Below are 72,089 nucleotides of genomic sequence, written 5' to 3'. Positions count from 1 at the left end.
AATGGGAATGGGGGGGGACTCAATGCTGTAGCAGTCTAGGCCCGAGCTCTACATGACAGTGTGAGTGTGACCAAGGAGCTCTGGATGCAGTGCAGATTGACAACATGCGCTCACACCTGTGGTACAGAGCGGGTGTCAGTGATTGAAGGTTCCTACGTTGGACAGCAAAAAGAGGGACTGGAGAGAGGGAAGAGATGAAAAAACAGACAAAGGCCAGGACCATAGGTACACTGAATTGGATGATCAAACATAGAGTTGTTTGAGGTTTCTGGAAGGCTTGATGACATCAAGAGCACTGATAGAAAAAACAGAGACAACATGGCGGTAGCAGAGCTGCCTGTTTTCAGCGGACGTTTGAGGCAAAAGAGGTGAAAAAGCGACTCTGATCCTGGCTTTGCAGGTGATTAAGGTAACCCAGCAAAGACGAGTGCAAAACATGGCCATCTGCAACAAAGTGAGATGCAGAGTACGAGATTAGAATTTAACCTCCTCCCATAATGCGCCATAATGCTTTCAGTCTTTACAACTTAGTGAATAAATTTGACTGTATGTAAACTTTCCATTTACTTCTCCACAGAAAGAAGAATGCTAACTTTGTCAAGTGGGATGACTCAGGTGGGAGATATTGGTAAGACACTTGCTTCTGTGGTTGCATCTTTCAAAGGAAATATTAAGACAATATAGTTGAAAAGATACAGGCTAACTACAACTATGTGATGTTTTTAAAAGCTGCAGATGTGGAAAGCTTTCTTCTCTTTTTTTTCACTCAAAACAAAAAGCAAAACAAAAAAGCCATATTTTCCTGCGGGAGTATTTTCAATGTGAGATTGATTTTTTATGGGCATTTAGGAGAACCAACTACAGCACTAATGTGCAAATGATGAGCTGCTAAACATAGGATAATATTTGATAGGAAAGTGAGCACTGAAACTGAGCTGGAGATTATATGGCTACAGCACTCATTGGCTCTGGATTAGTTGTGCACTTCAATCAAAATGCATCAAATTTACATCTAAATGTAATGAAGAAGTGGAACATACAGTAGCAGAGTCATTCTTGAAACTGTTGATTCGAAAGTTGGTCTACTTACTATCCAAAATATTAGGAACCGTCTGTCAAATGGACTTTCAAAGTATAGCTAGTTTAAGGAGCATGAAAGAGACTTCCCTCTCTTTCCTTGGCCCTTTCAATGTGCAGGTATCAGTCAAACATGTACAGATATCAGCTAGATTTAAGGTATACATATGTTTGATCGGAGGATATAAAGCATATTAATTAATATATGACATAAACTGTGATGTTAGTATCGATTTGAACATATCCAAAATGCTGGAATTCTTGCACAAGATGCATTCTTGCTCTTTTGTTGACATTTTAAGACTGTATTTTCGTATTGTATTTATTTTTATTCATGTATGTGCATTGTATTAAGAAGCTATGCTGATATATAGGGCCATTTCTAATCTTTCCCACAACAGCACACTGCTGTAAAAAGCATAATTCAGAACACTGGACAGCTCTGTGCTGAGTGTGCTTGACCAGCTATGCAGCACTGCTTTACTTATTTAAAAATCCAATGCTACAGTAAATGCTGTTTGGACTGCCAGAAGTCCACAGCTGCAGTGTTAAATTTTCTTGGCATATGCAGGTGCTCCATTTTGTACAGAACATCTGAAAGCAGATAGGAACACTGAAGCACAGTTCTATGCATAAATGCATTAACTACAATACCATTAATGTGTACAGTATATTGTAGTGTACAGTACACATTAATGGTACAGTGATGTGATAATCAGTATAAACTAATGAACCACAGCATATAATGTCAGAAAGATAACGGACATGCCTTAACACTGAACATGCACATATACTGTAATTGCTTTTTTCACAAGAAGTATCACTTTGATAATACTGTATGTTGTAAAGCCAAAAAACACAATACCACATCTTTGCTTTAGAGTGTACATGTATTGGTAAATTTATCAATGAATAGCATTGGCTCCAAGGATGTGTTGACTTTGGTTCTGAATATATACTGTAAAATACATACAGTATACTGTGATGTTCACAGTCAAATAAGTTGTTAAATATTATAAATGTTTAAATAAATGTTAAATATTTACGTTTTCATCTCATTACTCACATGATAAAGTCTCAATTATTAGAAGTACATTGTTACTGTATACATGCATTGATGGTTGATTTCTATTGTAGGCTATGGAGAGCAAGTGTTCATGTTACTAAGAAAGATTGAGCAGTCTGAACCGGGCATTAGAGGATTTAAGCTTAGAGAAATCCCTAGGAAGACCAGGCTGACTGAGACTAGGGCTGCTCCGACTTATCATTGTGAAGGTTGGCTCTAAACAGTCACTACCCTTTATTTAGCTTGTTTTGTTGCTTCGTCTTCCATCTTGTCTCTGTCCAGCTACAGTGTGTGATGTGTTTGAATACACCTTTCCTTTTTTCAGCCCGCAGTATCAATCTCTTAATCTTCTCCATTCATATGCAATTGGAGTCAAAATCAGAAGTATTACTTTGGACAGCCACTGTATTATATTTACAAATATATAACGTAACTTATAAACTTCACAAATAAATGAGGAAATGTATTTCTTAAAATAATTTTGCACATGTGATATATACTTCAAATATTTTAATTAAATTTTAAAAGTGTGGTAGTTTTAAAATAAAAGTAATATCATAGTGCTTAAAACCTATGTATAGTAAGCTTCATTACTGTGACAAAAGATGGTTCATTTTCTGGGATCCAACATGTAGTCATGCTCCTGGATCTGTTTTTTTTTCTGGGATCCTTTAAGGCACATCCTGACAAAAAAATGTGGACCTGCAAATCTACTTTCAAACCAAATGAGCAACATGGGCAAGATCCACTTCTTTCTTATGGTCTTATAACATAGAAATGCACGCCATTTTAATGAATACACGTATGCTGTATTAAATGCTTAATTTACTTTATTTTTGTGGCATGATATATACAAGATAGAACTGGAAAATATAAACTTGTAGGCACACATGAATTCTATACAGGCATATAAACAAAACCATATAACTTAACTAAATACAATTTTAATTTATTATACAGACGTTTTTAACATAGCTGCAGAAATCATGCTTTAAGCACTTTCCCAGGCCATATATCTGTGTATTGTTATTTTCTCCAGAACAGCGGTTTATTCTGACATAATGCTATAAACCAGTTTACTTCATACCATTTAGATCTTTTAAGGACCTTTATACATTGTCTAACATACATTATATGGTATTCATAAACAGGTAAATATTTGACTTTTTGAGTCAATTTACAAGATACCCAAAAGCAGCAATATGAACTAGCAGGTTAACAGTTTATTTGACAGGATTTTTATATAGTAAAATATATACACTGGTGTGCTATTTCCCTCTTAAGTCTATGAAAATGTCGAAATCCTCTTCAATATTTAACTTTAAATAAATAAATATTTTCCCCTAAATACTACTTTCTGAAAACAATGTTTCTTTAAAGTGATCAGATACAAAACAAATAAAACTGATATATTTCCATCTAATACCAAACAAAAAAAAAGCATTCTATTGGGGAAAATCTAATGTATTTTGGGAACATTCTGTTTTGAGAAAGAAAAATAATCAAATGCTTGGAAGCATAATTGGTATGTTATTTTACTGAATATTTCCTTATAACTACATATTTCACACTTTCTAAACAATTAAGAGTAAAACTCCACTAATGTGTCTACTTGTGTTATGTGTTTCATCTTTGACGATTCAGTTGATGCTTTCAGCACGTTTTAACAGCATTTCAAAATTGATCTACAACACAGTTTAAGTTTTTTTTAGTTTTAACAGGTTAGTGTCTTCCTCTTTAAGAGCTACTTTGCAACATTAAATAACGGAAGGACAACAATTTTAATTAAACACACACTTTAAAAATATATATATATATGCAGCTTTGTCAATTCAACCTTTTCTTTTTTGTAACATTCGAAAAAGGGAATAGTCTGTTAAATGTTATTTCTTGTCAGGAGTGCAAAAGAACACATATATGTGGGACAAACAAACGCTTTAGAAGACTACACAGATTAATACTAAAGTGACTAAATCTTTTTAAGTACATTTTCACTTGCAACTGGAATACGAAATTGTAAAAATGAACTTACTGTTCAAAAGAATGAAAAATAACTTACCTAAAAATGTTACTTTGAAAAACTTTTACACAAATAAGAAAATGGCACATGTTTATCTTCTCTCTTTCTGACCCTTATGAGGGGCGATGTTTGAAAGAGGTTACTAACCATTTACTTACTATGTTTACTATGTAAACATTTTTAGCAAGGGTTAAAAATTTTGATTGAAGTTACAATTAACAAGTTTTCTTCTATGAAAAAAATAAATAAAATAATTTCCTATAATTCTAATATTTGTGACCTGCATCCTACAGAAACTATAGAGGAGATTCTTCTTCAGCATTCATTAAGAAAATGGGTATTGATTACCTTAATCTGACCTATAATAGGCAGCAGGCTCTGATTGTAGTGCAATCTAAAAACTATCTTTGTTTATTTCACTGGGGCCATAGAATATAAAAGTGACAATTTAAGCTTTGTCACTTTACAGGTAGGCACTGCCTGATATGGATACGGTTTTGCATCATTCATCTAACTAATAACGGATGGTCAGGAAATAAAAGTAAGTGAACCTATTTTGCCATTAATTTGGTGAAATTACATCAGGTATGCATTTGCTTTGCATAAATGAAACAGAACATTGAAAAATGTGATAATATTGCCTCTTTATCTCATGAGAATCCATCTCCTTCCAAGGAACGACGTCCTTCTTAGCTTATCTGCACTATAAACTATGCCATTGCATTAATTCCCAGTGCTATTTTTATGAGATTGTGATTTTCATTATTTTCCGAAACAGGTTTTATTTTCTACTGGAGCCTCTGAAAATCAGCAGCAAAAATAAGACAGTATGAAATACAACAGTATCACTATAACTGAAATCATGAGAAGAGGAAAAATTAAAACAGTTCATTGAAGCATTTTGAATCATAAAGCTTTCACTTAGCATCGAGAACAGTTAATTACATTGCAGCTTCTCAAAGAACCTGTTAACTTCAGACATTCACAAGTATTGCTTTAGTATAGCACTGCTCTTTGGAGATGTACTGTACTGTATAGTGATCTGTATTTAGAAGGGGGGAGGGGTGTTTCTTAAGTATGGGCATCTTAAATCTCTTTTATTTTTTATTTTACTTGTTTCATATCCTATCATCTAGTATTTGAGACAATGTTTTATACAGTAAATGTTAACTAAGGCCCATGCCATCATCAAACTTTCCTGCCTCTCTCTGTAGGAACAAGTGGTAGTGGAAGGGATTGGGAAACTGTAGAAAAGATTGAAAAAAGATATTTAGCATTAAAGTAAACTGGCCCTTGAGGTTTTGTTTTTTCCATTCAGTCGCAGACTGGAACTATTGATCAAATTAAAGATTCTACATATTTTGCTGAGATAGAGGAACTGTTTTTTTTTGTTCTGTGTTAAAATGTGAAACAATTATTGATTCTAAAATATACCACCCTCTCCTCCTTTCACTTTCCATAATTAGTGTAAATACTTGTGTTCCTTAATTATCCGGCATGACAGGAAGATTTTTGTCATAGTCTTAGCGTATCGCAACGCCATGCTTTCAGCAGAAGACTTCCTTCTTCGCTGTCTCACATCACAACACATTTGCCCTTAAGCTTCTCTTTCCTCTTCTGCTGCTTGGTCTTTTTCCCATCAATCTGAAGGCTGACAGTCCGGCGCTTCTCCAGGTTCAGAAGCTCTTGGAAAAGCTCCTTGACGTTGTGGTTGGTCTTAGCTGAAGTCTCCATGAATGCACACTTCCACTTCTTGGACATAGCCTCTCCATCACTGGTCTCAACCTCACGGTTTTGTGTCTCGTCACACTTATTCCCCACCAGCATGATTGGGATGCTCTCCACGTCACCTTTGATTTGACAAACTTGCTCAAAGATTGGTTTCAGCTCCTCTAAGGACTGCTTGCTTGTAATGGAGTAGACCAGGATAAAGGCATGCCCCTTGGAAATGGACAGCCGCTGCATGGCAGGGAACTGATGGCTTCCAGTGGTGTCAGTGATCTGCAAGGTGCAGATGCTCTTGTCACAGCTGATCACCTGTCTGTAGGTATCCTCTATGGTGGGTATATAGCTCTCCCTGAAGGTTCCCTTTACAAACCTCAGCACCAAGGAACTCTTGCCAACTCCTCCAGCCCCAAACACTACCACTCTGTAGTCATTACTTTGCTCAGGCATTTTTCTTCCAGATGTGAACCTAGAAAGGACAACAGGTGCATTTTTTCACATAACTGGCTTCTTTTTAGTACATTAAGACTACTGAAAAACACATAAGATTAGCACATTTTCTGAGCATACACTGTAGATCCACAGTTATAAATATTGCTAAGTAACACAACTGTACATATACAGTACCTAGTTATCAAGACAGTTTCCATGAGCTGTATTTGTTTTACAGGAAACATTATGAAATGGAATCTTAAGTCTGTGACAGGTGGAATCTTTAGTCTGTGTGCTTGTATTAAGCACAGAAACCTCCACAACTGCACTACTATTACAATTTTGTATAGTTGTTGTTCCACAGAAATTATAATGTGGAATATTAGATGTATACTGCACGTGATTACATATATTTTATAGATGTCAAAAATATTTCTATACATATAAAATCTCAACATTAGATTTTTGCATTTATGCTGAATTTCTCATGAGATGACTAACCAGAATAACAACAATATTACAGTACTGTATGTAATACGTAATATTACAGACTTACAGTACTGCAGGTAATACAGTACTTGAATCTGAATCAAGGCTGTTATAATTTCCACTGTATTTATCTTTCTCCATATGTGATTTTAAAATAAAACACAAGGAGCAGCAATAAGCTGTCTGATAAAATGCTTAATATGTAAACCGGAGAGTAATCCAAAGAAGACAAACATGTGAAGTAAATCTGCACGTGTCCTAAGAAAAGACACTACGCACTACTGACAGAACGCTTAATTCTTTTCATGCCTGCGCGGGACTGGTTGATACGTATCTGTGCTCTGGAGCGTATTGATTTTTCCCGTAGACTACCATTACTGAAACACTATACGCACAGACACAGCCCTTGGTTTTCAATAGTGTTCCTGACCACCAAACCCTACGTCAGCAAAATACACTTTAAAAAGAAAGTCAATCAGTCATGAGGAGATAACAAGCACATATTTGTACCACACTTGAAATGTATTTGATTCCGCTTTGATGAATAAAAGTGTATTTTTTGCACTGATTTTCATTGCCTAAGCTATTAGCAGTTATTCATATTTTGAGTAACAAAGCATAAAAAGGTCAGACAGAGTGCGGAAACAACACTTTCCAATGTCTGCGTCCTGTTTAATTCGTGATTGCAGGCACAGTTGTGCATGCTGCAAGACACGTTTGACAAGTTGTCAGTTTAACCATCCTTACTAAAATATTTTCTTTAAATTAGAGTGCTACAATATATGTATGTTTGTATGATAAATCGTATTTGTTTGTAAATACAGAAAGCAGAATTGTTGTATTCCGTTGCATTCTTAATAAAACGGATGGAATGGAGATCATTTGTGTTCCTTACATTATAGTATAACTATAACGCGGAGAGGTGAGCCTTACATTTTAACAACATACTGTACGCTTTACACAGACGACACAGTGCGCTAAAAAATTAATTTCAGAAATTAAAAGGATTTTGAATTATAAAGCCAAGCGAAGAACTGTAGACGACAATGCTAAGATTCACAGAAAAATAAAAAAAAAGTCAAACTACTTACGTTGATAATAACGGGAACAAAATGTATATCAGACGATTTTAATCTTCAGATCTCATATTGGACCGGTGTGCAGCGATAAACAGTCCTTCCTCCTTCGTCCGCACTCAGGTCTGCTGTGTAAACCCATATGCGCTTTCACACTGATATTTAAAGGCGCATAGAATAGGAAAGACACGCGTCCCTCGGAGGCTTGACTCCCGGTGACGTAAGGAGGATTCTCAGTGCTTTTACGCCTCCTTTTCTGCATTACACCTGCTCCTAGCTCAAGTCAAGTGTTCCCTGCAGCAAGAGCCTCTGGTGTTATTTTAACGAGATGAAATATATTTACTCATACAGTATATTTCCTTTGATTTTATTATATGCAGTATGTTCTTTGATCTGTACAGTACATTCCACAATTAAAAATTGAAACTATGATTATTAGTGGGGAAATATACATTAAAAATATATATTATTATATATTATATAATACTAAATTAACTTATAATGTGCTGTATAATGCATAATACTCTGCCCTCAAATTTAAAAGAAAAAAGAATTAGTAGCCACTATGACTAATTTACCATTACATAATGTACAACTATATTGTTAAAGAAAAGTCCTGTCATCTTAATTAGCTAAATTTAGACTGTAGAGATTCTTACATACTGTACTGTATTGTCTTATCAACATTATTCAGAATAAACTGCCATCCTTCTGTTTGCACAGATTCCAAAAGAAATACAATTATAGTTTCAGAATCTGCATGAAACTAAATTCACGGTGAATATAGTCATGCTAAAGTCTATAATAAGTAGGTTTCTCCCAAGGTACTTTAAATAAATGTCATCGCTCTAGAAGGAATCAAAGCTTCTGTATATTTGGGTCAATGAATACCATCAGCTGAAATCAGATGTATGTAATAAAGAGACAAGTAAAAATTGACTGCAATGATTTAACAGTACTATGAAAGGAAAACTGTTATTACCTCCAAAGAAAAATCATTGACCAATCTGCGCTGTCTGCACTCATACTGTATACTGTAGGGATGGGAAACTATCCCCCAATATGAAGCTGAAAGGGAACTCCGCACAGCCCAGAGAGGTGTGGTATGAAGCTCAGAAGAAGTCAGGACAAGAGCTAGCAGTATCATTACATGAGCAAACAAAATTTAATACAGTATGCTTAAAAAAGAGTGGTTTATAGCTGTAACAAAAACTAGTGTGTGGAGACATGGTGGCACAGTAGTTAGCATGACTGCTGTGCAGCACTGGGGCCCTGGGTTCAATTTTGGACAGGGGGTGCTATCTGTGTGGAGTTTGTACAGTATGTTCTCTCTGTGTTCACATGAGTTTCCTGCAGGTACCTGGTTTCCTCCCACAGCCCCAAGGCATACTGGTACAGTAGGTTAATTGGCTTCTGGGAAAACTAACCCTGGTGTGAGTGTGTACGTGTCTGTGTTTGTGTCTGTCTGCTCTGTGATAGACTGGCATCCCATCCAGGGCTTGTCTGTGGCTTGTCAGAATAGGCTCTAGCTCCCCCACAGCCTTGAACTGGAAAAAGTGGTTAGAAAACGGATGGATGGATACATTCAAATGGAAGATTTTCCTCCGGATGGCATTTTGTGGAATGAAGGAATCCCATTGTGTCAAATAATTCAGTAATGCTATATTTCCAGTTACAGAGACAGGATTGTTGTTTAAATAACAGAAATAATTGACAATGAAAGCCATGTACTGGTAAACAAAATGTGAGTTATGTACTGTAACTGTGCCTTTCCATTGTGACCATTATGACAGCAGAATAACTGCTGAGAGTTTTTAGATACTGTTACAGCATTATAATTTTTAACCCACTGTGTAGGAAGATAAATTTGTTGATATCTCCCCATGCCATACGGTGACAGAAAGCTAAACCAGCTGTTTTAGTGATGGATTTGTTTTTTCCTTTCACAAATTTAGAAAAAAAAAGTTCATATTTGAGGTTTTATGTTGTTTCACAGTTCCTGCAAAAATAATTTCTCAAATAAAGAATTGACTTCAGATCAGACATTCTGTAGAGCTTTGTCAAACAACAATGTTTAGAAAAGGCTTTTGAATTTAATAAACCAATTTAACATCTCTGCTTCTCTCCTGGAATGCAAATACTGTACATTTATTCTTCATTTCACTAATGATTTGTTTGACTGACATTTGAGAAAGATTAATTTGCATATACTGCAGTCTATTAGTGTTAATGGATTTTTATGCCGCGGGAAATGGGACCTGGAGTTTATGTACTGTAGGGGAGAAAGAAAGCTAAATAACCATGGGCTGAACACTAAACCTTATACTGTACAGTATATCCTCCAGCAAAAGGAGCTTTATTTTGATATTTTCTGCTTTGATGGTACAAAAACCTATTTAATGTCATTAAATCTCAGTAATTGACTGGCAAACGTGTTCACAAGAGTAGTGATATCTTTGAAAATCAACAAGCACTGATTCCTGTTTCATGCATCGGAACAGTGCTGGCAATAGATGTGCAATGTCCAGGAGTACTGTATGTCTATGGTTCACTCTGAATAATATCAATGTGATTGTGAAGATGCACAATTCTGACGAGTCAACCTTCCACTTTATGGTAAGTCATGCATGTTTGAATTGTTTCCCAGTATCTCTTGCGATCTTACATTTTCTCCATTAAAAAGTCTTCTGCTAAATGAAGAGCTCATATGTACTGTGGGTGTCCTGTGGCTTCATTTTTCACTGTTTCTGAGTGAATATACCATCATAATAAAAACTCTTTAAATAAATTGTATTAGAATGAGTACATACAGTATACGGTATGTTTCTGTTATATTTCCTTCTGTTAGGAAATATAGTTTACAACATGCAAAGGAAATATAACTAAAAATAAGAAAATTATTTTTGATTGACTGATGAGGGTTTTGTGATGTACTCTTATTGATACCTCAGACCAGTTTATGACTGAAAACTGTGACTCTGTGGTCAAAGAAGTACCTTGGACCCTGAAAAGACCCAGTCAATAAAGTCATCTCTGTTGTGGATCTGTCTTCATGAATAAAGTATAAAAGTAGAGGCGATACTTCTTTCTAACATTAAAGAAAATTTGTGTCTTAATTTGTACCTCAGTAAAATATAGATATCCATTATCAGCTTTACTCTCCTGAAGTACTGTATCCAGGCAATTACTACAGTACATTTAGTGTATTTAGTGCATGTACTGTATACATTACATGGAACTGGTAATGGAAGGAGACCGAAGGTGTACTTGATATCCAGTCAAAAGCCGTGGTTGTCGTCAGAATCTACGTAAATTTCTTGAATTATAACTAGCAGTTAAAATTCTAGAGTAGCCTGGCAATCATACTGAATACAACCACAACAGTAATAATAATGGCTCACCAATTAAGAGACAAATTCAGAACACAGGTTGAGTCTAGTGAGTTTCTCATTCACAAAATGCTACCGTTCATTTATCTCATGAAATCTGTGACAGCAGCCTTTGGCCACAGGAAGAAGCAGGTGTCTGAGTATCACAACTTTTAAAATGACAAAAAAATAATCATTCCTACTTTTCTGTATGTGGCTAAAATATGAACAGTCTACTGGGGATATTTTAAAAACCTTTCCCTAGCTTAATCAAGACAATTACATCAAAAGATTTCAAATCCGGAATTAAGTTGTGTCAAAGGTATGATAAATGCACCATCAGTTGCTGGGAAGTCGTAGTCTTTGACTGAACCAGGTGGAAGAACAATCTTGGGGAGGGAGCCCAGAATTTTGAGTCCAAATTGTGTCAGAATGAAGAAAAAGGAGGGCATGGGCAAAGTTAGTTCACTATGACAGGATTATGCAGTACTAAACCTGATCTCTTCAAAGACAACACATTTCCACCTTCCAGAGAGTGTGCAGATGAGTTTATCAGTCTCATTCTGGTTCATGCAAGACAATCTGCTTTGACCGTGATGGATATCTGGTGAACGTATGTCTTATCAAATTTTTCTGCTTGTCAGCAATCGCATTTACACCTTCTGGCAGACAGCTTAGACACGGTGTCAATTTTTTCTCATTCATTCTGAATCGTCTCACATCTCATACTGTACATTTGCTTGTACTCTTTGTTCTCTGTCAAGATGATTCCATAACATTCTACTAGGGTTCAGGTTGAGCAACTATGGAAGCCAGCAGAACACTTTCAAAACACTTTCAAAACCTAATGCTCTTCTTATTTAATGTACAGTATGTAAGGCTTATCCTCACCTTGTGTTTATGGTTATTATGACACTGAAAAATGTCTTTACCACACGGCCGAGTCTTATGGTTATTGTATGATGTTGACAATAGAATTATAGGATTTTCTTTTTTCCAGTTTACTGTGCCCTGTTTACAGTATGTTCCATCAGAATAGCATGCAAGGAAAAATATACAAAGTCCATGTTCTATTATATAAGCAATGCATGACATTACAGTATGTCTCTTGCTTGATCAACATCTTAGACACTTTAAGCTCAAAACAATTCTGCATTGTTCTGTTGACCAATATTTATTATTCAGCACCAGGGATGTTCTTAATACATTTATTGTCTAAAAAAAAGTTTTGGAGCAAAAGTTCTCCCATTTGCACCTTCTTCCAAAAAATGTAATATTTTGGGTGTTTATCTGTTTTCCACATCAATCACATGTTTTGCACAGCTTCCTATTTAAAGTTGCTAGCTTGCCTCCAATTTAATATGCTTCCCTGGTGTCAATTAATTCAGACTGCTTAGGGAGAGGGAAATGTCCACTCTATTAAGAGAAATAATACTTTTATTGTAACAGCTGAGTTGAAATGGCAGTAAAATAAGTCCCCTATTATATTTTATTCTTTGTTTGGATATTAATCTTCTGTATAAACCAGTGGCTTCAGCATATTTTTTTAGTATAATTTCTAGGTTATCCCTAGCGCATCCTTGCATTTAGATTTCTCACGGATCATACTGAAAAGCAATGTGGTTATATACTCAATTACTAACACATACACTACTCGCTTTCAGTCCCTGCCCCTTCACTTTAGGGAGGAGGGGTAGCTGTGTAGGCTATGTGATGCATCTCTGTGTGATCCGGCAGTGAGCAAGCAGTAGTGCTGGGCACAGGCGGGGTTTATGTTGTTGTCAGCAGGAAGCTGCCAATTTTACCACATTGAGGCTCTGGCCGATGACAGATGGCACATGTTGTTTTATTTCATGACAGGGGTTGACCGCACCACTACTCCATGCTTCAGTTTCTCTGTTTCTTTCAATAGAATTCCTATGTATTCATTTCTGTTTGCACATAATCAAATTCTATAAGTGATATTCTACCTTTGTATGGTATGACAGCTGTCAGCCACTGAAACGGTACAGTTTAAATCCATGAAGAAAAACACAATTTTGTATAGTCGCGTGATTTGTTGATGGTGGTGACATTTTTTTCTTTATTTTGTTTTCCATTAAATTTGGTTCTACGTAACTGACTGACCATTAACCTAAATCCAAAGATACTATTCACAACAGTGTGCACGGATAGCATATGTGTTTAACTGTTTGTCTTGCTGTTTTGGAGACATTAATGACCATGCTCAAATACAGTTCATACAACAAAAGGAACAAACAACGTATTTCTGAAACCTCGAGAAAGTAATTCATATTTGTACATAACTTTTATTTGGACTAGCAGAATAAAAAAAAATTACCTTAGAACGTGAAAAAGACACGTTTTAGACATTACAATGTGTGAATCCTTGCCTTCAAAAGTAAGCATATACATTATATAAGCCTAGGAAAAAACCTGAAATGTTTATATAGTGACATAAACTTTTCCTGGTAAAATGCTCTATTTATTTAAATATAGTTGTGTCAGATATATCTTAAAAAAAACAGTTCGATTTGAAGTATACACCATCAACTATACTTAGATTATATGTTCTGGATGGATGCAATCCCTTTATACAGTAAATCTCCTTGGTGTAGTATAAAGATTAAAATATTTTATGTATTGGCTGTGAATTGGGCTTTAGCGCTCCAGCTGAATATAATATTCTGAATGAGATCTTACCAGTGCATTGTTTAATTTGAAATAACATCCGTTCTGCACATAAATGTTGCCCACTAGGTGTTAGCTGAGTCTTGATTTTTTTATAAATACATTTTAAAATTTCCTTCGCAATTTTTACAGTTTACTATCCTCCTGTTTTTACATCATATGTAAACTTGACTAGTTAATTAATTATTCCAGAAAATAGATCGTAAATATACTATACATCAATAAAAGTGGACCTAGTGCAGTTCCCTGTGGTACTCCAAAATTTACACGACTCCCATTTGAGCATTCACCCTGTATCTGTGCTCCTTTAGGATTTATCAAAAACCTTCTGACAATTAGTGTTTTCTATAGAAAGATAGTTCTATTTAAAACATATATTTAGATTATTTAATGTATAATATTTATCTTAATATACCATTTCTCTGTTTGTGTCCATTACTGCTATCATTTGTTCAAAGAACTACAACAAGTTTTCTGAGCAAACCTTTTTCTAAATCTATGTTGGCATTTTGCTATTCCAATATTCTTTATCTACTTTTTGGTTAGTAGTGAGTCTTATTTCATGAACACAAATGTCTCAGGCCCCCAGACTCTGTTTGTTGTAGGTTTCTCAGAAAAAAAAATCCTTTTTCATATGGGAAAGTAAAGCTGTTTAAAAAAAATAAAGAGGCAACTTACTAGCTCTGTAGTCAATTCTGCCTTGACAGTATTCATCCTCTTTCTGGCTATAGAATAATTGTCCTGACCTGCACTTGACCTGAAGAAGTTCCATTAACTAAAATGTTATACGAGTACATTTTCTTTGTATTGGAGTGAACAATTTATTTTTTATGGAAAGAGTCAGAGAACACAAGTGCAAACCATAACAAAGTGCAGTAAAAACTAAGAAGAGAGGAGGAACAGCACAAACTGGCCAGCTGATGGTTGAAGCTGATTCTCAGGCTTCAATCAGGAAATAGCTGGGTGAAATTCTTGAATCATTTTGTTACTGAAAAATCAAATGAGCAAGACTGGCCTAATGGCCTACTCTTATTTGTAATTTATCGGATGTTCTTAAGTTTTAAGACAACTAGCTCTTGCTGAAACTCACGTTTGTTGACAGGAAAAGTTATGTTGCTTGATTAACCATGCGATACAGTACAGTATCTTTTCATTTTACAGAAAAGCAAATGCTTTTGGTTGCAAGGCAACATGTAAATATACTGGATCTAATTTCCACATAGCACATACAAGTACAGGTAATTTAAGATTAAGCATAAAATTAAATCTTAAAAGAAACAATTGTGATTATGTTGCCTTAATCTCTCTTTATTTCAAAGTGTACTTTGTTCTAGTTTTTACACACACAGACTAGTAGAAGAAAAGCACTGTAAACATTCATGAGCTTACAGTAAGCTTCATGAGAAGTCTGATAGGCAGAGTCTGCCATCTGCTGGGACTGTGGAACAACACCATGCTTTCATCTGCAGTCTGAAGCCATTTACAGTCTCAGTATGAACAGTACAAAGAACATTATAACTCTGGAGAGGTTGACTAAAAATAGTAAATTTAAAAATAGTTGCTAGCATAAGCATGCATTATTACAGGTCAGAACAACAATGATTAAATGGCTCAAATTTAAATGTAAAAACATTAGTGCAAGTTGGTACTTAGAATGCTACAAAATCATCTAGACTTCATATGGACATACTGTATTGTAGTTATAGGCAGGCATGTCTTTAAATCTGAAACTGGAATACCAAAAGGCCTAGCCAAAGGTGCTCCAAATTTTTCAAAGCTACTGAAACAATGAAGAAACAACTCCAACTAGACTTAGGGAAAAACAAACAGGTTGCAGAAGTGGACCGATGTTCACTAGCTTGTGTAGCAGATGTTTAGCCGATGTCATCAAAACTGATGACCTACAGTACATCATGGCATCTGGAATCTGGAGAAGGGAGTCCTACAGTACATCAATGTTTCTTTTGGGATTGGAAGAAAACTGTTTTTCATTTAACATGTTTATTTTAGTGAGAAAAGTATGACCTTAAAAAATATTTTTCACCATTTTTAGGTGGATGCTTGGGGGTGGAATTAAAGCTGAGGGCCGACACTATACTGAATGGATGTACAGTAGAGAGTAGGGGGTCAGCAAAGGTTATGAGTGAGGAGGCCATGCCCAGCTGAGACTAATACTGATGAACCCATGGGGCACAGTGAGTGTCAGTAACTGTGGAGGTGTCCTATGAGGACAGGGGGATAGAAAGGGGGAAAGAGGAGAAAAAAGGTGGGGGGTGGGGTGGATGATGAGGAGAGGAAGGAGAGGAGTCGAACTTTGCTCACATTTCTTAATGTATTGTACTTCATGAAAAAGTGGTGTCCCTCTGTTGTCTTTAAGTTAGGAGCTGGTCTGCATTAGTTTGAGTTTTCTGCTTGTAAAGTCAGGGTTATATCCTAGCCTTTAGTTGTCATAAGTCTTCAATACAATCAGATGTGACTGGTTTATGATTACTGGCTATTGTGGATGTTTTTCAGCTAAGATCTGAATCTAGAATATAGATGTGGACCAAGGGCTGGCCAGCTTACTGTCTGAATATTTTTCTAGACCAGGGTCTAGCTTGGGTGAGCCTTGCAGTGAGTGGAAACAACAGCTCAACTCTTCTTACAGAAGAATTTCAGTATAACACTGTCAGTGATACCGGGTAGCTCTACCATGTGCATGCTTGTTATTTTGCAAAATAACACCACCACATAATGGCAGTTCCCGCACCATGGTCATTTGTTTAACAAAACACGTATCTTTAAAACGAGCTTTATGTAGTCCTTGTTCTCTCACCTGTGGTTTGGACACAAGCCTGAAGCAATTCCGTGTTCTTCATATGTAAAACCTGGATGAAATAAAAACTTCAAATTGCCTGTCAACGAAACAACAAAGACCTAGTGTTATATTGTGAGTTTTACAACTACTTACTCCTTCTCTTCCTTCTGTACCCTACCATTGAGTAATGGGTTTGTAATTCTGTCATTGGAATGTGGGCTGAAGATTTATTTATATACTGAAATGGTGAGATTTTACATTGTACTTTTTCAAGCTTTTTGAAAGATTATATTATAGACTATTAATAAAAATAGTGTTAAAAAATAATTGTAGTCTATGTGGGCAGCATGGTGGCTACAGTAGTTAACATTGCAGCCTTTCAACACTGGAGCCTCAAGTTCACTTCCAGACCTACAGTAGGGTACTATCTGCATGGAGTTTGTACAGTAAGTTCTCCCTTCATGTGGGCTTCTTCTGGCTGTTAGAAAATTGAAGGAGGGATGTGCTGTTTGTATAAACCAAGAACAACCACTAGATGTCAGTTTTGAGTGTCAAAGAAGGCTGTTTAAAATACATTCATTAAAAATTTATTTATGTTTCCATGAAGTTCTAATTATGAAATGGATTCCACACATATTTCTGTTTTTTTTATGTTATATAGTACAAATGTATGTTATAAATATGGTTCCAAACATCAGCTTAGACCAAGGCCCTTTCTGATCTTTACTAAAAAATAAATTGACTAGTTCAAAGTCTCTTTGCTCTTTTTTTCAAGAGATTTGTTTTGCTCACTGCAATTCGAAAGATTCACAGACTGACTGCCTGTCTGATTGATTGATTCCATATCAATGCTGTTAATTTCTAACCTGTGCTGTTAATTTCTAAATTTCTAATATTATCTTAGAATGCAATAACCAAGTGATTGATTGTCAAGTTAAAGTTGTAAAAAATTAGTTAATATTATATATGACTAACTTCTCAAATGGACACTTTTTAAATGAAAAGTGAAAACTTTAAATAGTTACAGCAGCTTGTGAATTTTGCTGTACTCATTATATTGCATTGATGAAACTCTTAAAGCCTTTCTTTATAGTTTGAATACAAGCCTTGTATTTATTTACTCTGCAATAGTAGTAAATAAATATTACTTATTACAGTAATAGTAGTTGTCTGTAACCCAAACATACAGTGTAGATATTATGTATGCAAAGATACCCAGATATTGTATATATTTTCAGTTAGAAAGTATCATAAGAATATTTGCATTACCAGTTCTACACAAACTAACATATTACTTCACTCAATGTATTATATAGCGTAACAATATTTGCTTTACTGTACATAAACTGCAAATATTATTCTCACATACTGTACTGTACAGGAGTTTGTCAGCATAATAGTTTGTCTTTTTTACAATACTTTTACAGCCCTGATTTCTGTATGATTGAACAGGCATGCCTGACCCACATTTAAAAAAAAATCCCTCATTCTGACATGGACACATATACATCTATCTAGATACTGTACAGTGCATACATATATTGATGTATTAAATCAAGACAGACTTTGGACAAAAGGGGAAGTCATATTCTAGAAAAAAAAGTCAAGGAAGTAGCTGCAAGCTGTTAAAAAGGGGAAGCTAAATTACACTTCCACATTGTACTCTGCCCTCTGCAAAAAAATTCAAGTCTTGTAACCTCTTTAATGTTACACACATTACTAATACAATGCGTTAAATATATATAGAGAATTTATTGTCAAGTTAAAGTTCCAATTTGCTGTTGATCAACCTTCTAAACTCATGTCACCTCCTGATACAAATTCTTCCAGAGTGATCACTTCAAAATATCCAAGAAGAGCCAGACCACATCCTGTTCACTTCACAAGCAGTTGAATATGGTTGCTTCTTTCTCCGAGCACAGAGACAGCTAGAAAAGGTTTTGGACCTACGTGAAAGGTAACGTTTTTGCTTATTGATTGACTACTGAATGTATGGATGACTTCATGTTGTGGGATTTTATTTTTTGAAAGAGAGTTCATGAAAAAGTAAAGCGCTAGCCACACTGTAAATCAAACACTTTGGATCAAAAGAAAAATGAAAGGCACCTGAGCAATTTTCCACTATTTGTTTTATTTAATTGACTGTGTGACAGCTCAAGAGAATCTCGATATGATTTAATGATAGTTTTGTATACATACAGTATGATATATATGTAGAGGCTCGTTGTATGTAGTTATTTATAGTAAAATATATTTTTCTTTAATTTCTAATGTTTTGAAGCAAGCGGCAGAAGCAGTGACTGTTTTCTTTTTACTTTCTATTAAATTAACAAAAATGACCAGGACTATTAAACCTAAAATTACATTTAGGTTATTTACACTACATATTATTTGTGTTTCAGACAGGATAATTTTGTGTGTCAAGTAAACTCAAGTTTTAATATGTTTAGCTCATATCTGTTAAACACAGTTTAAAGTAACTGATCCTTTACATTTATTTTAAAGTTACATTCTGTATATATAGAAGGTCACTTTAACCTCCTCTGGAAGTCAGCTTTCTGGTAGATTAAAGTGAAGGTAGTGTAAATGTATTATTGAAATGGAGTCTGTTGCACATTGGAGTTGCTTTTGCGTTTTGTGAACACGATATTTTTAGGATGTTTGTCCTGTAATGCAGAGAAAGGGAACTAGTATTCACAGAGAAAGGAAGGCAGAATAGTTAAGTGGAAAATAATGTTTTTGCAGTTAAACATTTGTTTTAGCACTTCTTCTAAACCATCCCACCCATTTCTGATAAGCGCAAACTGTGAAATCCTAATATTAGTCCTTAGCAATAACATGGAAGGTAGTATATTTAAACATCTGTCATTAGTCCACTAATGAAGAATATAAAGTACTTGATTTTTTTTTCAAATGTACTTTTAAATGCACTTTAGGGCACTGTTATGGCAGTATAAAACAACATTATGTTCACTTACCTCATATGATTTATTGATTTAAGATAATGCCTTATTTGATTCATATGTTTACAGACAGAAGTACCTGTACTGTATGCTTACCCTTGAAATTTACATCAAGATAAAATATAATTGTACTAAAGTTTGCAAGTACAGTACAATTTTTTTTACAATACATTAACACGTGTTGAGTTATATCCCATGACGGGAGCCGGGTTAGCACAGGTCCTGCCTAGGTACAATAAAAATTAATAAAAAATGTATTTTATTAATTATACAGAAACAAGAAAATTATATGGGAAAATGTAACAAAGGGGATATTTAGTCCTATTTCAATTCCTGTTAATTAACAAAGAATAGAAATCCTGAATTCTACTGCCATGATGGCATTTCGTACAGTGCAGGAACTCTACATAGCCTTCATAAAAAGAAGGATTTTAGTGATTTATATTTTTCAGTTTATTTCTGTACATTTTTAAACCAAACATTCAAAAGGCAAGTTTTAATGCTCCATGTATTAAATTAAATTATCTTCCTAGAAATTTGGCATCTAAGAACTGCAAACAGGATGATTTTTAGTTGTATTAAAAACTAATAGTTGTATTAGCAGTGATATTGTCATGCAAAACAGAGAATCTTTAATCTAAGAGTTTGAGTTTCCTGCAGTAAGTTCAAGACCTACAGTATTGTCAATACAGTGTTCTTATTCATTTTGTCTCATTTTATGATGTTACTCCCATAAGTTCACCATTGTGTCTTTATTTCCATTCATGTGTAGCAGTATGAATTTACATACAGTACATGAAATATAGCATGCCTTCAAGAATAAATTGTTGCTAGTTTTAAATAATTGTTGTTTAACCATTGAGCTAATTAAACTAACCACGGGTAAATTAATAATCAGAAAACCCCTAAATAACAATTTAAGGGCTGCCATTTTATTTTCAAATTTATTTTATGTGATTTTATTTCCAAATAGCTTTCATGTGAGTTACCAGTGAGAGCTAGCAAGGAATTTGTTTCTTAAAAGTAATCAGGGACGAATGATTCTGAAATTGTATGCATGCTGTAGAATCAAGTTCACAACGTCATTTGTGTGTTTTAGCTTAATTAAAAAATGGCTTCCATTGGACTAACCCTAACACATTAATTGCTGGACCTCACGATTATAATAGACACACACTGCTGATTGCAAGGGGATAAAAACACTTTTGTTAATAATAAAGAAACTGGAAGCAAACTTTTCATGCCTAAAGCTGACTTCCTTAGACTGATCTGTTGATAGCTTGACTTTAGGTTTCTGAACACAGTTGTATGAATTTGCGTGCCTGTGTGTAAAGGCTTTAGAATTCTTGTTTCCAGTTAAGGTGAAAACCACAGGGTGGACAAGCAAGGTGCCATAAATAAACACTGTTCTCTTGTATTTTGCATGTCAAATTAAATGGCAGCATTCTGAAAACATTGAAATATATTTTTTTAATTCTTATTGTGTAAATACTGTCCTCAGGAAATTAATGAGAAAAATATATCATTAAAGTAGCATACATTGTACTTTTATTGCAATTTAAAAGTACAGCATTGAGCTGCAATGTAGGGAGAAGGAACTAGTATTCACAGAAAAAGGAAGGCACAGTGGTTAAACCCAAAATAAAGTTTTGTTAAGCAATTCCGTTCAGCACTTGTTCTCAAGCATCACATTCATTCCAGATAAAGAGAAACTGTGGAAATACCATGGAAAGTGCTTTTTAGTACTGATTGTACATCGTTTTGACTCTTCAAATCTGTTGTGATAAACAAATGAAATTATTTGTGTATTAAAATTGTGCTGGAAAGGAAGTAAACAATGGAAAGTGTAATATATTCATGCACAATTGCATAAATGTTACAATCTTTATTTGTGATATTTTGGTATTTTTAGCTTCATATTGTGGGTTATGAGATTTTTATTTTGGCATGTGCATCTCTACTAGCACTGGACATGAGATCAGAGTTTCAATCCTGCAAAATCTTACACACTTGTTACACTCAATGACCCAATGTTAAGTATACCGTATGAAAACATTACATTGCATTAGTGAAAACTGTACAGTATTAGTTATTTCCTTTACTACATGGGCTGTAAGATTATAATATGCCTATAATCATTCATTATTAATCATTGTTTAATATTTACAAATTTAGCTAGAATTATCTCACTTACAACTGTGAACTACACCCTTTCCTCATTCAGTAATGTGTGTCATGTATTAACCCTACAGTATGCAGCTCCTATTGTAAAAGTCATTACTGGTAAAAATGTTGCATATTACAGTACGATTGTTTTCTCCTGACTTAAAATAGGCTTTAAACAATTTTTATACGACACATTACATACAGTATAATAGATTTTACCAGTATGCTAAATATGAAAGTTCTGGCTTTTCAATTTGAAATTCCACATTTTAAGTGCATAAACTGTTTTAGAACAAGGCCTCTTGAACTTCAGATGTTTTTTTTTTGTGAACTATGAACTTCAAACAATATCAGCCTATAAAAAGTAGTGGAAGATCACTTCCTTTATCACTGAGTAAAGTTCAGTGCATACTGTATGCCTACTTTTTAAAAATGTGACAGTTATGTTAGCAGACTAAAAGTGATCACATTTTATTGTAGGATTAGAAACAGAATTTGGTCAGTGTTTTGCACCATCTGCATGAAATACTGTACATCCAAATCCAACAGAGCAACTCTGTGAGCACTGCAATTCAAAAGATTCATGTTCATCATGTGAATGAAATTCTACAGCTCATCGCTTTAAGAAAACATCGTTGCTGTATACTGTAAGTGATCCATGCATTGGACCATGATCATAACTCATTTATGTGGTAATATTACTGCACAATGACGCATTATACATCAAGTTTAAGGTTCCATAAGAAATTCCTGTTGAGATGCATAAACAAATTTACAATAAATATAAAATCATTTACAGTCATTATTCTCCACCTCTTATGTAGTTTTTTTCAACTCTTAATCAGAAGTACTGTATGTTTATTAAAAGTCCATTTCTGGACTTTCTGGCTTGTATCAAAGTAGCTTGCAGATTTACAGAAACACTGAATGTTGATAGATCATCTATTTTTATTGTTGTTTTGAACATGCAACCTTTTGAATTTGCATTAAAAAGTATTAGACAAAACATAAAGCCAAATATCTTGGGATATATTGAGTTTGGCATCGTCACAAAATGAACAGGAACATCAATCACCATAACTTCTGTACTACAGTGTTGTAGTTCATCGCTCCATTTGGAAAGCTGACTGGACAGAATTCTATTTTCTATTTCCATGAGATTTCAAGCCCTGTTAAACAGTGATAGCAGTGACTTACTGTATCACTGCCAGTTTATTGACATTATACAGTATTAATGTAATCTTTCTGTATTGTGGTTTACTGCATAAGGGGTTTACATGTGATTTGCAGCGTACAATATATACTGAAGTGTTACCAGACTTTCTCTGACATGAAAGAAATCTTTTGCCATAGATGTACATTATAAAAATTAATAGTTACGCTATGTAGTCTGCATGTCTGCCCTGCGCATGTAATCCAGGGTGTACCCTACCTTGCTCCCATTGCTTGCTGGGAAAGGCTTTGACTTCCTAAAAGTGGTTAGTAAATGGATTGATGGATAACTACACCATGTAAAATGTATTACTGTATGTAAATTGTTTTTCCAGTAACAGTCCAAATACAAACATGCAAGAGGGAAGAGCTAAGAAAAAATATAATGTGAAAGAAATTAAATGAAAAAGGGAGAAAGAAGGAGCTAAATAAAAAAAGAAAGAGAGCTATACTGCTCGTACCACAAAACTCTTATAAAGAAAGATCTATAATATGGGAACCAATCGTTCTCTGTAGTGCTAAAATATTTGTCAAAAAGAATATATTTTTAATCTCTGGAGCAGATTTAAAGTCCAGTATCATGACTGCATAAACATGTTTAACTTTAATAATACAAAATGAAACAAATGTTCAAAATAATCAAATACACAGAAAATCTAAGGTGAGAGTTTTTTAATGACATGATTATGATTTGTGATTTGGATGTCCAATCCATTTCAACTGTGGTGGGACAAGAAACTCCTTTTTGACATGAGGGGAAATGTTTTAAAACACATCTGTCATCTTAATAGTTACAGTACATCGGACTAGAAGTGAATCTTAATGGACTGAAGTGAAGTTGGCCTGCATACAGTAAATCAGCAGACGTAAGCTGATTGTGGAAAATTGTTTCTATCAGCTTTTTAAACAAGCTTTTAAAAACACACAGGCTGTGATAAATTATGTAACACAATCAAAAATACTTGATGTACTTTACAATAGATTTTTATACAGGGGGTTTTCCAGAAATATTTTATGTTATACAACATTATATTTAGTACAGCTCATCATTCATTTGAATAGCTACAGGGGAGGTTAGACATCATCTGAAGATTTGATTGGGGGAGGGACAACAGGGGCAAATGATGAATTTAGAATGGTCCTTAGAGACATGTCTGAAAACACCAGCATAACCCATGATGACTAGAATTAAAAAGGGAGTTTCTTTTTCTTTCAACTACTGTCTGAGAGATATATTTTGATACCTGCTATGAAAGATTCTTTGCAAAGATGGCTCCTTTCTCCTGCCTTTGCAAAAGGAAATGTTTAACCAGAATGCACTACATGTTCAGGAAATGTTAACCACAATTCATGACCAATATGTAAATGATTAGTTAAAGCCAGTTTTGTTGTAAAGTTACAGCTCCTCATAAATAAAAGTAAAATTTTAAAATAACGTGATGGGAAGTGTACAATAAGTCTACTATTCAGCCCTGAGGGATTTTATAGGAACTTAAGAAAGGAGGCTGTTCAGCCCATCTTGTCCATTTGGAGACTAAAGTAGTAACTAATCAAGGACCTCATTCATCCAATTCTGGAAAAATTGTGTCTGCTTTAACAATACAGTATGTTTAGATAGCTTGTTCCATACTTCTACAACCCTTCTGTTGAACCTTTAAGCAAAGAAAGTTAATGTTGTGCCTTCATTTTCAACTCCTACTCCTTTCAACTCCAATTTTCAAAACCTACATAAAGTCATGAACGTTTTCTACCATGCACTGTTTTAATTCTTTCAAAATGTCTTTGAATCCTATTACCTTTAAACTATGTATGTCTTATGGGTCAGACCATTGCTAAATGAGAATATTCTGTATTCTAGAGATCCTAGATAGTCTGAGGTTTCAATGAACAGACTGCTTTTTGTCATATTACAAGCAAGCTGCCCTTTTTGGCAAGTAAGGTTCATGTCAAGAGAAGTAAACACTGAAACTTCCTGTTCAGAAGTATTGAAGAGTTTTGCAGAATGTGTGTTGATGTTCTTAACAACTAGACAGACAGACATTAGACTCATGGTTTGAAGGAACACATTGAGATTTCTTGCAGGCTGTTTCTTTTGCTTACCATGACGTATCCTTCAGCACATTATGTTTTTCAACAGCATGTGGCTGCAAAATGTTACTCTATTGCCATCAGATGTTGTGTATTCTGTCCTCATAATCAACTTGGAATCTGAATTAATCATGAAAAGGACATGCATCCAGTTAATATTCCATCTGAGTGTATCTCTGACACTCCTAGACATGTTGAAGTAGATGTGCATGAATTGAGATTAATCTGGATGAACTACATTATGAAGCTGAAGTACTGTATATGTAAACTATCTACGTAGGGATACCCATTATATTCAAAAGGCGAATTATTATTTTGTTCTCTTGGGGTCATGGCCACCCACATGGATAAGTAGGGCTTCTGCAGTCTTTATAATGTTGTCTCCTTTCTCTGGCAGCCTGCACATTGGAGATCAATGTTTGGACCACATTCAACAACTGAGCTAGATCAGCTTGGCATTTCCCACTTTTATGCATTCTGTTCAGGGCACCATTACTAAAACATCTGATTTGTCTCCAAGACTCTGTACTTAACACTAAGAAACCAATTAACCAAGCACTCAGACTACTGTATGTACTGAAATGTATATTCTGCTATCTGTACAGTATATTAACCTCTTTTAGTATTCCACAACTAGATTGCAACAAGCACTAAAGGAAGGTTGCCTACAGTTTAAAGGGTTTTTCAGATAGACTCACCTTTCGCTATACAAGCGCAATTGTTTCCAAAATAAAAGTTTAAGATTCATTCCAAGTGCTCATAACTGGACAAAAATAGTGAACGAGTTTAGCCACCATAAATAAAGTATATGTTATAACAAGCATGTTTAAATGTATGGTATTAAGAAGCAGTTATGTGAAGCAGTAAAATTTGCACAATCTCTATGGGACAACAATACATTGCATGAACAAAGCTACATTTCTTACTAAACAAAACTAATTACTGTATGTTAGCTAACAAATCTTGTGCACAGACTAAAAGACAGACTAAAACCTATAACTAAAAGACAGAGCATACTGTGCATTCAAATACAAAACATTACATTGTATAAAAGGTTTAAAATTCATGAAACAATATTATTTTAACAAATTATGCATTTAAAATATTATCATACACTACAACTATTAAAATACCAATTCCTGTCATTAAGATAGGAGAGAGGAACGAAAAATAAAAATGGAAAATGAGCTACACACATGAAGCTTTTATTAGCTGGTGAAGTTCACTCGTCTAACAAAAATAGACAAATATATATATATCGTTTGTTTAAGTGAGTACTTGTAAGCAAAACGGATTAGTATATTCCCTCTTTAAACATAGAGTATTTTAAATGATCTTTCATAATCCAGGGCAGGGAAGAATCAATTAAATATGTTATTTGAAAAACAAAATCACCTGCCTTTTCCTGTATTTCAAATTCATACAGTGCATTGTTTTTAATGTAAATGATGTCAAAGTGGAATCTTCTGACTGTGTTTTAGGGATGTTGGTTGATAATATTAAGGGAGATTAAATACTATTCAGGGTTCATTATTATCTTATAAAATACACAACATTCAGTTCTATATGGTATTTTATTTTTCATTAAACTATCCTGACTATTAATAATCAATGCCAAATGTGTGTTGAAATAATACAAAGCTTAGGATCCTATTTCTCAAGTAACTAGTTTTTAACATTTTTTGGAATGGAAATGTGTTTATTTTTATAAATAATAAAAATGGTTTCAATTACATTATTTTAATACCAATATGGATCTCTGTAGAAATCATCCTATCCATCCATTTTCTAAACTGCTTCATCCAGTACAGGGTCAAGGACCATACTGTATATAATCACAACTGATAATTAACTTGATTTAGTACCACAGCCCTCATACAGATCTATTATTGATCAGAGAGGTGATGTGGTCTTTACTGACAACTGAGAGGTAAGCAGTCCAAATATCTTGGCCTGTGATACACAAGTACAACTGCTCTAGTAAACAGTACTGGTAAACTATTCTATCCAGCAAACACACAAGATGCTGGTTTCAACAGTGAATAACCAATGTTGCTTACTCACCTTTCCAGACGGAATCATGACTGCCTTGGAAATAAGAAATCATCAGGAAATTAGCACCTTTGAACATGACTAGAATTATCTTGCATTTTAGCCACACTCACAAAAAATGGAACAATTGGTCATGGAATTGAAGGGTGGAAGTTCTATACTTTTTGTGGACTACAAGGTTGTATTTAGTGTCCATTAGATAGAGTTATTCATGTCTTTCTCATCTGAAACATTGAAACGTCACTGGCACACAATGTATTGAAGGGTTTTCTTTTCACATTAAAAATATTTAATTATGTTCATACTGTACATACAGTATATTCAAGTAATCACTAAATTAATTAGATACAACATTGAATATTTTTACAAATGATACTCATTTTGCTCATACTGTAGTTCATTGTATAGATGTGCACAGTGTATACATTTCAGTTCAGTGCTGAAATAGCATTTTTACCATTTATCACTTTTTTAACATTTTTCCGTTACATCTTCTGCTTTCTTGGCCTTTGATAGTAGAGCTTCTGGTCTCTTCGTTACCATAACAATGACTTTTAAGTTCAGAGTATCAGCTGCCCTGCATTCTTTTGGAATCTTTTGTGGTCACAAGTTCACATATATAACATATATGCCTTTGTCTGCTCTTTTTCTTCTTTTTTTAACACAGGTATATTTTTGAGGTTTTTCTTAGTAAGTTGGGGCTAGTTTTTCTCTTCTGACCTTGTTTTGTAGATTTATTTGGTGACCGTTGTATTGATTTACGGCAAGAACAGGATGTAAATGCTATTGTACATTTTTCCTTTAAAACCTGCCGTTATTTCATTCAAGCAAAGTGCTCAGTAGGAAACAAGACTTTTTTGAGCAGGCTTAATAAAAAGAATATCTTAGGGTAATTAGATCTTTTTTTAAAGTGTGAGTGAGGAAAAAAGGCTGGCTTACAGCAGAATACTAGGACTGTGACTTTTGTGTTTTTCCTTTCTCTGTATCAGCTTATGTCATCACAGAAGCATATTAATCTGAGGTTATCTAAAAAGTTTCTTAGAGATCTTAGAGATACTGTAAGCAACAGCAGTGTGAAAACAGAAATTTAATAAATATTTTATTTTCCTTTCTTTAAATCATTTGGTAGATTTTTTTTAAGAAAAATTAAACAAAGACCTGCAAAAACTATGCTGAGGCAATGCTTATCCATACAAAAAAATGTAATAACATTGGAGGAGATAAAATTATAATCTAGTGCTTCCAGTCTGTACATACAGAACTTGCTTGCTGAGCACCCGTTTGCTCACGTCTGCACCCCTCCCTCCAGCTGATCTTCACTGTTGGAGCAGCCTCCCTAGCTCATTCCTCACAAGTGAGGGGGTCTTGTTAACCTTCTTACAGTACATCCAGGACTGTCATTTTATCATACAGGCATGTAAAAAAATAAACATTAAGGTATTAAGTACACTGTCGGTTGATAAAAAGTGTTTTGTCACATTACTCAGAATTTGTACATACAACTGAATTAGAATTTGTGGAGTGAATATTAATATTATTAATAATTTTATGCTGAAATAAAACAGACTAAACATTACAGTTACTATGTTACACAGTAGAAATAATTTTCTACATTATGTATGTAGAAAACAATATACAGTACTTCCTCTCAGTAGACCGAGCAAACAATATACAGTACACACAGGAATAATTAGAATATCTCATAGATAACAGAACCCTAACTGGCTTGTTTGAAGAAGATAGGATGCCTCAAATTTAAAATTAGATTTCATCCTAAATATCACATGTTACTAAATGTATTGTTAATGATCACGTGATTTTTAATATGTTACACAGGAAATCTGTGTAGCCATTTCATTGGAAGCAACTGTCTTTAGTCCCATTAAAAGAATAATACAGTATGTCATTGTATTTCATGCAATATGAGAAGGAGGATTATTATCCAAGCAAAGCACTAACATTGTCAGATTCTATTGGATTTAGCAAAATTAACCCATGAAACATCAGCTACAGTATGTACAGTAAGAAATATATACCGTACTGTATAATCTATTGTAATTTTATGTGTCATTAAAAAAAAGCTATTTGAGAAGAGTAACACAAACAGATATTGTGGTTATTTCACCTGAAATATTATTTGTTATCTTTAGTGAGAAATAAGTGAGAAATCATTTTTGAAATCCATACAAACTGAAGAAAATGAAACTAGGGAAGTAAACATTCATTTTTGAAGTGCCATGTGTAATGATTTAGGGAAGTACTGTATAATTATAATGTTGAGCTGAATTTATTGTGGCTATATGCCTTCCCTGCAAAGCCAAAAAAGGTAGAGACAACTTTGTGAGTTGTGCTATCCTGTTTCAAAGAGTAACTGTAACCTGCCATGTATATAGAATAGTAATATTTTTATTGAGACATGGCATACGTTTTTTTCTGAGTGCTTTTTTTTCTCCAGACAACATTAAATGTTAAGTAGAAAGTAAAAGTAAATTGATTAAAACCCTTGACCCTAACCCTGACAAAAGATTGCTCAAAATGATTTTCCTTTATTGACAAAATCAAGGTCACTATCTACATTGTGCTGAGCTACAGGTAGCATGGAGGACCAAATAAAAATTCTTAATCTGTTGTATGCACAAAATGCTTAGTACAGTTTGTCTTAAAAGTTTGTTCCTTTAAATAAGTAGGTTTTTTTTTTCACTACTACTGTGAACTGTATTTTTATTTTATTTTTTGTCTTCACAACTCAGCACTGCAGGAAAAAAAATACAACCGGAATGAAATTAATGTTATGAAAAATTGTAATGGAGGAAAAACCTTACTCATAATTTTTAGTGGCAAGGTTTACACTGATTAATGACTGTTAATGTAAACTCAACACCCTGAGAAATGATTGAAGTGATAAATAAAAAAGTGCATGTGAATCACAGTGTTGTGTAAAAACACATCACATATTTAGACATTATGTGACTTCTCTGTGAATAACTGTTAGATGTAAAGTTGACTTCACAAATTTAAAACTTTATCAGTCTAAAAACATCAGTGTGACAATACAGTATCATTAATAATAGCCACAGCCCAGGCCCTTGTGTGTGTGAAACAGGCATAGTGGGTAGGTTAAAAAGACTAATGGGATACAGTAGCTAATTTAACTTACTGTAGCTTCCTACTATTTTTGTATTTTACCTACAGTACTGTATAATCTAACTACACCCACTCAACAAAACATTAAGCGAATAAACACTATTTAGATACAAATTATAATGCTGTGTCAAATTACCGTATTTCATTGGGAGAGCAGATCGTAATGTAAACTGCACATAAAATCTGAAAAATTAAGATGTTTAAATGTCTTAACCTAATTGGTGTTAACAGTTTTCATACTGTAAATGGCAGGATAAACACACTGGTCACGGAAAGTGTGAAAGTTGGAAAGTGTTTTGAAGGAATGGAATCTGAAAGTTCTTCATATGCATTTAATGAGATAGTGTATACAGTATTTACAGTAATTAAACCCACAACACCTAAATGCAGACATTTAGTAAAAGAGAAAGAAAAAGATAAGTGCATATGCATTTCCATATTAACACATTTTCTAGCTGGGGTCAGTGACACTGAGTAAAACTTAATCTTGCCATTAGACTTTCTTTCACAAAAAAAGGACATTTTTTTCTTGTGAGGAACACCTGAAGAAGGCTCCACGGCCGAAACGTTGTGTTTTCTTTCTTCTTTTTTTCAGCATGGAATAAACCTATTACTTGTTCCTTTGCAGCCTACGCATGGTGATGCAGCTACCCACCTGAACTACTACATTTTTTTCTTGTTCAGTGATTTACTATGCTACCAAAATTAAAAAGTGTCTATCTCATTGTGTATAAAATAACTGATGTAGCAGTGAAATATAGTACATCTACATCTTTGTTTTCTTTTTAGTCATCCGTGTTAATTTGTTCCCAACAGGACTATTAATTGCCGGTTACCAAAATAATGTTTGTACTTACAAATAACTGCAGCTTATTTTAAAAGACATCCATCAAATGTGATGTATGCACATCACGTGTTTGTATCATAAATTCAATTTGACAACACCTTCAAACTTTGGTAAACTGTACTTTGGAAATAACCTACAATTTATTGCAATAGTTAATGAAAAGGAAAGCCCTTTGGGGATTTCACTGTAATATGTGTGCAAAGGGGGATTATGTCTAACATCACATACTGTATATAGAAAGCAAATCCCCCCCCACCCCCACCCAAAAAAAAAAATCTGTGCTTTTAATTTAGATGTATAAACATAAATATTTAAATGTAGTTTTAATCTAGTACAAATGTACTATAATAATACCGTATGTGTCCATCCATAACTGAGATTAAACAATAATTTAAATGAATGTATAAAACAATAACTTTTAATTACTGTATGCTGTGAGAGTCACAATTTATTTATATTTAATACATATATTTTTCTTATTATGCAGAGATGGGAAATGCCATAAAAACATAGGATCATTGAAAACTATCTCAACTTTTATGCATCCATGAAGAGATATGAAGACAATTTAAATCATGGGAGTAGTGTTTGAAATTAAAAAAAAAAAATCAGGAATGTTAAGGACCTTTTGGATGCATTAGTTTATGGATACATCTTTTCTTTTTACTGTCCACAATGTTGTGTTTATTTAAAGCAGCCAGCAAATGAAAACGTCTTGGTTTCCCACTTGGTTATTCAGTGGCAATCCTAATTTCATAACTCCTAGACTCATGCACCCTTGACATTTTCTGCTGCATTCATTTGAGAAGTGTTTCCAACTTCTATGTATATAATTTGGAATAATTATACCAAAGTATATTTTTTAGGGACAGCTTTTCTTTTTAATTTCCATGTGGTTGATTGAACTAACATTGTTACTTTTTATATTTACAATCAAATGGAAATGTATATTGTCAAGAAAGGAAAAATACAGTATAGTATATCTATTTTTATTAACCGAAGTACCTGACATCTGCCTCTTGTATGCTAGCATTTAATATAGAACTAAGTTTCTGAGGTATGCTGTTTCTATCTTCTTTGTAAACACTTGAGTAAAATGTTACTTTGATACATGAGTAATTTCCTTTTCATTTAAAACTCTTATGTTTATCTCTCAGAGACCAGATTTAATCTTTTAATGTTATTTTTGATATTGAAAGAAATATGAGAATAAAGTAAAGAATGGAGGATGTGCTCATGGTACTTAAATCATGACAAAAAAAAATGAAATCCAGTGGTCCCCTTAGTATGACACAGTTTATATACAAATTCACACTAACAAAATACCAACATTGAATAGAATTGAATTTTGAAGTCATGATAATTTGCCCTGAAAACAATGGGGATTAGAAGGTGTCTACAAGGCATGAACTGAACGTAAACAAGAACAGAATTTAATTGATTTAAAAAGTGTAAATACTGCATTTCAGAAATGCACAATTTTAATCAATTCAGTGAATTATGCACTTAATTATGATAAATGTTTATCATTATTTAGGCAATCATAAAATGGTTCAATAAAAGACATGCTATTGATTTAATCAGATTATGTAATACTGTATGTATACTGTATACTGTAAGAGTCAGTTTTATTCAGCTGGATGGAGAAATAACAAGAAGACAGTTCATGTAAAATTCTAAAAAAAAGTTCTACGTGATTAAATTAAACATTAACATGAATTGGTTGCAGTGACTTGGATCCTTATATTATTTTCTCTGTTATCAGTTTTTGTTATCTTTAAAAAAATCACAAGTGCTGTCAACTCACAAATTCCTCCCATGTAACAGTAAATCTGCACTCGTTTGTAGACACTTCCCCACTGGTAATTTTATGTTCCATTAATTTTTAAACATTTAAGCTTTTGTTTGTACTAGTCTGATCTTGAATTAATGGATGGATGGCACTCTACTGTAGATTTCATTGTACAGCACTGAGCTGCTCAATTTTGAATCCATTTATTAAATTTAGCAGCTGGGTTTGGACTGCTGGTCCTATTTGTGGCTTGCTGGGTCTACTTGTTGTTAAAGTTCAGGGTCTAAGGTCCGGAGTGGCCTCATTTTTGCTGCCAGAGCCTCTTTGTCGCTACAGTTGCTCACCTTTGAGTTTGTGTTTCTGGCTGCACGGCATTGTGGCTTGTTGTTGCTTATTTGGTTGCAGATGTTCAACGTGATGATTTCCTGGTCTTTGACCACTGTGCAATCACTCCTTGATGGCGGTAATGCTCAACGCATGTCTAGTGCAGATTTCGTCTTGTGAATTGTTGAACAAATGACTCTGTAAAGCATGCTTATCTCAGAAAACTGGCAGTATGGTACAGTACTATTCCTCACACATTTTATATTTAAAATGAACTACTACTAGCAAGTTAGGCACATAACGTTTGTGGTCACTTACTGTAGGAATGTTGTGTAGATGAGAGTACTTGCTTTGGTGCTCAACACTGTTCCTTTCCTCATGTTTATACAAATAATAATATCATTCAGTCTCAAAGGTGGAGACATTTTTCTATGTGGTGTTGAATACCAACATCTACTGTAAGTTGAATTTAATAAGTTGCCTGACTCTAACCTTTTTCTACAACCTAAGTCAATTAAATTATTCTTGCTAAATACTTGATTACTCTTTAATCATTCTAATGAACTAGTTAAACCTTAGTTAATTAACTAGTTAGTTAACTTAGTTAACTAGTTAGTCTAGTCTTTGAAGAAGAGTTCACAAGCTACTGTAGATCACAAGTAGAGGAACTCTGTTCATCAACAGCCATGGAAGCAACACCTAAATAAATAAAGAATGAACCTTCTATTTGTAATATCATTGTTTTTCTCTTGATTAAAATAGTAATGGTGATCCCAGGGACCTTTTCTCAAGCATTACTAATGTTACAGACAAAATATCAAATTGGATATAAGAAAGGGTAATATTATGCATTTTTCTTACTCTTTCAGAACAAAGTAGAGAATATTAGTATCAGCCATTTCCATTCTCTCTTTCCTAGCGTTAATCCCGCATCAGCAGGGTCCGCTTGTGGGCACACCAGTCTCCATTTGGTGGTTTGAACCAAATCTTTGAGCTGACGTTGCCATTAACTGCGACCAAAAAATACTCCAACCAGCGCATCGCTCCGCCTGCCATCAGAGTGGGAGGGGGGGGAGAGGAGAACAAAGTAATGTAGCCAATTCATAGAGGGGGATTATTAGGAAGCATGGGAAATTTGGCCAGGATGCCAGGGTTACACCCCTACTCTTTTCAAGAAACACCCTGGGATTTAAAATGACCACCGAGTCAGGACCTCAGTTTTCTGCCTCATCTGAAGGATGACACTTACTTACAGTATAGTGTCCCCATCACTATACTGGGGCATTAGGACCCACCTGGACCACAGGGTGAGCACCCCCTGCTGGCCTCACTAACACCTCTTCCAGCAGCAACCTTAGTTTTTCCCAGGAGGTCTCCCATCCAGGTATTGAACAGGCTCACACCTGCTTAGCTTTAGTGGGTTGCCAGTTGTGAGTTGCAGGGCGATATGGCTGCTGGCTATCAGCCATTTCTATTGACCCACATTAACTGTGAGCAGAGTTCTGCACCACACTTTGGTGGGATTTGTTTCACTCGTTTAACACGTAGCTCAATCCACTTTCACTGCTGTTTGATAGAAAATGTAATCCATAACGCATGTGTTTCTGTTTTTCTATTCCACATTTTCCTATATTTACTAATTTCCTCATTTAACCAAATGGGCTTGTTGGTCTGAATAGCATCCTCTCATTTCTAAGATTTCTTATGTTCTAAGTCGTCAAAACAATGATTAATAAATCACTGGTATTGAGCCATCATAATTCAAAATTGCTGCTATTATTGTACTTCTCTATTAAAAAATAGCAAGCAGACAAAACCTTATGATGTTCTTATATGTGACTCCTCATTGAGAAGGACTAAGTTTATCTTAAATAAGAGTGTATTGAGTGTGTTTACTGTAAATGTTTAAAAAGTGTAACTATTCATTGTTTCTATGAAATTAAAATTATTGTATTTATCATTTTATCATTAGACCCTGTCTGGTTTTTCTTATTTCTTATGTAACATCCGTTTTGGCATTTAGATCCAGTTGATTGCTACACGGTTCTGTACTTAGAGTACAAGCTGAACCCTTCAAAACCAACTCTATCTTCATTTTACCCAGTGATTGTCTTTTTTTGAGTCTCTATAGGATCTTCAACACACCAGGACTTCACCACTTATTGTACCTTATCTAATCCTTTTCCTACCTTATTCCACATTCCTCTCTCCTTCTAGCTCAAACCTGCAATACGATACTCCAGGCCTGCATGCTTCCCTGACTCCTTATCCTTCTTCAGTTACCCGTCGGACATTCACCTCTTGAGGGACAAGTCTACCATCTGTGTTTTAGAGGCCATCCCTTCCTTACTTATCAAGATCACTACCCAGATTCTATTTTCCATGTCTACTGTCCAAACTTTCTGACATCTACAAACTGTTGCTCATCTCTTTTCTGCTGGCTTCCTATTTCTGTGTGTCCATTCTGTTTTTACACTACAGTACATTAAAACTTCTGAGTTCAAATAGCACTGCCCTTTCAATAGACACCTTTGTTGCAATATTTCATATCAGTTCCAAAATTGAGTATACTGTATGCTGAATTAAAAGACATCTTTTGTGTCTGCAGGTACTAAGTAGAACACAGCACAGTTTCTGTGTAAGTGATCAACATTGTGCCCAGACCTCATTAAGAAAAAAGGCAGCAGCACTGTAGTTATGTTTTACAAAGGAAATCACTTCTACCATTATATTTACAGCTTCTCTTGAATCAATGACCCATAGCACCATTTTTCATTATATTTTCATTATGAAGTATAAAATTAAAGGTTGAAGACAGATCATTGTTATTAGGACAGCGACACAAACAGTAGGACAGATTTTGGAAGGGCTGGGCAGGTAGATTTTTCCCCGGTGGAAATAACGAAAAGTTATTTTTTGTGTACAGTATTTCAAAATTTTCAACCATACTGTATATTCAAGTCTGTAGAGAAAAAGTAACTTATGCTACTTTATAGACATTCACATACTGTATGAAAACACCAAGGAAAATGATGCAAAAAGGACACCTGAGTATATGGAAACTGAAGTCCTACAGACTTGCCATATACTGTAGAATTTCTCACAATAAAGTTAAAAAAAAAGAATTATCCTTTTCAGGACCCTTCAATTGCTCTTCTGCAAGGTAACCAGGATAAAATTGAAAGAATTATGCTGCAACAACAGTGTAAATGAACAGAAACAAGAGCATCCTTCTGCATTTCATTTACAGTTTTATGTGTCTGGGAAGGTCTGCTGTCAGGCAAAATGTAACTACAGTATAACAGTAATTATAGTTTTAGTTTTTTTCTCAGAATCGGGAGGAGCAGAAACACTATACAGTATATAAAGAATACGGTTTTCAGTGGGCTGTTCTATAATATTGTTATAAAACTTCATAAAAATTGCCAAAAAAATGCTATAACAATGAGATGGATCTGCTTTTTTATTCTGTTTTATTCTGTTCATGGGAAGGGGTACTGTAGCTCCTCTTAGTGCGCTGCTGGCTTGGGATTAAAGATGCTGCTGTTTTATGTAAATGAATATGCATTTACTCATGTACAAAACACATATAGTGTATACAGTATACTGTTTATATTTGTGTACAATACTCTATACTGTATATGTCTGCTTGGCAATCACTTATAGCAATACTATCTAAGGGGGAAAAAAGAAAAATATTCAATCCATAAACAGTAACCGTAAAGTTATAAAGCTACTAAACCCACATTGGGTTCAAAGTTATAGAGCTTGAACTAAGATAACAAATTAGATTGTTCAGTAAACAATTTGCTTTTTGACATAGGCAACCAACTGTCGTTAACCATAAGAGAGTCATGCAAGTGCTGATCACTGTTTTTCACTGTCTTCAGTACTGAGCAAATGATGGTATCATTAAATAACCAGATTCCTCTGTAGTTGCATTCCACTGCTATTGCTTTTTCAGGCAAAAAAGCTACATTACGTGGTAGGCATGAATGATCCAGAGGTGGTTTCCGTAACTTTATGCATTTAGAACCAGACGAAAGATCCCAGACTGCAGGGATTAATTATACAAAGAAATTAATGCTCTCCAGGAAGTTTCTATCTTTATTAATAGAACTCAAGATGATGTAAAATTCAGGAAATATAATTTTTACTGTGCTATATATTCTAATATATTGTACATGGACATTTTAGATTTGTATCTGACTTGCAGCATCTAATAAAAAGTATGAATATCTGTGGTATTCTTTCATACCAGATTACACAAAATGGACAGTTCTAAAGGTGCACCAGTAAACATACTGTAGTATTACATGGCAGAACATATTACAAGTGAAACTATTCCATATTATTTTTATTTAACACAGCACTACCATAAGGACAGACTTCAGACCCTAAGTCAATCCCTTTAGGAAAAATATTTTAAGACAGAAAAAAAGGCAAAGAAAGAAGTAGAGCTTGATTTCACACTGAATATATATGAGTAGTCATAGTGTAGTTACAAAAGCTTACTATAAACACTTTGTAAATAAAGTTGTGATTGAGATGTTCTAATGCATAGCTCATTTGATCATAGAGGTTAACAGTATGAGTCAAATTTGTGTATTTCCCTTGTGTTTGCTCAACCTATACCATATCGAAACTGCTTGAAAAATGTGTTTGACATTTCTTTTGATTATACCTGTACAAAATGTTAGTTTAAATTACAGTAAAGAAGAGAAATTTGAAGCATGCAGTGTTTTGAATAACTCATTAACTTTCCTGTTTTTATTATTCAGATGTATGCTTATACACTGTATGATTTCAAAGGTTTTCGATAATATGTACTAGCATACTGTATTTTACTGGAAATGTATGTGAGACAGTGATTAATGCTGAATTATCCAACAATTCACACTGTATTATTTTTTGATTAATTCAGATCTTCAGTATTAGTAACCTTCTTTTACTAATTTTGAACTGAAAACACCTATAATTTGCAGATAACTGTGACATATCCAGTGTATTCAGCTGTAAACAAAAAGCTTCTGTCTCAAAATTTGAATTAAAGACTCATCATCCTTGTAGACACTTCCATTGTAATAGCCATGGTATAAACAAATGCAAACAAATGAACCTCCCAATCATCCATTTCCAGTAACTGTTCTATCCTTGTCGGGTTGTAGTACAAATTATATGAAAGGGAATTTCCCATTCATTATATTTGCCCACACTAATTTATGACTGATAACTGAATTAAAGTGAAAACTGATTGAAACATTCAATGATGCGACTGTTTAGGTAAAAACAAATTTTCACCTCTGACATAAAACTTAAAACCCTAAAGCCTACACCCACTATTTCAGTTCCTTTACTTCACATGACATCACCCTACCAAATGATTTGTTCATTGACAGTACCCACTGAATTGTGGGAAAAGGACTTTTAAACCTGTTTCTAGCAATATAGGATTTATCCTTTCCTCTGTCCACCTGTTGTTTGGCTTTGAAAAGGAGTGTCAGTGCTCTTCTTCTCAGCCCAGGGATTGCTGATAGTCAGGCATGTTAGTTTCGTAAGGGCCCGATGTATCTCAAAGAATAATGCCTAAGGACCAGTGGTGCAGTCTAATGGAATTACTGCTTATTTTCTAAACTGTTTTACATGCTAAGTGAATGTCTTATAACCAACAGTATTACCCCTTGAATTGTCCATCTGTAATGTACTATGGTAAATGTAATGTTTTGTGCTTACTGTACATGCAGATGAGGCCCCTTGGTCCTTCATTTATTAAAATATCCAGAATGCTGAAACACCCGAATGCCCTGATAGTCCAAGTCCTTGGTGCATTTAAGATTTGTCATACAGTATTTTGCATAAGGCTCTTGTAAGTTACAGTGCTTATAGTTGCTCAGTATTTGCTGTAATGTGAAAGAACACTATAATGGTCTATAAGCAGAAAAAGTATGATGCTGCCTTTTCATGTCCAATTCTTGAGCGCTTGTACAGAAAAAAAAAGTTGTCGAATTAGAATTTTCTAGTCTTGGTAGCAGTAAGTACTAACATGACAGGAAATCCTGTGAATTTGCAGTGAGAAAATGGTGGGCTGAAAAGGAGAAGCAAAAGCAATTTACAGGAACAGAGCATGACATAAGAGAAAATCTATTCAACCATTTGTATAGAAGAACTATAATTAGAAACTGCCATGGATGCCAACTACTATTATTAATTCTGCTTGGTCAATTAATATTATTTTTATTACATTTAAAATGTGGATGAAGGCTGTAAAATTATCCTGAAACGCAAAGGACAAATACACTGCTGACTTTAAATCATCAAGCGGACTGTCTTTTTTTACTGAGCCTGATGTCAGTATTCATATTAGGTAACCTTCTGGTGTATGACTTCAATACCCAAATCAAGTGCTGTCAGGCACAATACTTCAACTACTTTACAGCTTATAGACCTGATATCAGCAGGTGAAAAAAAGAGCAAGAAGCTAATGGGAGCTTAGCACAGGGAGGGTTGGTACGGGTGTTGCAGGTAATAGGTACTGTAATCAACTTCTAATTTATTCAGTAAAAAAATAACTTTGAATCTATGTATCATGGCAGATCAACTAAAACTAGGTCGGCAAGGAGGACAACAACGGAGAATAGGCAGGTGGCAGAGGGTTTATTGCCCTTTTAGTTCCAGAGTTCCAGAGTGTTACAGAGGTGTGCTACTCACCAGGGCGAGACGGCAGGTAGAAGTAAAGAGGAAACAGTTTTCCCTAGCTTGCCAGGCAGTGCAAAGAGGGCGAGTTTTATGGAGGCCCCCATATATGGGGTATGGGGTGGGGGGGAGGGAGAGCTGCAAGAGTCAAGGTCATGGAGCAACGGCACAGTCCATACTCCCGGGGTGGGGGCCAGAGCACTCCAGTACAAGATGGGATGAAGAACTGCAGGAAAACAATTTAAAATACACAGTGCCGATAAGTAGTCAAGTACTGTAGCTCTGCACATACAGTATCTAAGCAGATTTAAGCAGAAATATTGGCATTCTGTATCTTACATTAGAAGATCATTTTTTAGAGAATAAATAGGTTTTCCAATACACTTGAAATAACACTTCAGATAATTAACACATGTAGTTCAAAAGTTTCTGTTTTTACGTATAATGAGTGAATAAAACTGTGCAGACTAAATTACATTTTGTGATTCCAGAATCTGGCCTCCCAAAATTTGGTCCTTTATTTAATTCACTAAGCACCTTCTTTGTCATAAATCCGTTGCATAATGCAGCTGTCGGGTGTCATCTTGGGGGGTACTCATCTTTAGCGGTTGACGGATCCTTTCATTTTAAGCTCTTTTTCATCTTGTGAGATAAAAAGCACTAGATACAGCGGCTATGAAAAGTATTCAAGCCCTTGGACTTTGTCAAACTTTATTGTTACAACTAGGAATCGTAATGTATCTAATTCAGATTTTTTTGCCATCGATCAACACAAAACACTCTGTAATTTCAAAGTGAAAACAAAATTCTACAGATCTTTCAAGATCAAATATAGAGATTTTTAATTATAAAACAAGTGGTCATGTATCATTTATTGTGCTGCACCAAATCTAAATATGGTAAAGTCACCATAGTGTCTAAATATCAAAATCATCACCTGTTGGATCACCTGAAAAGCTCCAAAGAAATCGTCAGCTTAATTTTTCAGACAATCAGAAAATTAAAAATGGTATGGGGTACACACGCGGTGTCTGGAAACACATTGACACAGAGTGGTTGTGGTAGATGTTCAGAAGTGACAATTATGGCTCATGAGCTGTGTGGTCTTGCACTGTCGTGCTGCAGGGAACAATTTTGCCTCATCTGCTATACACTTTGGTGTGATTGCTGCAGGGGAAAGAGAGGGGGAAGAGACTCATGCAAAACTAACTGAACTTCATCTCACCTGTATTTTAAAGTCTTATTTGAACAATCATGATCAATAGAATGCCCTTAATTTGTTTATGCTTAAAAACGTGCACAACACACACACAATGCAATGTGCTGTATGTACAGTATACTGTACAGTATGTACTGTAATGTTGTTTAAAATCATATTAAACCACTAGTATATTCATATTAGAATTCTGTCATTAAGTATAATTATTATCTTGTCTTCAATCCAAACTAATTCAAAGTATTCTTTACATATCTTATGTAAATAGGAAGGGCAGTAACCAGGAAATATTGCATGTTAACAGAAAACTCAATTGGTATGAGTACAGAAAGAATAAGCTTTCTTAATCTTTGACCTTTGAAATTGATCTAATGTACAGTATACAATATGTGTGACAAATAATGTTGCCAGTAACAACTATAAATTGGGTAATTATTTTCTTTCAGATATTTTTCCTCATTCATTGCATTTAAAAATGTATAAACAATTCCATAAAAAGTACTTTCAAAGTTGTGTCTAGTTGATATACAGTACACTGAACTAATGAATTATATACCTATTTAATACAGAGATATTTTACAAATAAGTTACAAATAATCACAAAAATGATATCATAAATTAGAAAATGTCCAATCCTAGTGAGCATAATGTGATAGACGTTTGTTTTCTTAAATTGTATAAAATTGGATTTAGATGGGAAACCCATTGATCAATGGTGGTTTGAGGATGATTATACAAATACTTTTGTCAAATACTTTTGGATTGGCCAAAAAGCAATAAAGCTTTATTGTTAATGTCTTCCAAAGCAAACATATGGAAATAGTCCTGTGAATCTGTGGTAAACATATAGAATGCACTTTAAATTAACTGCTATTAGTGTTATTCAGTTTATTCAATTTATTCACTGTGCTGTAATTTTAGCAAAAAAATTAAATGTAAAAAACCCCCATCCATAAAGACACTGCATGCCACAGAAATTCAGTCTGCAGTAGCCGTTTCTTTAGACTCTTTAACCTACATTGTGAAACAGCCTGAGTTGAGGAGGATTTTAGATTAAAATCTCATCACGTCTTTTGAAAAACAGGCAAATTTTCAATACACTCTGGTACAAGTCTACCAGATTAATAACAGGTCAAATAATTTTTTATCCGTGAGTAGGAGTCTTATTTTCCTGTGAAAAAATAATAAATGAACCATATAAGCATTTTTGCCCAAAGAATGACATCATGACACTTCTCAGTCATTATTTCATACATACGGTATACAGTATGTCACTAAATGTGCAGAGACGATTTGATTAAACAGCATTAAACAGTGCTGGGACAGTCAAAAGTGTTAATAGTTTTCATATTTTCAATGCCTACACTGGATGAATGCACTTCAGCATACAAACCTGAATACAAGCTTTAAAACCAGCACAAAGATGTGACACTTCATTTTTAAAGCTATGACTGAAAAGGGGAATACACAAAACAACACAGTTACACATTCCAGCCCTGTAGTAACCAGGCTCTCTGAAGGCCCTCTATTTGCCTCTCCAGTGAAAAGAGAGTTCCCTAGGAATGGGAATGATCCCCATTCATCAAAGATCCAACAACTCAACAAGGGACCCTTCCTTTATGTGCTCTTTAAACACCAAAAAGTATTCAATTCCAAATCTTCAGTGCAGTTCCTTGTAATGAAATGAGCTCCTGGGACAGGTGCTCAGAAAGCCTAAGAGACTCTGTGGTCCTACTGTTTTACATCTGGTTGCACAATTCACTGCTTCCACTGCAGCTATACCATCAGTGGCATCCGCCCAGCACAATATTTCCTGCCTGCACCAGGAAGCTCCAACCATTTATACTGGTTCAGCCATGACCAACCCCATTTGAGTTCATACCAGTGGACTCATACACCACCTCAGGCTAGAGTAAAGGCCTTTTATTTAATGACTTGCTTTCTACTTTTATTGAGTTCCCGGAGCCAGGAGGTGAGCCTAATCTCACATGTATCACCACTGTGCCACCAAGGAGAGAATGGAATCAAACTATAGATTTGAATGGACTTGAATCTGAATATGCCATAGGTTATTCCAGGTTCTGTGCTTCCAAGAACTTATCCATTATGGACTATAGGCAGAGATACTGTATATGCCTGGTAATCCATTGCCAGCTCTCAACAGAAGTTTGCTTTGCCCAGCACCCATGCTTTCTAACTTCCAGCGTTTCTCTCACCCAACTTTCCCAAAACAATATTTCTTAAGCAAAAATGGAAAAGGTAGCTACAGTACACTTATTACACCCAGGCACAGGAGAGACCCACTCTCCCATGCACTCCCATGGGTGCTGAATGACTGCTGCATGCCCACAGCGAAACCCCCCCCAGCCGACATGCTACACAGACAACTGGGAAAAGGGAATAAGCACAGGCAACTCAAGAGCTATAACAGGGCACTATGTACAAACAAGAGTCCTTTAATGTTTTCACTCTTTTCTTACAATACGATACTGTCTATTGTGCATTTTACCATAAAGATTTCCTCATCTTAAAATTGAAGTATTATGGCAGTTATGTGTTTTAGTCCTCTTATTCAAGTATTTACAGTATCTATATTCATAATGCTTTTAAATAGTTCTATACTGGAGCAAGTTCAGGTTCTTGGGGGTTCTGCCCTTGCCGTTCCTGCCCCTGTTCATCCCCCACCTCAGGACCGAACCCGGGTCTCCAGCATTGCTCCACAGGGGTCTTGCCGGCTGAGCTAAAGTAGGCCTTCCTCTGCCTGGGTGGCCAACATCCCTGTTATGCGCAGGGGAGTAGATGGCGGTGCCATCACCACGCTGCAACTGGCTCGTACAACCTGTATGTCAGCCATTTGTTACAATACATAAGTATTTCTATAGAAATACTAAGGTTTAGCTGTCTCTGCTTATCACACTTATAAAACTAAGCATGCTGTATGTGAAGGATGTAAATACTCTTACCAGAAATCTGACAGTTTGTTGCCTATTTTATTGAATATAACTATGTGAACAATGTACCATTAATTTGATTTCAATGCTTAATTCCAGAGTTTCAACATGTATATTTCCCACAGACCAGCTATTTCATCATCAGGTTATGTTCACGGTAGGGCAGCATTGATATTTTAGAAGTTGCATTCTGGGAATTCCCATAATAAGGAAGTTGCTTTTTGCCAAAGCTAAATATACAGAACAAAATAATTAAACAGAGTTTAAAGTGGAATTTTGCCATGGTAACATACAAAAAGGAATAAGCAACCATCAGTTTTGGAAAATGTTGCTTTTTGCAATGAGATTATGACAAGGAGGATGGATTACATTATAACTGTTGTTTTTTCATCGAATCAATTTATCGTTTTTCTGTTGCTTTCAGTTACTGTAGATAATGGAGCTTTTTTAACTTTAGTGAAACATTTTCAATTCCTTTTCATTTGAAAAAGTGTACCTCTGTTGTGCATCATTACACTAAATGTATTAATATAAATCTCTATATTTATGTTTGAAAAGCACACTTAGTAAATACCACTATTAAGAGGAGGAAAATGCACACATATATTATGTTCATTTCTCACCTAAAAAAATTAAAAAGTTGAATGAATTTTAGCATTTCATTTTTAAATATTTTCTTTTTTTTAGGCTTCCTGAAACATAAACATTGAAGGCATTACTTGGTGTGAGAGAAGACAAACTGACATCTCGTAATGGCAGACAAAGTGAATGAATTGCCATTTTTCTATGGCAATATCACTCGAGAAGAGGCCGAAGACTACCTCAGGCAGAGTGGAATGAGTGATGGACTGTATCTGCTTCGACAGAGCCGTAACTATCTTGGTGGCTTTGCTCTATCTGTGGCCTACAGTAGGCAATGTTACCATTACACTATAGAGAGAGAATTGAGTGGTACTTACGCTATTGCGGGGGGAAAATCTCACAAAACTCCTAATGATGTCATTGACTATCACGCGCAGGAGTCAGATGGACTTGTGTGTCTTCTCAAAAGACCTTGTAACAGGCCTAGAGGAATGCAGCCAAAAGTAGGACCATTTGAAGACTTGAAAGAACAGCTCATTAAAGAATATGTGCAACAGACATGGAACTTAAGGGTGAGTCACACTTTTCTTTTTTTTACACACAGAATCGGACCATGTACAGTATAATGCAATTGCAGGAAAGTTACATAATTACCTAAATCTGCTTGAGAAACAAGATAAATGATTACTGAAACCTTTGTGGGCAGCACAGTACAGCACATGACACAGTGGTTAACATTGCTGCCTCCCAGGTCTGGGGTCCTGTCTGGATCTGGGGTGAAATCTGAATTTTGAATTCTGAATTCTGGATCTGGGGTGCTGTCCATGGGGAGTTTGATTTGTGTTTACGTGGGTTTTCAACAGGTACTACAGTTTTCTCTCATTGTCCAAAAACATACTAGTAGGTTAATTCACTTCTGGGAAAATTGTCACTGGTGTGAGTGTATACAGTACATGTCCGTGTGTGGCCTGTGATGAACTGGTAACTAGAGTGTATCCTGCCTGTTACATACCCCGATAGTCTAGGGGTAAATGGAGTGTGACATTAAGGGAATTCCAGGCATGCAGGGAGAAATCTTTGGTGTGGGGAAAGATAGTTGTAACTAAGGACATATGAGTGGTGCCAAAGGAACAAAAATAACAAACAAAATGAAGCTGGCTAATTAAGTAAGGGGAAGCTGACCTAACTACAAAACAAAACCCAAAACACTCTGTCTTTGGCATCTTCTAACGTCCTATCTAACCTACACTGACTACCTAAAACCATACAAAACAAGAGGCACTCACCCATACTAAACTAGTGTTTCTAATACAAAGACAAACTATGTGTGCACAATGCACCCGGCAACCTTGACTAACCCTTGCACAAAAGTTCACACCAATACACAAACAAGTGTGGTATGAATACAAATAAGGGAAAACGAGTGTACAAAAGAGCACAGAGGTTGATATAACGTTTGGGCAAGGTAATGGCGAATAAAGGATAATACAAACAAACGAAAGTACCAGGAGGAGGCGAACACAAACAAACAAAGCCGAAGCTATAAGGAAACACACACACAAAGCGAAATGAAGGAAAATGAAGACGAAGCCGAAGCAAAACGAAGCCGAAGCTGAGGTCAAGCGAAAGGCCCCCTACATTCTGAATACCTCCAAGTTAAATACCGAAGAAGCTGAGTTCTGATTGGTCGTGTTGCTGATTATGAATGACGTATTATGGCAAAGTGAATGAATTAATGAACCAATAGGGAGGGAGAACAACCAAAGTCAGGAAGTGTGGAACATAGAAACAAAACAAACACACACAGGCCACACTGGGATGTAAGACTGCCTCACACCTGTTGCTTGTTAGGATAGGATCCCAACCCTGAATTAAATGAAGCAGTTAGAAAACAAATAGATGGATAAAAACCTTTGTACCTTGATCACTGTTCAGATTTTGTTCCTTTAATTCTTGCAGTCATAACACTTTAAACTTGCAATTAATATCTATTATACACACTCCAACCTACAGTATATACAGTATTTCAGGGTCTGAATACTTTTGCAAGGCCTTTATACTGTATATGGCTGCTAGCACAGGTAGAATACCTAGGTATCACACTAGATAGATTACTGTACTTCAGTGGTGGACAGTGTAAATCCTGTTCTCTATGTAAAGTACTGTACTTTTCGATGTTTCTAAATGAAAAGCATAACACAATATAAATATTCTCCTTCTCTTCTCCTTCTCCTGTTGTTCCTCAACAGGGTGCTGCTCTTGAGCAAGCCATTATCAGCCAGAGACCACAGCTGGAGAAAATGATCGCCACCACTGCTCACGAGAAGATGCCCTGGTTCCACGGTTGTATATCCAGGGAGGGCTCTGAGCCCCGCCTCCTCCAGTCACCAAGGATAAACGGCAAATTCTTGTGAGTCTACATTTTTCTTGAAATAATGCATTTCTTAGCACTGTCTCCATTCCTCATATTTCCATACAGTTTTCATTAAGTAAATTGTTGGCCAAATTATTTTGGTTTAGAGAGGATTACAGTTTTGACTTGCAGTTACAGCGGGTCTATCATCTGCACAGTTATGTAAGTTGTACTATAATACAACTATATAATAAGCTATTTAGCCAACAGAAAACACCTGAAAATAATGACTAAAAATATACAGTAGGAATTTCACAATAACGTATAATTTATACAATTCATACAAAAGTATAATTCACAATGCTATAATTACAATCATCAAAAAGTCTTGGATAAGCAAAGTATGGATAAGTACTGCAGAAAATTCTCACAATCAATGGTATATATTATAAAATTGCAAAAGTAGACAAATATGACCCTATTTGAAATCAAGCCCTATTGAAATACTGTATATTGTTGGAGAAAATGACTTGAAGGAAACTCCACAGGCACATATATTCAGCATTGAACACAATCCTAGCATTTCTTATACATGGTTGCACCCATGTAGTTGTTTGCAGTGGTGTACTGTACCATGGTAAAAGTCAACCAAAGCATGAAGAAGGTATGATAAAGTATGACAGAAACAAAGGTTAGATGCAGTCCATAATAGTGAAAAAAATGCATGGGATATAAGCATGGGAATAACATAGATACACTGCCAGAATATCCTACAAATTATTGGAGCAAGTTTTATCAAAGAGAAATCAGTCAGAACCGAAGATTTCATGCCCACTTTATTAATTCAATAACATTGTATTTGATTTTATTCTGTTTTCTTTGTAATCATGTTATTTTTTCTGTGCAATTTTTCTAGAACATTTTATTAGTTTATATTGTATATTTGAACCTCCTTCTTCATGTTACTTTCATATTGTGTACAGTATCAGTATGTCTGTACAGAAGTTGAGAGCATACACACAATGACCTAAAGATTAAAAAAACTCAATCCTCAGATGACGTGAAGAAAATCAGAATCAGAAGTGATACTATTAGTTACAACATTTTGTACAAGTTGACATGTAAAAAGAGGAACTGTTTATTGCATATTAAGAATGGTGAATATTAATTTCACTCCCTAACGTTCAAGAGTTGGCTCATAAAACTATAAGTATCATACCCTTAACATGTTACAGTCACTTCTCTCAACACTGGGTCTCATAATTCCTTTAGAAGCATTTTCAAAATCACAAACTGAAATCATGAAGATGTTTTTAATTTTCTAAACATGTTTATGTTTTATTTAAGACTTGCTAGTTGTTCAAAACAGTTTTTTTTTGGTTGAAGAAAAATTGCGGTATTTTCTTGCTATTTATTTTTTGCTCTTTTTGACCACTTTAAAACAAAAATAACAGCAACAGCAACCTGTTGTGTGTACTGTGAAGAGAAACACCGAGTAGCAGTGAAGGAAGCCATTGGGAATAAAACATTTGCTTTTGTTTTTAAATGGAAATTGAAATGAAAGCACAATCATAAAAAATATACTGTATCTTGAAAATGCTTTCTGCATTGCCTTTAGATCAGCTGTAGAAACAGTTTTTCTTTGTGGTTTCCGCACTGACATGCTGCAAATTACTTCCTGAACTGACCAGTGCCCATCAAAGAGGCCTCTGCTGCCATATCATGATGAGAGAAGCGTTGTTAGTTATGTCTTTTTGTGCTGTGTGCAGAATTCAGTTACCTCTTTAGAAAAAATTAACTTTTGTTTCCTTACTTAGTTCACAACAGTTCACAAAACATATGCTACTATGCAGAAACTCATCTACTGTATGTACTGTAGCTCTTAAAGTTTTGTTTATTACTAAGTGAAAAGGATAAACAACAAAATTTTTTCCTTAAATTTATGTGTGGGTCTCAATGCACAAAATTGCTTCTAAGCAGCTAAAATTTTAAATCATGTTAATAGTATTCACATGAAGATATTTTAAAGTATAAAGAAAAAGTAGGTGAAAAAATATATCATTCCTCACATAAACTAATGTTTTTTTTAGTTACCAAACTACAGTTCTAATACAAAATTAATCATGACAGCAAAGAAAATATTTTATAATTATTTTTAACATCAAGTTTCTATGTGTTGTGAAATATTTATTCCATGACATTTTTAGATTCACACAGTGGGAATTTCAGTGTAACATAAAGTATGTTTCGAATAATGTGAAAATATAATGCATATATTCCAAACTTTTCTGGATAATACATGTAATGTTACATGTTACTATTTATTCAATTTTTAAACATTTAACTTAATGTTTTACTTAATGTTTTGTTGAGCGCCCTCTGGTGATACAGTGTTGCAATAACCAATAACTGCTTATTACGAATAGCTCATATTAAGAACTGTAGTTTATTTTTTAGCTATAGAAATGCAATGCAATTCAAAATTTGGCTTCCTCTTTTAAATTGATATTTGCCTGAATTCAATTTTATCTTCTTAGATATCTCATCCCAGATTTTCTTTTTGACAGAATAAGGGAACGAGACAACAATGGCTCATATGCTCTCTGTCTCTTGCATGAGGGCAAAGTTCTTCACTATCGAATTGATAAAGACAAGACTGGGAAGCTTTCAATACCCGATGGAAAGAAGTTTGACACACTTTGGCAGGTACACTAAGGGTTCAAATACAGTATAGTGCAAATATTAGTGTAAAGAAAAGGAAATTTAAATAAAAGTTAAATCAGTTTTCTCTGATAAAAAGGTTGGTAAATATGATGTGTACATTATCATTATCCCTCCTTAATTCTTTGCCCTATTTTTTTCTTAAATATCTTAAAAGATCTGGGTGCTTTCTCATAAAACGTGCTAAGGTGCTCAAAATACAAATATTCTCTTCTGTAAAGATAATGTTAATCAATTTGATTTTTAAAAATATAGTTGTGAAATCGTCCACGCATTCTCTTACCGAGAATTTTAAAGTAGCACTTCTGGTAAAATGTTATCATTATACACTACCTCAAAGTACTTATACTATAGGCGGTATTTGGTACTGTTTTACTGTATATAGCCTTATCTTTGAGGCAAAAACTCAGATACCAGTAACCAATACAGTACCATCATAGTTATTTTCCTGCATACCTGTATACTGTTCCAAAGTAAATGCACCAATCCTTTTGGTGGTAAACTGGCCATTAAAAGCAGCACAGTTTTTATTTGAAATGAAACTGGGACTATGATGTGGTAGCTGAGATGACAAGGGCATCTAGCTCCTGACCAGAAGGTCCTGGGTTCAATCCCAGGTAGGGGCAAGCGATGTAGCTTGCTCTAATTCCTTCCAGACGGCTCCCAGGTCCACTCAGCCTGCTTTCCAAATGAGTACTAATCCTTCGGGGGGTAATAAGCCGGCCAAAGTGGGATGCTGACCCCATCACCTCCACCTCCAGTGTCAGATGGTTGAGAAAAATGGTGTCCTATGCCCCCCATTCCCCCAGTGGCCTTTATGGCCTGAAAAGGGGACCTAACCTATGATATGTTTCCATCAAACAGCTAGTAGAGCACTATTCCTACAAGTCTGATGGACTTCTCAGAGTTCTTACAGAGGCATGTCCACGGCCCGACTTTGCTGCAGGTATGTTATATTCATTGCTTTCTATTCTGTTGGAAAACATTGTAACCGTTCATTATGCAGTACTGTACTGTATATGAGTTTCCAGCATTGTGTCCTTCTCTTATTTCTGATCAACAACGCAGTGGTAGATGCTCTAGGACAGACTATAAGATGCACATATACTTTGTTAAAGCCTTTGAAGGTATAATTTATGGAGTGAAGCACTTCTTTTTTACAAAATGAATTATTTTTCCTCTTTAAAGTTTTAAAGTATTAATTATTAGAATGAGCTTAATGGCATCCAATGATTCATGTATCCATTGTTGTATAACTCAATTGTGAAAATCAAAAGTAATTACAATATTTGAAAGAATGCAAAGACTTTGAAACATATCATTTGCGAAAATAGCTACCGTTGAGGTTTTTACACGCCAGATCAGAGGTGACAAGGAAGGTTTAAAAAAGCATCTAAATAACTGAATGTTTTCACACTGTAAACTATGTGAAAACAGTGATGTGTGACATCTCTTTCAAAGCTCTATCAAATGCAAAATATCAGATTGGATAATTAAGGATTTGGATCTTCATAGCATTCATCATAGAACAATAATAAAAAAGAAACATAAAGGAATCTTCAGACAGCGGAACACTGTACATAAAGGAGCAAGTTAAGCAATACATTTGCTCCATCTGTCATGAATAAACCTGTAAAGCTATCATTGAAATACTAATTAAATTAACAAATATGGCTGCAGACAGTCCAACTGTCATCTATCGTTTAAATAGTGTATGTGATCACTGAAAGTATTGGTGCAAAATAAAAGTAGGTCTGGTAACTACCTACAGTGTGGTTATGTAGTTAACTCTGGGGTGTAACTGTCTCAATATATTTGAAATGCACTGAGAAAATGGCACCATACATATATGAATGGCACAGGCAAGAGAACTTACTTTACCTACTGGTGTATTCTGTACAATGACCATAACATTTTCATTTAATAAAATACTGTATAATTGAGCAGTCTGTGGGCAGAATGAGAAAAACTTACAGTATGTCTAATCCCTAACAGACAGACTCACTTGGTCTTTGCATCGTCCTTTTTTAAACAAACATAACTCCAAACTCAAAACCTCAAAATGAACACAGAGTACATTTCACCCTCTGAAAGATTACAATACTGTCATATCTGTGCTAAAAAAAAAGCATTCAAAAGAGCTTCAGACGATGCAATTGGAATAAATTAAAATAACTCTGTGGTGTGGTTTAACGGCACCATTTCTGGCTGGTCTATACTAAGTATTGTGTCTATGTCATTTGCACACATATACTATACCAGTGAAAAATATTGTTAAGCTGTTATAGTGATGTGATGGTTTCATTTTCTGGAACAATAAGAATTGTAACAGTAAATTCTGAGAGTGATGTATGGCTTTCAGGAATAGGACACATTGCCAAGCACTTTCTGCACATGGATTCGAATTGTACAATATACAATTTATTAATACAATATCACATTGTGTAGAATAAACCAATAAGAGTATTAATATACTGTACACAGGCATGTGGATAGATCTACTGTAATACAAATTGCTGATCATTAACTCATATACAGTATTACAAAGACATTAATATTCAATTCAATTCAGTTTTTTTTTATGTAGCGCTTTTTACAATGGAAATTTTCACAAAACAGCTTTACAGATTTCCGGGTCTAAACCCCCAGTGAGCAAGCCTAAGGTGACAGTGGCAAGGAAAAACTCCCTCAGGTTAAAGTAGGAAGAGACCTTGAGAGGAACCCAGGCACGAAAGGGAGGAACCTATCCTTCTCTGGCCGGCACTGGGTTAAATTAGAATTAACACATACTGTATGAGAGTCGTCTGTGTTAAATTACATGGTGGGAAAAGTACAATCACGTATGGTAATGTCCAACAGTGTCCGGAATGTTCAATTGGTTTCCTTCAGTTGAGATTTCTCTGGAAAGGGCTTTGTAGAGGACCAGCTGTTGATTTTACGATAAAAGGACCTGGATTGCGGATTCTAGATTAGTAACATCAGCGTTAAACACATTTACAATTGGTTTGCGATTCAGCAGATTTCTTCTACTGCAGAGAGACACTCACAACCTGCCATCTTGGAGAAAAGTTATAGGCCTGCTACTTGAACAATGCTTGCAGTCACATGGTTGGTGATTGATTGTGACACCGTCAGGTTCCTGGTTGGTTGTCTACCTGGTCATCAAGGTCATTCTCAAAGTGGTCTCCTTTGTGGTCTGAGACTGAAAGACAACAATTTTTGAACACTTATCATTAGTAACAGGAACTTTATGATGTCCTGGTCTGTGTTAAAGACTCAGGGCATTCTGCTTATCAAAGAGGTGCATTCCTGGAGGCCTAAGCTGCTAAGGTTATTGTCTCATCAAGATGACAGAAACATTATTAGAATCTTTAATAGCACTTAATTCTTAGTAGAACAATATGATCTGGACAGGTTGCATATTCAATATTTACATCTGGCACCACCTGGTGGTAAATACGTTTTTTTCTGCCATTTACACACCCATGAGCAAAAAAGGCCTACTGCTGGATTTTAGCCACTTAATTATCAATGTAAGCAATACAACATTGACAATACGAGCTCTGAAGAGCTCAAAATACCTTGTATCATGACTGAATCCATGTCTCATGGCTCAATTGAATGACTAAGAACACATTTTAATTTACTATTTTTATTTTATATTGGTGTGTTTTAGGTTTCTATTCCTAAGGTCTGTTTTTGCTGGTAAGGGTCACAGCAACCCTGAGTCTATGCCAGAAGCACAGGGCACAAGGCGGGGCTAAGCACTAAAAATGCCAGTCCATTGCAAGACACCTTTGTCTTTAACCTGAGTTTAATCTTTCAGTCACAAAAATGTGGTTCAGCTGTTATTTAAATCAGATTCTGTATTTTTTTTTCTTTAGAAATGCTTCTCAGGGGTTTCAAATCTATGTCTGCAAATTCAGTTTGAACCTTAATGGTACAACAGTTCATTTACCTAAAACAGAAAATCCATTTAGTGTTAGTTTTGATGCTATGCTTTAGAGTAAGGCTTATTTTTATGAATATGTACTGAACAGAGAAGTGCTTATGAGTGCTACATTTAAATATATATATATATGCATATATAAGCTATACATTCTGTCAACATGATCTGAATTCTTTGCTTTGTTGTGCAGGCAGTATAAATATAGGCCCACCACGACTTCCTGACCATCACCCTGTAAGTGTTCAAACTGTTAACTCTAACTTCATCTTCTTTTTATTTTATGGCTGTGCTTTTGTGTTGGTGTGCATTTTCACTACGGTAACACTTACGTTTACTATAAAATATTTTTTCAAAACAGCGCAATTGTTTCCTGTTTGTCCCATTCATAAATACCAACATATCCAAAACATACTTAAATGATGCCTTAAACGAGGTAGTGCTTTGTGAAAGCCCACATGGAACATGTAAAAAATGATCAAGAACTTGAGAGCTTTTCCGGTCTTGTTTGTGCATGCTACTGTCCACAGCAATGTTTTCTTTTTGCGTTCCCCTATTTCAGCTTTTATGTATTATTTTCACATTGTCCAGTGTTTACAATTTATTGCTATAATTATGTAGACCAACAGAACTTAAGTAAGCAGTACGCACCAGAATCAGGGAGCTGATTATCAAAAGCTATTGCCTTAAGAAATGTGCAAGCCTCTCTCCATTATGTTCATTATACAGGTTAGACTCTAAAACTTTAATAAACCAGTCTAAGATCTCATACTTCCCTGTCCATGTCAAGTTCTCTTTTTAGAATTGAACACTTTTAAAATGTTTTTAAAAGTATTATTTCTTTATGGTACAGATTTTATTTTAGTAAAACAAAATATAATATTAAAATAAACATTCCTAAGATTAATTCAATTGTGCAGCTTTCCCATAGTAATTTTAGACAAAGGAGCAAGAATCAGGAGTCTGCATGGTCATTCACATTACAATCTGCAAAGGCAAAGCTACTGTACTGCATATGTTATTGATGTATTTACATCTGCTTCAGTTTGTGCTGTGGGTTTTGTCCGAGTTGCATCTTCTGTAAATTGACACCCTGACTTTAATACGGCAGGTCTCTGTCATGCATTGTCTAATGTATCAATGTAACATGAAGGGTCTCCATATTTTTGGTACAATTGCACTTCATGGGATATCATGTGGCCTGAAATACAGAAAGATGTCTGTCAGTGTCACTGACCCCAGATATAAGTATTAACCTATATCTTAGTATTCTGCCAAGTTTATTTTTACATCAACTAAAATAATGACTTGTGAAACATGAACTACATTATGTTTTCAAACTTATCGATTTGGCCCTGATGCTTGTGATTGTGATCAACTACTTTGATAAAACCAAAAGCAGTACTGCCCCAAACCTTCCCCTCAACAATAGTTGAAGTACAGTATTTGTCAATCACGAGATCAACTCCTCCGAGCAACTTTTAATCATATTGAATGAACAGTTTATGTTTATTTAAAAAAAAACATTTTTAGTAAAACAGGCTGTTACATAAGCAATAGGTATAATAATGTGCAATTAAATTCACTCGCACCCTACTCTACCTTCCATTGCATGGTTTATTGTGCACATGAAATCAATCCAATGTAACCAATAATTCACAAATGTTTTCAAAATAATTGATGATTCACCAGTTTTATTGATCATGATGTTGTAAAATACATGCATTCATCTAAAACTGTAAGATATGTACCATTATTCCAGAAAAAGAAATAGATGATAAAACAATGGAAAAATTGATGCACTGTACAGTAGTACTTTCAAGAATTTGATTAAATAACCACCAATTGGTGATTGAATGTAAACTTTTTGTTTTGATCTGTTGATGTGTGCAAAGCATAACTGTCAATATGTTGTTTTGGGCATTTGAAAAATGCTTCCTCATATGAAATTGACTTTCAAGCTCTTTCTGGATTAAGGGAAGTCCCTAGTGATAAAGTACCAGCTTTGTGTCCCTGGAATATGAAGTAGAAAGAACAAGATCACTGCTGCTGAAACACAGATAACACACATACTGTACACACATTCAGACCAAGAGAAAGACTGACTTTACAACAGAGAATTGTTAACAATAGGTTTATGACAATTAATAGAAATAGAAATAGAAAAATATATATTTGACTGAAAACACTGACCTTGTTTTTGATTTGAAATTTCAGCAAATAAATTGTCATATTCAAACAAGAATTGAACATGAAAGTTAAATTGCCTAATAAATATAACATATATTAATTTCCTGAAAATAACCTAAAGTAATCGTTTTAGTCTGTGTAGCTCCCTCTTCTGACAATACTGTGCCATTACCATACTTGTACAGTACTAACAAAGTTAGGCTTTTAGATGTCAATCATTGTGATATTTTATTGCAATACTATTTTTTATTTATTTTCATATTTATCCATAGCAGATTTGGTATTGTATATTGTGTTAACATCGATTAGTCATTTCTTCAAACCAGAGGACTCACGTTTAAACTACACTGAAGTGCATTTGAAATTCGGAACAGGAGACTCTTTTCACAAAGGAACAAGCCACACAGCCCTGTTGTCAAAACTGATAACCTGGCCTCTTGAAAGATAAGATTAGTTAGCTTCTAGCTACCAAACAGGCTAACTGGGGAGAATGGCATCCTCGCATTTCCATCCTTTCTTTTGACTAGATTTATATTACAAGATTTCATTTCTATCATTTCTAGTTGGTGCAGGTTTCATCATTCATCTCTAACTTATTAATGAAATGGAAGATAACTAACCATTTCAAATGCTAAAGATAGAAAGCATCAGATGTTGTGCATCTTCAGCTATGTTGACCACAATCAAATGGTTTTATTTGCATTTGAAAAAAGGACATCTTTCTTGTTTACCGTTTCGCTGTCACTGATTAAGGACAGATAGCCACCGATAAGTATGGATACTGGGTTTTGCGGACATTTTTTCATTGCATGTATAACCTACAGACGTGATTTAGAAAGTTCTTAGAATGTTTGAATGGTACAGTATGAAGATGGCTTAAAGTCTAACAGGATACTGTCTACACTATAGGGAAAATTTGTTCTTGCTAGTAGCCACCAATGGGTATGTAGAATGCAGGTATTTTACTGTATGTGTACAACGTGAAATTTCTTTAGAAATGTATAATCAAGTGCAAACAATAATTTGAAATGATCATTTTTTGTTTCATTAGATTTGAAAATATTTTAAAAAATGGAAGACATAAAGAACTTCTTTCATTTCAAACTCTTGCAATGGTTGGACAGTAGTTCGGTAGGTTGGATAGTAAATACAGGTTTAATGTTTATTTAAACTTCAATTCTTTTAATAATGTTACCAGAACAGATTTATATTACGGAGCATTATGAGCAGTAAAACTACTGCATACAATGAAAAGGGTCAAATATGGGGTAAAGTAAGGCAAGAATATCATTCATGTACTGTAAAATGCAGTACTCTTGAATGACAAAGAACCTTTCACAATTTATCAAATGTCTTGAAGCTTTAATTCAAAAGCATTAGTGTTCTAAAACAAGAAAAAATGAAAAAACAGCAAACAATGTGGATATCTAATCATTATCCGAGAAACTGGCACAGCATTTATCTTTTACAAACATCATGTGTTGTGAAGAGATTTTATGCTGATGTTTCATTTTTTTAGTTTTTTTGGAAAATAACATTTTCCTCTTTGAAATTGTGGTTTCCAGAGAGGTGCCACAGGTGGGATTATCTCCAGAATCAAATCCATCACAAAGACTGGCAGCAGAAAGGTGCACAAACACACAGTTCTACCCCTTTGTTTTATCCCACTGTGAGAGTGGTAGGAGATACTGTACATGCAAATAACTAACACAATCTGACATTTTACTAATGTGTGGTTTGCTACTAACAAAGTTTTGGAGCAGCTGTTATGATTCCTATTTTTCTGATCTGTTTACATGCATCCAACTTTTGTATATTGAAATTGGAAGGGTCCTGCAACATTTATAGGTGAATTGAAATGATCTGACCAACGTGCCATTCACTGAATTTCTTAGAACTCTACAACTCAGAGGCTCAAAATACCACTCAGTCTGAAGAAGTAGTGAATAATGAACACCTGATATGGCTATTCTCTAGCCATATGAATTATACCATGTCGGAAGCATGGACAGTATTTTAAGACAAACTTGCAGCTTTAGGAAAATACATTAAACCTGGTATAAAAAGATGTGGATGAGGGGGTGGTGGCAGAAAATGTACAAGAATACTGTAAATGGTTGAACAGTTCTTAAAGGTTTTGTTAAATGAATCATTATGCAAAAATGAACTACTTAACAAAACTGTTATTTAATTCACAAGTATTTTTCTGCTTTACTACTATTCAACTCGACAGCGTAAAGCTGCAGTAATTCTACAGCACTTACAAAACTGGAGAGACTAGTCCCTTAATGAAATTACATACAGTATGTAAAAACCTAAACCTAAGGAATGGCGCTGGTTTTTTCTAAACTCTGTGCTGTAAAATTTAAAAATAGTTTTTTTTTTATGTTGTTCTGGTTAGAAATTATAGCTGTCTGCCATTTTCATGCAACACAGTGAGCATTATAAGAATCAGCTGCATGTCCAACCATTAATTCTCACTGTATTTTTTGGTAGAGGACATTGCTTCACTGTTAGTTGATTGTTATCAAAATGCTTCTAAAATGCTTATAAATTTATGTACAGTGTACATTATACACTGTATAATATATTAACAAGCATTACCTGAGCAATTAGTTTGCATTATACAGTCCCTTCCAGGAGTTAGCAAAGGTCCCAATCCACAATATCTAGGACTAGTGATCTCAGACGAAAAGCAAGACCAGCTCCATTCAGGACTGTAGATCGTTAGTGGTGTTAGTGGACCAGTAGGGGGAACCCTTCACTCTGGACCAGAATTTCAAAGCCAATGATGAGACTGGTCAATAGACAGCTTGGTAAATAATTTTCAAAGAGTAAGGCACTTTTCAAAAGCCAAGATACTCTTTATGCCGATATCCTGCCTTGATTCCACTTACAGAACTCACAACATGTCTTAAACTAAAAGTGCCTTTAATTTAATTGCTGAAGAGAGTTCTCTGTCTTCCTCTTGAGCTGTTATGTAATGGCTGGATCATAATCACTTTAGTGGTGGGTTAAGTGGTTCTTTTCATTATGTAGTGTATAAATATAGTATGTGTTTATACACGTACTGTATATGTACTCTATAATGTTGTGGGATGCTTTAGGATGAAAACCTCAATAGAAATTCAAGGGAGATCAAAAATATTAGACTAAGACTTATCTCTTTGCTGCCCTCGAGAGGTCATGTAAGTGTATATACTGTTTTTTGTGGTTGAATTGAATTATAGCTTGGTCAGGTCTTTTTAATTCACCCACAAATTATGTGGAGCTCAAGCTTCTCTCATTTTAAATAAAATAGTTATAAAATATATACTATACAGTATATTCCAAATCGCAAAAATCAAACACAAAATCTCTCATTATGGATTTCTTCAATGGCACCTGCATGTGCATGTTATCTTTTACAAAAGTATGCTAATTACAGAAGAAATAATTAATTTTAGTTAATTATATATATATGATATATGTATAATTACCTAGCTCCATTGTTACTTTTCTGGAGATTAATTACCTGTCCATACAAACACCATTCAACTTTTATTTCCATATTTTTTTAGACTGAAACGTGTCTTATTATAGCATTCAAATACATTATAAATGATCTAAATTGTTTTTGTAAATCCAAGGAAATGCAATTGAATTTTGAATTTACGGTATTTTGATCTAAAATTTGTTCTGATAGATATTACCGCCAGCATATATACATGTACATATATATACACAGTACTGTATTTGTGTAAGTATAGGTTCTAGCTTTATTAAAGAACCATATTTTCAAAATTGTGCAACATGGAGCAACAAAAATGATGGACATACAAACACGGGGAAGATATTTCTGTAGACAATGGCTGTGGACACCAAACATGCAGTCGTGTTATTAGATTTGTCATGTTTGCAGTCCCTCATGGATGTACTGTAACATACAGTTGCAGTCGTATTGAGATAACATGGCATCTATTGGAACATGTACTATTGTCTGTTATAGACCATGGCAACACCTTATAATGACTTGATCTGCAAGTGAACCAGATTGTGTTCTATGGTCCACAGTTTTCGCAATGTGATTGTTTTAATAGATAGTATCAGTTTGTAGTTACCATATACAGTATATAGTGTATAATATGTACATGTATATATACAGTACTGTATGTTGTCAGTCATTTAATCAGTGTTCTGTATGTCACAATCCACAAGGAAAGAAACATACAGATTAAAATTTAATTGAATGATAATATAATCTAGATGTATTGCTTCACATTTTATGAATGATTTTACCCTACTGGTATAGTGTTGCTTTGCCATTGCAAAGCTCTATAGGATGTTTGCTGTCTACCAATGAAAATAAGGGAAAATGCTTTACAATACACAAAGAGTGTTTCTACTGTGTCGTCTACCAATTATTTTGTCTCTTAAAGGTTGTGTGGCTCACTCCAGAAACTAAATAATCATCCAGCTCAGTTTTGTTTTGTCTGAAATCTTTTGAAAGAAGTTCCTTTTATTTAACTGTTTCTCCCTTCATTCGGGTGAGTCAAGATCTCAACACCTTCAGGGCACTTTATTGAAACCTCAAAGATCTTTTCTTTACTTGAGTGAGACACGTGATTTCTGATCACCTTTATCTGATCATCAGGCTACACTAACCTGAGGTGATAAATATTGCATCTTATGGTGACCCAAAGCATTAAAAACTATATTGTAACTAAAAGCTTTTAGTGGATACTGAAATTTTAGTCCCGAGACAGGGGAATTGGACTACTAGGGCACTTGTAAAATTAAATTTGAAATTACCACTGTAATGTGAGAAAACAAGAATTTAGCCAAAGTCAATGTCTCCTTAAAAGGGATATTGAGAGAGTCACTTAGTTTATCCAGATGGTACAATATACGGAACTATTTTTGAGTGCAGATTTCTAAGGACTCCAGTTCATGTGCCTTTAAAGTAAATGAGGCTTGACAATCCTGTTTGAAAAATTCAAACTCTGCTTTAATGCTTGCAAATTGTGCATTTAATCATTGATGTAATATTTATTCTGAGCTCCCTTCATAATCATGCTTGGTGTGCCTTGTACTTAATGACTTCTCATGCATTTATACAGGCTGCCACTGCTCACCAAAATACTTATGAACCTAGTGTGGCAAGAAATAAAACCAAAGGTAAGTGAAGGAAGTCTTTAATTTAATATTTTAAGGATTTAATTAAAGTATACTATAGATTTAACTAAAGTTTAGTATCAGAATAGCATTTCATGTACATTATAGTATAAACTAAAACTTTTTTTTTCTTGAACACAAAAAATCTGTCCCATTCTTTCAGTTTTCTGAAATGAAAATTTTTTGGATGATCATTTATTCAGTTACACAAAACTACATTGCCTATGCTTGGGATTTATTCCAATGATTCCAAAAAATATTAGCTCAGAATATGAGAGAGCTCAGAGATTGTGCAGAAATAAATGTTTTAATTACACTCACTACCATTTCTATCATGGTAAAACACATTACTTTCCTCAGTATAGTTTCATATATTGACTTGTGTTTTCTTTTCTTTTTTCAATGAAGCAGTACTTTCTCCAGAGGCAATGCCTATGGACACAAGTGTTTATGAAAGTCCCTATGCAGACCCCGAAGAACTGAAACCAAAAACAGTTCACCTGGACCGCAAACAGCTCTTTTTGGAAGATGGGGAGCTTGGTTCTGGAAACTTTGGAAAAGTCTTGAAAGGAATTTATAAAATGACAAAGTAAGCACTTAATAGAAAACAGTTGGGGTGAATAGTGAACAACTTTAGTGTATTTTTATTACATATTTAAGAAATGGAGGCAGCATGGTGGCTCAATGTTTAGCATTGCTACCTCACAGTGCTGGGGCCCTGGGTTCAATTCCTAAGGAGTTATCTGCATGAAGTTTGTATGTAAAATACATAACCAATGCATATAAAATACCACTTAAAAACAATCTGTAAATACTATAAGTAAGCAAAGTAAATACTGTAATCAAAGAGAAAGCTGGCTGCATTATTCATGCCTACAGATGAATTTATGTAAGTGATATTGTAGTCCACCAGAGATTAGTCCACAATCTGTTACAAAGTACATCTCTGAACATACTCAATACAAAAACAAATTTGCTGGTTTAACAGCAATGTCAATAAAATACAAGCTATAACTTCACCACTTAGGCACTGAAAGTGTCCAAGACACGCCTCAAATAGAAAGTTGTGTTTTTCTATAATTTGCAATAAATTTGCTCTTTCCAGAAAATAAATTCAACATGATCTGTTGAACACTACACATCATGACAACCTTCTTTTGAGCCCAGCATGGACTGATGTTAATAATTCCTTTCAGTCCAGCATTGGGGGTTTGTGTTCATAACATTTTTCTCAAACAATGTGGAAAATTCTCTGACTTAGAGAATTCTGATGAATGTAAACATTCATCTCCTTGTTCAAAACACACAACCACATATTGCACACTTAATGAGCCATTAACTCAGACATTTCAAATGATTCGAACACTCCTTTCAGGTTTGGAGCTGTGTTAATTTAATCTTTTTTTCTCCACTAAGGAATGTTTTTTGGTTGACATTTCTAATCTATTCGGGCTACAAGAAGAGTGTGAAACACTAGGTGTGCACCTTGCCTTCATGGTTTTACCAAACCAACCCAAAGTTCCTTGTATTGTGTTGGACAAGATATATTGTGATGGATGTGGACAACGCTGAAAGCCTCACTAGTCATGTTTACCATGCATTAACTATTTACTGTATACTGAGAAGTTAAAATAAAAATACAGGTATTTTATAAATACCCATTGTATTTACAAACTTCCTCATGAGTAATTCAAAGATTTTTGGCAAACTGCAAAGTCTGTCCAACCCTTTCTTCCACCCTGTTTACCAGGACTGAAAAACCTGTAGCTGTTAAAATCCTGAAGAATGATGACAATGACCCAGCTGTGAAGGAGGAGATGCTTCGAGAAGCCAACGTGATGCAGCAGCTGGACAATCCTTACATTGTGCGAATGATTGGAATCTGCGATGCTGAAAACTTGATGCTGGTTATGGAACTAGCAGAACTGGGACCTCTTAACAAATATCTGCAGAAACACAAGTACATATAATACCATCATTTATTCATAAAGGAAACCACTATTGTCATTTTACCCATTTTTATCAAAGGCGAGGAAATGACAAAATGGTTTTAATGTCTGTCACATGAATTTCTTTAAGTTTCATTTTCCTTTGCCCAAGTAATGTGAACAAGTTAAAACAAATCAACACCCAAATGTGTTTCCCTCTGATGTTTTTTGAATAGTGCTCTATCTTACAACTTCTTTTTAATTTTTGTTATTTAGGTCACTATGTACCTTAGGTGATAAAATATTAAATATTATCTTCAGTATTATTCAGAATTTTCTTTTTAAGATGGGGTCAATAAAAGGACAAAAGCATGGGGGAGCTAATTTACTTTTTATGTAGTTTATTAGTTAAAGACGTCATTGTAATTAGCATAATTACATTAGCATGTTCAGCCTGCATTCTTCCATTCTTAACACATCTCCCTATGGTAAACATTTTCCAAAAGGTTTTGAACACATACAGTATGTTTTCTCACAAAAATACTGTATTTTATTTCAAATCATTTAATTTACATAATGATATTCTAGTATAGGAATGTAAAAAGAATGTTTTTAACCGTATGTTTCTTCACATCTGCAGGCACATAACTGTGAGGAATATCACAGAATTAGTCCACCAGGTATCTATGGGAATGAAGTACCTCGAAGAGAACAACTTTGTTCACAGAGATTTAGCTGCCAGGAATGTGCTTTTGGTCACTCAGCACTACGCAAAAATCAGTGACTTCGGACTGTCCAAAGCATTAGCAGCAGAAGAGAACTATTACAAAGTAAGTTGCACAGAAGCAAATCTAGAATTTAAGTGTAATAAAACAGGACTTCATTCTTACTTTATTTTTAGTTTGGGAGGAGCTTAAACCTCAAACTCACCTGTTTACTGCTCCTCTATATATAAATATCTTGCCTCCTGAGGACGTTTTGCCCATCTCGCATTCCTCCCTCCACCACATCTCCACCCATGCAGTAGCTCCCTGGTTCTTTCCTGTAAAGTGCATCAACAGCAAGGCCAGTTACACCAAATAAACTTTAAACACTTTGATGTCTTGTGACCCTGATTTACACATGGGAAATATACTGAAACTGATTTTCTAATACGCTGTTGTCCTCACTTGGTCTTTTTTGGTCATGTTTTGCTTGAATGTGGGTGCAGAAAACTGTCATATCATCTTCATTACACTACATGCGATAACAACATGTCTGAAAAGTAAATGGCATAATAAAATAAAATGTTCAGAAAATTGCTTAATGGTGTCTTCCATCACCTGACTTCTCTTTACCTGGACTCTGCTACTGCTGCTCTTAGAATTCCTCTGAAATTATGTCTTTTTACAAACCGTTATGAATATTGGAGTACCTGTAGTGTCATTTGCATAAGTGCATGTTGTTATGTCCTGTTTTGTAGTGTTTATACACTGTAGGTCATATGACAGTATTATGTACCCCATTCAACCATTACTTGAGTTTTTAAAGTCTAGCTCCTTGGTTAGAACACAAGCATATAATTAATTTTTGTTAAGTAGTGTGCAGTAGTGGTTAGGGATGCTAGAAGATAATTGGTTCAAATCTGAAGTGGCTCATTCCTTTTGTACGCTTGAACCAGGCTGCTTCCGTAGGAATGAGCAGAACAAGCAAAAACAAATATGTATTAATCAGCTTAAAAAACATAATGATGCTCAATTATACTGTACATATTAATCTGACATATCTGTCTTAATATTAAAAATATTAAAATGTATGCTAACGTTACATATAATTATAAATTAATCCAAATGAAAGAAAGCAGGATCCTTGAAGAATGGCACATCACATCTACAGTACTGCACATCAAAAAGCCAAAAACGTCAGTTATACTGATTCTTGCTTCTGAATTGAAGATGAATGGAAATTTAAAACCTGTGCTGCCATTGCTTTGGAACCAAAAAACACACTTGCTCTATATTCAATAATGTTTCTTTTTATTTTACTTTCAGGCCAAAACTCATGGAAAATGGCCGGTGAAGTGGTATGCTCCAGAATGCATTAATTTCTTCAAGTTTTCCAGCAAAAGTGACGTATGGAGCTTTGGTGTTTTGATGTGGGAAGCATACTCCTATGGACAGAAGCCATACAAAGTAAGACATCAGCACACAAACCTTCTGAAGTATAACCTGTTCACTGAGGTGTAAAGTGTTTTTTCTAATGTCTAATGATTATGACAAACGAACCAATTGTCTGTGTTTTCACACATTTACAGAGAAGAAAGATGCCTAAGTTGAAAGACCCAAAACTGTATGCCAATGTAATAGTACGCAAATTCTTATATCACTATCAACTTTTTGGCTCTGAATCAATCAGATTGTTTAAAGTAATACATCGATTAGCTTGAATCATAACATCACATAATTAGCATACAGAATCTGTTAAACCTGGAAATGGAACATGTTTTGAAAACTTAATCCAAAACATTTCAAATGTGTTTTTTTTTATTTCCTTGTAAATGCTGAAATCTCTTCATCCAACCAGTGTCTCTCATTGCATAGTACATTGTGAAACTGTCCATTGGCCAAGAGGTATATAACACAGTTTGAAGTTACCTCTATACACATAATTGAATGTTTGAAATCTTTTCTAAAGAATACACAGTTACTTTTTCAAACTGAGTGATACGTAGAAATTTAAACAAACCTCTTGAGGTTGCAAGATAATAGCAATTCTGCATTGCCCATCAGTCCAAATTTGTAATTAAATAATAAGACTTGTGTACCACATTGCTGAACTGTATACAGTATTGATAGTGAATGTGTTTACTGTAAGTCCATGTTCTGTTGTAAAACTATTTTGGAGAAGAATATGTAAATACTTTATAATTTAGTAATAAGCTGCTTTTTAAGCAGTTTTAGGTTAATTATTTAAAAAAACAAACATTCTTACTCTTCTTTTAACAAATAGTAACAGAACATTGTTCATAAAGGGTGATGGTTCCTGCAATGGTTAGGATGGTAAGGGAGATGACCAAAAATAGTGCCACAGCTGCAAAATGTACTAGAACATCTGTCAGTCACTGCTCAGGCAAGAATTGTATCACTAATGTGAAAAGGTCAGTTTTCAGATTTGTGGCTTCCTGTTTTACCTATTGAATCTATAATTATCACAAAACAGATACCTTAATTTGCTACGAATAGCTTTCTTTTAACAAAATTTGGTAATCAAGATTTTCCACTTCACATGTCACAATGAAGATTCTTCTTTCTCTTTTAATAAAAAACAAGTACATTTTGCCGACAACACAAATTTCAAATCAAAGTGTATGTCTAAACACGATCATATACTGTACATCTCAGTTGTGCTTTGCGTGATTTAAATAGTAAGATTGTTTAAAAATGTGAAAATACTGAATATAAATCAGTTGGACATATTTTTTTATTTCTTAACAAATAGGCAGGCACATAACCTTAATGAGTTAACACATATTTTTATTGAAATATAAAACTATACCCAGTCCGTTTACAAGTTTCTACTAAATTTCTCTATTACTGTATGCGGGATGAGAAGAACATCGTCCTTTTTCAACTCCCTTATAAACGTTTGTTATTGCTACGATTTTGTTTAAGCTTATTAAACAGAATATACTATACACTACATTTTCAAAATCCCTTTACATGTACTGTACAGTACATCCATTCTATACCTGCGAGAAACCGCTGTGTCTAATTCAAGGTTGCAAGTTGCAATACAGTATATTCTTATTTCCGTCAATGTATTAACATCCAAAAAAATAACTGCGAAATAACTGCAACTAAATAACTAATTGTTCTGCGGGGGTTGCAGGGGATGAAAGGAAATGAAGTTTTGCAAATGATTGAACATGGAGATAGGATGCAAGCTCCTGCTGACTGCCCGTCTGAAGTTTATGACATCATGCGCAAATGCTGGACCTATAAGTGAGTCAAAGTTTTCCTTTAAAATCTAAACATTCTAATGCTGCCTACTCTGACATTAGAGTTTATATGAAAATTGTGCTTAGCAATAAACAACTGAACAAAGAAACAAACAACAAAGAACTGAACCACGCCATAAGGAGCTATTTTGATTCTGCTTAGAATGCAATTGTCTTGGTAATTGATTTACAGAACTACAGTATGAAACTGATAGATTTGTTACCAGGTAAGTACAGGTCCCAGCCTGCTGAACCTCCCTGCTCACAATCTTTCCCAGCACTGGAGCTGTTTAATTAAGCTGAAGCACCACCTTTATCAAATTAGGCTTTACTATCTTACCCCATACCTTGTCACATTCCACCCTCCAACCCCAAGACTTCTTTCCCTTTCCTATCTGCACCTTCCTCTTCCTCAGCTAAGAACTCTGACTGATCGGCTCCCTGCTCAGGCAGCTCTGTATTTTTATGTATCGGATGTCACCTTGGTTCAAAGCCCTTTAGCAGTATAAGGTTAAGTATAAGACTTGGTTCCTCTGTGCCCACATTTAAAACATTTCAGTTGTTTCCAAAGTGGCAGAGTCTACACATTCACTCCACACAAAACTCCACTGTACTATTTAAATCATTCACCTTTCAATTGACGAGATTTACAGGACAAGAGAATTGTTGAAATTTGAACTCAATCTGCCCGTGTTCCTCACTAACAGCTCATTCTGCAGAAAATTATTTTTATTGGCATGACTGAAATTGGTTAAACTGTAGCCAAAGATCTATCATTAATGACTCTGGTCTAAAACAACCTGTGTTCTAGATGCTCTTCATTTAAAAACACAAAGACAATCAAAGTTCTAGAAAACCACATATTTTCTTTCCAACCTAACCAACAGAGGTCTCACAGAAACAAGGGGATCAACCACAATCTTAGCCCCATATCTCCCTGTTAATGCCTCTAATAAAAACTGCTCCCACCTGGGTGGGATTCCCCTTGCCCAGACCTGACAAAATGTCAGCCAAACTATTACCAAACCTTAATTTACTACTAAAAGCTTCTACACTATGAATTGGCTTCATCACTCTGTTCTCCTCCCCAATGATAGCTGGTGTGTGGTTATCGTACTGTGCTCACTATGTGGTGCTCTGTACCTGGTGTGAGATGGCTCCTTGACCTTCACCCTGTCACCTTAGCACTGACATACTCCTTCCCCTCTCCCCACTGTATGTTCACTATTTAGCTCAAGTGCTTTCAGTGGTTGCCAGTCTCTTGACAGTTTGTCCCTTAACAGACGCAAGCATTCTCCCGCCTTTCCTTCTCCACTTACTGACACGGTTAAGTGAAAAGGGAATATCAATGCAATAGTTTAATATTAACAAATGATGTAATCTTCATGTATATGTGCAGAGTTACTTATACCTCTGTATAGATACAGTACAAAATGACAAGAACCACAGTCAAATAAATTCACATAAAAAAAAGAAATGATTACGTGGTCAAAAGGATGAAGGAGTTCACTCCAGCAAGCACTATATTGATTTAATGGTTAAATCACATTTGTACTTTTTTGTTTATTTTTCTTTGCAGGACTGACGAGAGACCTGGATTTCACGCTGTTGAAGCAAGGCTAAGAGATTACTACTATGATATTTCACAATGATAACATTTTCAGGGGATGTATAGGTAGCTTAATAACTGTGCCATTTTTAGAAATATTATTAGATTTACTGGCATTTGACATCTTTATTTGATTGTTTTTAGAATTCTCTGTTGCTCGGTACAGTCCAATTTTATTTTTTAAAAAGTGACAATTTTATCCCATACATTTTTATCAAACCAAACATTTAACAGAACTGTAAAAGGCATGTACTGTATTGCAGTAAAAAAAACATGTAACAGAAGCTGAAAGGATCTCAAAGTGTGTAATTCACTTTCCAGTAACCTATGAATTCTGTTATTCTGTGTGCTTAATTCAGCTCCAGCTTTTTAATGGCAAACAATTATATGACGTATTGTTTTTATTATTACAGAGCAATTTTGACATCATCTGTTGTTCTGAATTATCTAACTTTATCAGATTTTTATATAAATGATAATATAAATTATACATTTATCATTTATTTATATTATATGAACATTATTTTTTCTCTTTTTGATTGGTTTTAGGGACTGCAAACAAGGAACACTTAAATTAATTTATTTCAACCAAATGTTTTTTTTGCATTACTGCCCAAAAATAAATTTGCATTATTTAATAAGCTGGAATTGAAAAAAATGACTTGTTGTGAATTGATATTTACTCATTTGTTTTGCCTTGTCCATCATTTATGAAGAAATAAATATACATTTTGAATTACAAATATCTTGTTTCTGGATAAGCTATACAGTAGGATTCTACACCAAATGTGTATATTATCTGTACATAATCATATATCCTTCAGTGCAAAAGATTGTTATAAATATTTCAACAGTAATTTAATTTTCATTATTAGTAGGTACATTATGTCTACACATTTCTGTGATGGCATCCTGCATAATCATTCTTCCTCTGTTCTAGGAGTAGTTAATCCGGGACAAGAATAACCATAATGTGTGTCATTCTACTTTCCTTTTGTTACAAAATGGTTATGGACTTCCAATATAATTGGTGCAATATAATTGGCGCAATATAATTGCTCAAAATTGCATTATAGAGATGCCATACCTTTTCATTTCAATAGTTCTTTCTTTCCCGTTCAAACCTGACAAAATAGCACCCACCTCCCAAAGGCAGACAATTATAAAACTTAAATAGCATCTACATGTAGAAATATTATGCAGGAACATTTATAACACATTTAAGAAGTAAAAAGGACAGTTGCTCATTAAGGACAATATGCCTTGTAATGTCAGTGAGTGTTCATCTTTGTAGCAGTCATTTTAATTAGGCAGAGGACTTGTCTTTTGTTAAAAAGGAACACGTTAAAATCAAGAAAAAGAGATAAAATGTAGTTTTGTTGTAAATATGTTAATTATTGGCTAAAAGAAGATACAACTAGTTTACATTTTACTATCCTAAGGAGATTTTTTACTAAGCCACTTTTTTATTATAATCCAGCACATTGAATGAATAGTTACATTGTTGAAAAGTGAATGTTATTTTCCATTTATGTTACCTTCACATTTTTATGATAATGTTAACGAGAATGTTCGTTAGATTCCTATATAGAAACTGTTAAATTAATATTTAAATATTTCAAAAATACATTTTGACCATAAAGGTAAATTGTTTTGAATTCATTGTAAAAAAGACTGAATGTTTCCATATGTTAGTATGGCTATTTTTTTTAAATAAGTAACTGCAGTGGTTATGCTTTTTGTTACGATGTAGGAGTTAATTAAATGACAATTCAAAACTGTATAACTAATTGTTTTTATTTCCACTCTATTGAAATACGTAGAATATTTTCTACAATTTTGATCACTACGGTACAAGAAATGTATTGCTGCTCTGATATCACTCCAGAAAAGTAAAACCAGAAACATTTTGGGACCTAAAGGTATGTCTAACATTGACAGTGCTGAAAGAAAATAAGCCTATTAGTCTTGAACAGAGAACACTAGAAGAGGACCAGGTTCAAGTATTCAAATTTCTCAAGGCATTGACTGCTTTAGAATCAACAGAAAAACACAAACCAAAGGACTAAAGTAGAAACTACATTAAAGTGGATTTAAAAGAAAGAACGAGAGGCACAAAAGGTTACTTAGCCTTATGGATGAAGCTGATAATTAGGCTGCCTTCAAGAAAAGGCTGGATAAGGATGTCAGATCAATAGACTACTAACTCCCAAACGGTCCAAAAGGCCTCTTGTGATTTGTAGTCTTTCTTATGTTCTTATTTAAAATAGAAATGGAGTTGAATTGATTAACATGAATTAAAAATCTTATTGAGTTTATATTGGAGTTGAAAAATGTTCAGCCTTAAAAGAACAATATCAAACGTGGCCTTAAGTTACAGTCATCATCATTGTTGTACCTTGACTCTTTTCTCTCTCCAGTTTTGGAGCTTGAATACACCACGATATTGTTAGTCTTTGCAGACTTGGAGTCTTTAAAAAATGTGTGTCCTTTCATATTTAATCTTCCAATTGTAAAAGGTACGATTAGTAGGCTGGTTTCGAATTGATAATAGGTGGATATGTAACCTGGAAACAAGAGGCAGTACTGTAACATTTTCCGTTTAAAAAAAAACTTTGCACAACTGGATTAGTTGCACCATAGAAATAGTTTTAAAACACGCAACCTGGTATATTTTACAGTCGAAGGTATGGGCAAGGAGATATTCCATCTTTCTTTTTTTCAATAACCTTGTAGTCCAGTGTAGGGTATTGTTAAGGCAAGGTCTAACCTATCTAACACAGGACAATGTACTGTATATCCTTGATTGAATGCCAGTGATACATAAAAATACTTTTTCTAATGTTACAATTGAGATCTGAAAAAAATTACAAGCACTTTCAGGACTTTTCATATTAAGCACGTTTCATATTTAAATACCAATATTTAAAATAGTTTAGTAGTATTTAAAAAATGACCTTAAGCAATAACTTAATTTAATTAAAACATATAGAGGTAAAAGGTATTATTTTTCTATTATATTTATTATAACCATTAAGAATAAGCACAATCACTCAGACACCCATTAAACAAATAATAGGGGTGGGAGATATTTTCACTATTGAACTACTTACTAACTTTCTGAGCAATGCTATTACAACTTGAATACACCAGATGGCATTACATTCTCATCCTTGATGTAGTACTGTACATTATTTTAAGCATGCATTATATTTAGCAGGATTTTAAATGTATCAAAGCAGGATGATGTATCAAAGCACAAATCCTGCTGGATTTTTGAGAAACTTTGTGTACAGAGCTGTAAGATTGTGGAGGTAAGAAATGCTGTGGGCTGACACAGTATGTGTGTTGTTCATAATAAAAGAGTGTGTTAATGGCATGATGTTTTGGCAAAAACATTGAATGACTTCTCCACTAAAACTATAAGGCTTAACGAAGGAA

At 34.6% G+C, this 72,089-nt stretch overlaps 2 protein-coding genes across 5 annotated transcripts; one reads left to right on the top strand and one right to left on the bottom strand.

Annotated features, from left to right (window-relative positions):
- Window positions 1–2,955: 2,955 nt before the first annotated feature.
- diras2 (DIRAS family GTPase 2) lies at window positions 2,956–8,195 on the bottom strand. Its single transcript, XM_088910493.1, has 2 exons — window positions 7,901–8,195; window positions 2,956–6,357 (listed from the first exon to the last, which is right to left on the bottom strand). The coding sequence occupies exon 2, from the start codon at window positions 6,336–6,338 to the stop codon at window positions 5,739–5,741; it is 600 nt and encodes a 199-aa protein (XP_088766619.1). The 5' UTR covers window positions 6,339–6,357; window positions 7,901–8,195; the 3' UTR covers window positions 2,956–5,738.
- A 10,202-nt stretch (window positions 8,196–18,397) lies between these two features.
- Window positions 18,398–70,431, top strand: syk (spleen tyrosine kinase). 4 transcript variants are annotated; one of them, XM_088911992.1, is made up of 14 exons: window positions 18,398–18,698; window positions 44,877–45,343; window positions 47,021–47,181; window positions 49,692–49,830; window positions 50,710–50,791; window positions 53,985–54,028; window positions 57,547–57,609; window positions 61,081–61,138; window positions 61,547–61,724; window positions 62,886–63,095; window positions 63,704–63,893; window positions 65,094–65,234; window positions 66,931–67,043; window positions 68,619–70,431. In XM_088911992.1, exons 2-14 carry the CDS (start codon window positions 44,942–44,944, stop codon window positions 68,689–68,691), a joined length of 1,854 nt encoding a protein of 617 aa, XP_088768118.1. In that variant the 5' UTR covers window positions 18,398–18,698; window positions 44,877–44,941; the 3' UTR covers window positions 68,692–70,431. The 4 variants fall into 4 exon arrangements, with proteins under 4 accessions (XP_088768118.1, XP_088768117.1, XP_088768120.1 ...); XM_088911991.1 differs by having other exon boundaries at window positions 61,544–61,724; XM_088911994.1 differs by lacking the exon at window positions 57,547–57,609.
- The last annotated feature ends 1,658 nt before the right edge of the window (window positions 70,432–72,089 follow it).

The sequence above is a fragment of the Atractosteus spatula genome, chromosome 3, assembly GCF_055471065.1.
Source record: "Atractosteus spatula isolate fAtrSpa1 chromosome 3, fAtrSpa1.hap1, whole genome shotgun sequence".
Classification (NCBI taxonomy): Eukaryota; Metazoa; Chordata; class Actinopteri; order Semionotiformes; family Lepisosteidae; genus Atractosteus; species Atractosteus spatula.
This window is presented reverse-complemented; position numbering and strand designations above follow the sequence as displayed.

Bases quoted from the DNA above. Each gene is read 5' to 3' on its own strand.
- diras2 (XM_088910493.1), bottom strand. From the start codon at position 6,338: ATGCCTGAGCAAAGTAATGACTACAGAGTGGTAGTGTTTGGGGCTGGA.
- syk (XM_088911991.1), top strand. From the start codon at position 44,942: ATGGCAGACAAAGTGAATGAATTGCCATTTTTCTATGGCAATATCACT. The intron at 61,725-62,885 runs GTAAGCACTTAA...CCTGTTTACCAG, and splicing joins GGAATTTATAAAATGACAAA to GACTGAAAAACCTGTAGCTG. The intron at 63,894-65,093 runs GTAAGTTGCACA...TTTTACTTTCAG, and splicing joins CAGAAGAGAACTATTACAAA to GCCAAAACTCATGGAAAATG.